Genomic DNA, 72089 nt, shown 5'->3' on the forward strand with positions numbered 1-72089 from the left:
CGCTTGCAAATGCGAACTGAAGTACATAAATACCCCGATTTAACGTTTGTATTACAAACAAACGGAGCCTAAGGCTCAATTTGGAAGGAGTATAAATACAAATATGTACAGTGCAAATACATACAAAATACAAGATTTGCACTCTACAAACTTGTATTTGTACTCCTAAACTGAGCTTATCGTTTTTTTTTTTTTAACTTAGTTTTTTTTCAAAATTTGGCGGGGGTGGATATAATGTTAATTAACATTTAAAATAAAGATTAGAAGGTGGGGCAAAATTACATCAGTTTTAGAAATATAAAATTTGCAGTGTCAAACTGTCAATAAAAACAACATTTTACATTAAATCAATGTTTTAAAAAAAGACCCAACCGGAATCGTTCTAGCCACTGGTTTGAACAGATGGCCTATTCTAATAAAATAAATTAAAAAATAAAAAATAATTAAAATTAAAAAAAGGCCAACACCATTGAATGGGTCGAACGGGTTGACAGTTTGACCACCCATATTAACGGATCGTTGACCGATTCAATGACGATTCGAAAACCATGCCTCAAATAATGGTATAAACTATAATAACAAACAAAGCACATACAAATCTGAGGTGGGTACAACTACAAATATAAATATGCACAGTGCAAAACCTTACCTTTTCTATTATTCTGTATGTATTTACACTGTATATATTTAGCCTATTGATAGATAAGTAGAACAGAAAGGGAGAAAAACAGAGATGAAGATGACCAGGGATTTAGCCTATTGATGTTTCAAAAGGGCTTCTTCCCATCTCAACTCCACCCTCTATTCATTGGGCATCTTGGCCTCTTAGGCCGTAGGGGCTTACAAGATAGGGCTCTTTTGATTTTTGGGTATCTTATTTTCAGATCATTTTTTGAAGCTTACAAAAAGAGACTTTAATGTCATATCTGTGACAAGAGTAAATAAATTACACAATTGTATTCTCTAGTCAATGAATAGGATTTATTTCTCTAACAGGCCTCCTCATGCACAAGCCCATTGGGCTTCAAGTGTGGATAAGTCCAGGTCCATTCATCACTTGTGCTGAAATTTAAGTAATTATAATGTGGACAATGAGGTTTAGAAACTTTATTAGACGTGCACTAGACCACTTGGTCAAATAGGACCTGCAAGATGAGGTCCCTGAATACGTTTTTATTCTCTAACAAAATTTATTATTTTTTTTTCTTTTTTTACCTAGAATTGTAATAAATTTATATTCAAGTGCAGATGATGCACAAAACATAACAAGCCACCAAAACCCATTCTGAATTAGATCCCGCTTTTAAATAAATCGATTTCTAGTCATTGCTAAGCCATTGTACTCTTTGTTCGATGATCCAAACTACTAAGGGTGTCAATTGGTGTGAATCCATTACAAATGAACAAGGTGCAATCCAATGTAGACTTGTTCATGGGCCGGGTAGCCCGATGGCCCGGCCCGGCCTGGCCTGCACTCTGGTCGGGCTTGGTCATGTAATTAGGCCCGTGGGCCTAACATAGTAAGCCCGACTGTGTTACGGGTCAGGTTCGGGATTTGTCAAAAAAGCCCGATCCGGCCCGACTCAGCATTATATATTATATAAAATATATAAATAATATAATATTTATTGAAATGTATATATATATATATATTTATAATTTAATATATACATTTTTTTTTTAATTTTTCTTTATAATTTTTCTCTCACTCTCTCTCTCTCTCTATTCAGCCACTTCAGCAGTAGTAACAATATGGGCTAAATTTCGGGCTTGGGCCCAGGCCCGGGCTTTGGGCTTTTTATGAAGGCCGGGCTCGGGCCTTAGAAAAATCTGTTAATATAGAGTGAAAGCCCAGCCCGAACCCGGCCCGGCCCGACCCATGAACATGTCTAATCCAATGCAATGAATATTTTGGATCAGTCCAATTCAATGTCTGGACAATCCTATCTGTCCAAATTTGTTTAATTTAGACAGATTCCAACCCAAACTTGGTCTATTTGACACCTATATTCTTATCTTATATCAACAGATCAAATATTGGCTCAATCCAATCCACTTCAATATAAATTCATTATGAATGGACTAGGTCCAATTCAATCCAATAAATACTTTGGACCATTAAGTCTGGATTGATCCAATTCAATATGTTTTGTTAATCCATCCAATCTGTACAAATTGATTTTGGTTTAATTGAGGTCCAATCCAAAATCAGTTCATTGACACCCCTATAAATTACTTACCAAACCAAAGTCCAAATACAATGCAAAGTTCTTTTTGCTGTAGAAACCATCACTAGCGATTGTTTGATAAAGTGGGCTACTTCCTAATCTCAAGCGAGTTGAAATAAATTTTCATTGTTGCCACAGAATTTGGGGAAGCGTATCTCCTTCTGGCTTCATCTCTCTCTTGTCCTGTCATTGATGAAAGACTGAAAGAGTTGTTGAATGAAAAACAAAATCCAATCTTCCAAACTCTTCATTACTACCCAAGCCATTAGAAATTTCCAGCTTGAAACAGATAAGTGATAACGACTCTCGAATCTCGAATCTCAATCCTTCTGGGTTGCTTTGCCTTTCAACCACTTTTGTCAGTGTTGGCAAGGCAAAGAAACCCAGAAACTGTTTTTTGGATTTCGTATAGCCCAAGCCTTGATCTCTTTCAAAGGTATAAGAATGCGATTCCCTTTGACAACAAGTTGTTCTGTGGAGAAGAGAAATAGAAAATATGCATTCTTTTTGAGTGTGTTTGGTTTGATAAAAAATAGAAAGTCAAAGGAAAATTCTTAAGGTTCGGTTTATTTGCACCAGTGTAAATGCATAGGAGTGAAAATGGGCTGTGAAAATCCTAGTTTATTTTTGTTTCATATTTGACTTTGTTTTGTTTTGTTTTAAGAGGTAAAGTAGAAAGTAGGATGATGTTGCCCCCACTTTCTATGGAAGAGAAGGTAGATGGCAAGTGGTTGCATTGGCAATTGATGCAAATGAGACCAAAAAAAATGTAAATTTTGCATCCTAAGAGAACAAATAATAGTTGCAAACAAACCAGTGCAAATTATGGTTACAAATTAATGTAGTCCCCGCTTTATATGGGAGAAAAGGTAGAAGGGTAGTGATGCAAAATTTGCATTATTTTTTAGGTACGAAATTTTCAGTGAGAATTGTTGCAAATGACTGTATGAGACAAAAAGTGCAAATTATAATTATACACAAATATATGTAAAATTTCCATCTGGTTCAGATTTGCATTGCAAACAGAACATTGTTCAAACCTCAATTTTCCGATCCTCTCTTATTTTCTATCAGGTCAAATACAACATTTGAAAAATCAATGTTGAGGCCATTTACCTAATAACATCAATGAGTTCATATCCAGTTCATTGTTCATTGTATTGGAAACAAAACACAAATCATATTAAGTATTATAGTTCAATTGTATATAATAGAAAGTAGTGAAAATGACTTAGTGGTTAGAAGCCAAGGTGTGGCGAAAACCATTGTCCTTTAAAGCAATTTCACTCCCTTTCTTAAGACTTAGTATCTGATGATGGCAGATTTGGCCCTCCAGTGAAGTTGCGACACGTGGCACCTCGTGACAATTAGGCAAGCCTTCAGGCAACAACTTACCAAGTTGGTCCCCCCCGGCACCGGTCTGGCTGGCTTGGCGCGACCTGGCGCGACTTGGCGCGGCTTGTGCGCGACCTGCGCGCGACCCGGCGCGGCCTGTGCGCGACCTGCGCGCGACCCGGCGCGACCTGTGCGAACTGCGCGACCTGGCCGGATGAGCCTGCCACATGCGCCGACCTGGCAATCTGGCCCGGACGCAGGAGCCGATCTGGCGATCTGGCCCGGACACAGGCGCTGACCTAATGACCTGACCCTGACACAGGCGCCGACCTGATAACCTGACCCTAACACAGGCGCCGACCTGGCAACCTGGCCCGGACACCGACCCGCCGACTGACACAGGCGCCGACTTGGCAACCTGGCCCGGACACTGACCCGCCGACAGACACAGGTGCCGGCCTGGCAACCTGGCCCGGACACCGACCCGTCGACTGACAGGCGCCGACCTGACAACCTCGAGGAGTTCATCACCGTACCCCGGTTCTGACGGGATATGACGTCTTACCATTTGAAGGCTTTTTACCCACCTAACCCGCGAGGGCACCACTATATAAGGACTCTGACCCCCAAAGCCAAGGGGGGGAGAAAAAAGAGTATGGTAACCCCCTCAGCTCCCGCCGTCTACAAAGGAGAGAAAATCACCTCACGCAGGGGGTAGTCGGGTAGCGCTGCACCAGGGAACTCCACCATCCTCTGAGTTGCAGACCGCCTAGGAGCAAGTCAAGTGACGAGTTCGCCATCAGGGAGCACTACCAGGTAGTTCGCCACTAGGCAGTTCGCCATCAGGCAGTTTGCCACCAGGGAGCACTGCCGGGCAGTTCGCCACCAAGCAGTTCGCCATCAGGCAGTTCGTCACCAGGCAGTTCGCCATCAGACAGTTTGTCACCAGGCAGTTCGCCATCAGGCAGCGCCACCAGGCAGTTCGCCATCAGGCAGTTCGCCACCAGGCAGTTTGCCATTAGGCAGTTCGCCACTAGACAGTTCGCCACCAGGAAGCATCACCAGGCAGTTCGCCACCAGGCAGTTCTCCCCCGGAAAGTTTGCCATCAAGTAGCTCATCACCAAGGCACGTCACCACCAGGTCAAACACGAGGTACTTAGCCAAAAAATTTTACACATCCCAAAAAATGGTACGTAACCAAAACCGGTTACATCATTATCCTTCTCTTGTTAGAATGCAATAAGTATTAAAATATTAATACACCTGATACCCAAAATTAGATATGGCAATACTTCATATTTTATTTTTTGTTTTATAATAATTAGAGGGATCGGGGGTCACTTCACAACTCACAAGGTTTTATAAGTTTTAAAATATGCTTGTATTGGTTAAGTGCAGTGGAGGTGTGAAAAACCTAGTCGCAGTTACAACTCATGCAGTGGAGGATTCCATCGATGATAAACACGTTTCACGTCTCTGCATACCTGGATAATACCGGATATACAGGAAGTATTCCTAACTTCTACTAGCTTTTGTTGATTTGTCAAAAATTTATTGCGAATTTATGACACTTGTTCTGTAGTTGAAAGTTAATTTTCTTTCAGCATCAACTTGGTTACTATTGGTTTCTCGGTGCGATTATATTCTGTTGTCTCGTTAGTTTTCGACTAGATAGTTATGTTTGGATTAGAGTCTTTAAGTTTGTTCTGGAAAAAAGGGTTTTATTGTCACCTCAACTCATCTCCTTCTGACGATAAACTGAGTTGAGTCCCTTGTTAATGACTTAGTTCTCTCCTTCTTTAATGATCTTTCTTCTAGTTTTCTTTCATACGTAGAACCCACTCTGTTTTCTCTTCTCCTTCCTCTCTCAATCTCCTTAGCTTTTCTCTCCTACCTTCCTATTGATAACCTTGACGCCCTTAATGAAGCATTCCAGTAGATGCTTCAAGGTCAAGGCAACAACGGGATTGAGGTAGTAAATATCCACCCTTTGATTTCCCTTGATGCAGCAGAAAACTGACAACTCTCCCTCATTTGTCGACTGTTCCCTCGTTTCACTTACCAGTTTGACAATGTAGTTCAAGGTCTCTATAAGTTATGGAATATGGATTCGAGTAGTCTTTTCATGGCTCCGTTTCACCGAGGTCACTTTCACCTCAACTTCTGCTATGCTGAGGACTTTGATAGGATTAGACTCAATGGTCCTTGGACTTTGAATGGTCAGTGGGTGCTTATGCAACCTCGGATACCGAGATTACTTCAATATGCTTGGAACCTCCATGGAATAGAATTCAAATTCATGACCTTCGAGACTCTTTCCATTGATGTAGGTCGTCCTTTGTTTGAACACTTAGGTCCTACTCGCTCCATTTCAATTATTCAAAACTACATTAGAGAAAATGTTACTCTCTTTGTGGATCGTCCTCTAAAAACGGGTTGTTTTGTCATTGTTAATAACTGGATTACGTATAGGTATGAAGATTTACCCTGGATTTGCTATATCTGTGATAAAATTTGGTCATCAGTTCCATCGTTGCTCCCATTCTCTTCTTGATACTTAAGGTCATTCTTTTGAGCAGTATTTTAGCAGCCGAACCATGCATGAATCTGCCAGGCCCTTGGTTGAGGGCTGAACTAGCTCTAAGGTGGTCTTGGAAATGCCCAAAATTTGCAAACTTTGTTGATTTTCCTCCCAACTCTCCCCCATCTCCTGAAAACCCTCTAGATGAAGTAACCCCTCCCCTAACCAACCAGCCACACCAGCCTACCACTTCCTCTCCCCCACTGTTTTCTTCAAACCTACTGACTCCTTCCACTTTGGCCCCTCCTACTGTCCTAGTTTCTGCAGAAACTTTCCATTTGGCGGCTACAGAGTTGGTGAACCGCCTCTTTGAAGATATTCCAGGTCCTTCCTCCAAGTCTAGGTAAAAGACCTCGCATGGATTTAATGTCAAATCTGCGGATCGACCAGATCTTCCTACATATGGTAGGCCTGACTCCCCCACTAATATCAGTAACATTGACCGTATCCTCACTATCGATCAGTGGGAAAGCAATGATCCTAATCAGAAGTCAAAGGATCAAAATCCTGTAAGCAGATAGTACCTGTAAGCACATAATAGAAGATGGGTGGAATCTTTCTAGAGTAGCAAAATGGACTCTTTGAAGCAGAATCTTATTAATTGGAGAAAATATTCCTTTATAAAGCCCAAAACAAAGCTCAAGAAATTGGAGGTTTAGATTTTACAAGCCGAACAACATAAAGACTATACTAGTCTCAATAGCCTGTACAAAGAGTATGAACAAACAAATACACAATTAGAGAGCTTGTGGATACAAACCTCGCGCCAGACTTGGCTGCATCTGGGAGATAGAAATACAATTTTTAGGAGAAAAAGAAACTTAATTGAAGGAGTCAAGGATAACCAAAATATCTGGAAGACTGAACAAAAATTTTTTAGACTATTTCTAAAATTTGTGTTCATGACAAGATCCTCCAGATTTAGAAAATTTATCTCATGTAATCAGTCTAATCATAACTGATGAGGGTAGATTTGGCCCTCCAGTGAAATTGTGACACATGGCATCTCGTGATAACTAGGCAAACACCCAGGCAACAATTTACCAAGTTGGTATCCCACCCGAGCACCGATCTGGCCGGCCTGGCACGACTTGCATGTGGGCTACGGGCGGCCTGTGCGCGACCTGGCCAACCTGGATCGGCTTGGCACATGATCTGACCTAGCCGCCCATTAGACGCCCACCGATGAACCATAGCGGCGTACCCCGCGAGCTCGGTAGCTCACCAAGGAGCTCGCCAAGGAAATCGGTAGCTCACCAAGGAGCTCGCCAAGGAAATCGGTAGCTCACCAAAGAGCTCGCCAAGGAGCTAGGCTGCTCTCCAAGGAGCTCGCCACCAAGGAGCCAGGCAGCTCGATAGAGCTCGCCACAAGCAGCTCGGCATAGCTCCCCCGGGCAGCTCGCCCCTTGTAGGGTAGCTCGGTACAGGAGTAGTTTGGCGTATCGCAGGAAGATCTCCTGCCTGACAACCTGGCCCAGACATCGACCTGCTGACTAACACAGGCGCCCGACCTGACAAACTGGCCTAGACACCGACCCGCCGACTGACATAGGCGCTGACCTGACAACCTGGACCAGACACTGACCCGCTGGCTGACGCAGGCGCCGCCCTGACAACCTGGCCTAGGCGCCGACCTGGCCGCCTGACACAAGCGCCAACCTGACGACCTCGAGGAGTTCACCACCGTACCCCGGTTCTGACAGGATGTGACGAGTCTTACCGTTTGGGGGCTTTTCACCCACCTAACCCGCGAGGACTCCGGTATATAAAGACCTCACCCCCCAAAGGGGAGGAGGAGGGGAAAAGAGGATGGTAACCCCTGCCCTCTAGCTCTCTCATTTCTCTCCAAGCTCTCATTTCACTCCAAGCTCTTTGTAATCAGAATGCTAACTTAGGCATCGGAGAGTCCCCGCCGGGAAAATACCCCCGGGTCCTCTAATCCAGTTCTCGCAGGTCCCTCAGCTCCCGCCGCCTATGAAGGAGAGGAAATCACCTCTTGCAGAGGGTAGTCGGGTTGCGCTGAACCAGGGAGCTCCACCATCCTCTGAATTGCAGACCGCCTAGGAGCAGGTCAAATGATGAGTCCACCAGGGAACTCGCCACCAGGCAGCTCGCCACCAGGCAGCTCGCCACCAGGCAGTTCGCCACCAGGGATCTCACCACCAAGCAGTTCGCCACCAGGGAGCTCGCCACCAGGCAATTCTCCACCAGGGAGTTCACCACCAGGCAATTCGCCACCAGGGAGCTCGCCACCAGGGAGTTCGCCACCAGGCAGCTCGCCACTAGGTAGTTCGCCACCAGGGAGCTCGCCACAGGCAGTTCGCCACCAGGGAGCTCACCACCAAGCAGTTCTCCACCAGGGAGTTCGCCGCCAAGTAGCTCATCACCAAGGCACGTCACCACCGGGTCAAATAACGAGGTACTTAGCCAAAAAAATTTATACATCACAAAAAATGGTACGTGACCAGAAACGGTTACATCAATTGGCACCGTCTGTGGGATCACGCTACAAAAAGCTAAGTTCTCATCCTTCAAAAGCTATCGCTTTATAGTTTACATTTTTTATGAACTCAAAGACTATGCAGGGAGGTAACAGACTAGGTAGCTCTACCAACCTTACTTTCAATTCAGATAATGCCTCATCAGTCCTCTCCGCAAGGTCCCCCCTACAAAGATGAGCTCTTCGTGGCTTCCGCGGGAGTTGACGGCCAACAAACTACATAGGCGCCCTTACTGGTCGAGCCTTCCAAGGCTCCCGTGTGAGCTGGCGACCTAAAGTTAGTAGTGCTGCCCCCGAAGGTAGAGCTCTTAGTAGCTTCTTGTAGGAGTGGGTGACCGGCATTATGAAGCTGATGCAGCACAATCATAGCTCGACACCTCACAGGCAAAGCCTACGGCCCACATTACTGCTTAAGACCCGGTCGCCTTTCCGGCACGGGCAAAGTCAAAAAAGAGTAGACTACGAGTCACTCCCAAAGCCTACGGTCCACATTACTGCTTAAGACCCGGTTGCCTCTCCGGCACGGGAAAGTCAAAAAAGAGTAGACTACGAGTCACTCCCAAAGCCTACGGGCCACATTACTTCTTAAGGCCCAGTCGCCTTTCCGGCACGGGCAAAAGTCAAAGAAGAGTAGACTATGAGTCACTCCCAAAGCTTACGGGCCACACTTTTGCTAAATATCCAGTCGCTTCCTCAACAGGAGCAAATCAGCAAAAGTGAACTATAAGTTGCCCAAGAGCCTAAGGGCTACACTAGTGAACTGGCGGAGACCCCCTCGCCTTACTGGCAGCTCGCCACATACAGGCAGCTCCCAAAGCCTAAGGAATTGGATCAACACTTACTAGCTTGTCGACTTACGGGCCAAAAGAAATCTACTCCCTTCGTTGAGTTACTCTCAACTCGGGAGTGGGGGCAATTGATGAGGGCAGATTTGGCCCTCCAGTGAAATTGCGACACGTGGCACCTCGTGACAACTATGCAAACACCCAGGCAACAACTTACCAAGTTGGTATCCCACCCAGGCACCGGTCTGGCCGGCTTGGCGCGACCTGCACGCGGGCTACGGGCGGCCTGCGCGCGACCTGGCGCGGATTGTACGACCAGGCCGACTTGGATCGACCTGGCACATGATCTGATCTGGCCGACCTAGCCGCCCATAAGAAGCCCACCGATGAACCATAGCGGCGTACCCCGCGAGCTCGGTAGCTCACCAAGGAGCTCGCCAAGGAGCTCGGTAGCTCACCAAAGAGCTCGCCAAGGAGCTAGGCTGCTCTCCAAGGAGCTCGCCACCAAGGAGCCAGGCAGCTCGGCAGAGCTCGCCACAAGCAGCTCGGCATAGCTCCCCCGGGCAGCTCGCCCCTTGTAGGGTAGCTCGGTACAGGAGTAGTTTGGCGTATCGTAGGAAGATCTCCTTCCTGACAACCTGGCCTAGACACCGACCCGCCGATTGACACAGGCGCCGACCTGACAAACTGGCCTAGACACCGACCCGCCGACTGACATAGGCGCCGACCTGACAACCTGGCCCAGACATCGACCCGTTAGCTGACGCAGGCGCTGCCCTGACAACTTGACCCAGGCGCCGACCTGGCCGCCTGACACAAGCGCCTACCTGACGACCTCGAGGAGTTCACCACCGTACCCCGGTTCTGACAGGATGTGACGAGTCTTACCGTTTGGGGGCTTTTCACCCACCTAACCCGCGAGGACTCCGGTATATAAAGACCTCACCCCCCAAAGGGGAGGAGGAGGGGAAAAGAGGATGGTAACCCCTGCCCTCTAGCTCTCTCATTTCTCTCCAAGCTCTCATTTCACTCCAAGCTCTCTGTAATCAGAATGCTAACTTAGGCATCGGAGAGTCCCCGCCGGGAAAATACCCTCGGGTACTCTGATTCAGTTCTCGTAGGTCCCTCAGCTCCCGCCGCCTACGAAGGAGAGGAAATCACCTCATGCAAAGGGTAGTCGGATTGCGCTGAACCAGGGAGCTCCACCATTCTCTGAGTTGTAGGGTACTCTGATTCAGTTGCGCCTAGGAGCAGGTCAAATGATGAGTCCACTAGGGAACTCCACCATCCTCTGAGTTGCAGACCGCCTAGGAGCAGGTCAAATGATGAGTCCACCAGGGAGCTCACCACTAGGCTGCTCGCCACCAGGCAGTTCGCCACCAGGCAGCTCACCACCAGGCAGTTCGCCACCAGGGAGCTCGCCACCAGGCAGTTCGCCACCAGGGAGCTCACCACCAAGCAGTTCGCCACCAGGGAGCTCGCCACCAGGCAGTTCTCCACCAGGGAGTTCGCCACTAGGCAATTCGCCACCAGGGAGCTCGCCACCAGGCAGTTCGCCACCAGGCAGTTCGCCACCAGGCAGCTCGCCACCAAGCAGTTCGCCACCAGGGAGCTCGCCACCAGGCAGTTCGCCACTAGGGAGCTCACCACCAAGCAGTTCTCTACCAGGGAGTTCGCCACCAAGTAGCTCTTCACCAAGGTACGTCACCACCGGGTCAAATAACGAGGTACTTAGCCAAAAAAATTTATACATCACAAAAAATGGTACGTGACCAGAAACGGTTACATCAATAACAGAGAATGAAAACTCCATGCTTATGTCCATCCCCACAAGCGACGAAGTCAAATCAGCCCTTTTCAGCATTGGAAACTTAAAGTCCCCAGAGCCAGATGGCATGCCAGCTTTAGTACACAAGGACTTTTGGGGTCTGATGGGCCTAGATTTAGTACTAATGGTCTAGGAGTTTATTCGAAACAAAAAACATCTTAGAAGGGTGAGCCACACTTTTATTTGTCTCATACCTAAAAAAGTTGATTGTATGAATGTTCAAGACTACTGACCAATCAACCTCTACAATGTCACTTATAAAATTATAGCAAAAGTGATAGAAAACCGTCTTCGTACTATACTAGATAAGTGTATTTTACCCAACCAGATGGCTTTTGTCCCGGGAAGACAAATGTCTGAGAATTCAATAATTACTCAAGAAATGTTTCATTTCTTGAAACACATAAAGAGAGGTACAGGATACATTAGACTGAATATGGACATGTCCAAAGCTTATTATCTATTAGAATGGAAATTTCTTCTTCAAATCCTTTCCCTTCTTGGTTTCTCTAAGGATTTATTTCATCTAATAAACGAATGCATTTCCACTGTTTCATTCTCTCTCCTTATCAATGGTACCTTTGAAGGTCACTTTTACCCCTCCAGAGGTTTAAGACAAGGAGATCCTCTCTCCCCTTACCTTTTCATCTTAGCCATGGAGGGCCTGTCTAGACTTCTCTATCAGGCTGAATCTGAGAGGAAGATTCAAGGCATTTCTATCTCCTCTTCTTACCCTAAAATCTCTCACTTTTTCTTTGCCGATGACATTATGATTTTCATCAGAGCACATAGGAAGAGATTGATAACCTCCTCCAGATTCTAAATTCCTTCGAGACTGTTTTTGGACAAATGATTAACATGGATAAATTAGGGGTTTATTGTAGCAAGAGTGTTCACCCAAGACTCCAAAGGTTAATAAGAAGACAATTAAAAATGGATCCCTTGCTAGAGAACTCTAAACACCTTGGTCTGCACCTTTTTTGGTCTAGGAATAAACATGCTCAACTATCTTTTATCCTAAATAATATAAAAGCAAAATTAAATAGTTGGAGAGCAACAACCATCAATTAGGCAGGAAAGCAAGTGTTAGTCCAATCGGTTCTCCAAGCCATTCCTATACATGCTATGTCCCCAATCAAATTTCCAAAAAAACAAAAAAAAACTATTGACCAAATGGAAATCTTAATAACAAAATTCTGGTCGGGAGTCTCTAAAGAAAGAACCCATCCCTACCGATGGTGTGCTTGGAATAAATTGATCATTCCAAAATATTTAGGAGGCTTGGGATTCAAAAATCTAACCCTGGTTAATCAAAGCCTCCTTAAGAAAGTCACCTAGAAATTCCTTATTGAACAACATAAACTTTGGGCACAAATATGGAAATCAAAATATTTTAAAGATAAAAATCTTTTTCCTTATTCTATTCTCTTTATAGGGTCTATCCTTTGGAAATCCATAGGTTCAACGCTTATTGACTTGGGCTTCTGAATGTGGAGCTCTAGTAAATGAGAACTCATTTCCAATAGAACAATTACCTGGATCCAAAAAAATCATAAATTTTCTTAGATTCCATTCCCCTTGGCCCTTAATCTTAGACAGGTAAATATCTCCCAATTAATCCACAATGGCCACTAGAATGTCGAAATCATAAACTCTTTATTTTCTTCGACTGAGGCTAATCAAATTTTGGAGACCCCCATTTTTTCTGAATTCTAATTCTATTACATGGATCTGATTATCCCCTATCTCTGGTAAATTTACCACAAAAAGAGAATACATGTGTAAACTCAATTCCTCATACTCTCAACTCCCTTCAAATCTCAGTTTCTGTACCAAAAAGCTTTGGAAGTTGTATACCGCCCCTAGATTTAAACTTTTCCTCTGGAGAATTTTAAATAATTTTGTTCTTGTAAAAGAGAATATCTGTTTAGAAAATAATCAAAAATTCTGTGTTATTTGTGAGATAGAATTTGAAACTATAGCCCATTTATTTTTAAACTTTCCTTATACTCAAGCTATATTATTTGGCAACCCTTAGAATATAAATTTTTTAAATATCTTCCGAGATTCTTGGGCTACTAATATTCATAATCTCTATACTCGTGTGGATGATAACTCTTTGTTTATGGATATACTAAACTGGCTTGCTATTGCATTATATTATATTTAGTATGATAGGAATGAGAAATGCTTTAGGGATAGAGTGATTCAACCTATTAATCTACTTCATCAAATTAATCACTCAATCATAACCTCTAATTCCCCTCAAAACAACTCTAATTCCTCAACATTAAGAAATATTATGGATAAATATCCTATTACTATCAGTGCTACAACGGATCTTATTATTTTCTCTGATGCAGGAAAAATCTCTGACAACTTATATAGTTATGGATTCATAATTCTATCCAGAAATCTAACTTGTTTAAAAATCTTGGGTGGCAGAACTGATCAAGTATCTTCTGTTGTACAAACTGAACTTTATGCGATCATGCAGGTGCTGTTAGAACTGTCCAACTAGTATTGCCAAGAAGTTTGTATATATTCTGATGCTAAACTGGTTGTGCAGGCGCTTCATCAGAAATAAGATCTTCCCTGGTCTTGCCTTTGGCTTTTGCAAAGGATTAGGAATTTATTTGTGAAACTTAAAAATGTGAAATTCTTTTTTGTATATCGAAACTTTAATAAACCTACCCATACGGTATCCCAAGTAGCAAAAACTCACTGTTTATCCTCTTTTATTTGTAATTACAATCAAGATGGGATACCAAGGGTAGAGGACTATGTATATGTTTGTTCTCCTTAATATAACTTGCACCTTTCAAAAAAAAGATGTATGGATATTTCGATCCTTAGTATGCAATTATAAAACTAGCAGAATATTCATCTTAGGGAAAATAGAAGAGATAAAAGAATAAGTAATGGTAGAAAGTTGTTTTTCTATTTGTGTTGATATCCCAAGTAGAGCAAAAGTTTTATAGATAAAGCCACTGTTTTTCTATGATATTCCAATGAGATAACAAATTAATTAGGCAAACAAAGATGAATGTGGCAAGAACTTGACAGTATAACTAAACAAACCAATTCAAAGTAAATCTCAAAAATGGTTGTAATTCTAAATTCAGAAGTCGAAAAATATCTTTCTTAAACTCTTTCTTATTCTATTAGATATTGAAGCTCCATTTGGGAAGAATGCAAATACAAATGTGTATGAACTGTGCATATTTGTATTTGCATTCTTCCCAAATGGAGTTTGAACAATCTCTACTCATTAAGCAAATTGGCCCAAATATACTTACCACCTAATTGTTATGAGTTTTTCTTTCTTTCTTTCTATCTTTCTTTCTTTCTTTTAGCAAGTTTTATATTGATAAAATAGAACTTTAAAAGCAAATGTTTGTTGGGAACACCATATTTACAAGAGGTTATATTAATAACATTGATTGAAGATTTAGACACTGGCTACCAGTGAAAAGCACCAAGTTGCCAGAGCAAAACAAAGCCTTATAAAGACGATTCAGCATCATGGTTTTCTTACAGTTATTAATATCAAATCCTAGATTCAATCTCAAACTACTTGGGTGCCACTTTTGCATAGATGAAATTTATGAGCAAACAACAAATGTAGAAGTTGAAAATAGAAATTATCTACCAATTTGGAGAAAACTAATTGTCATTATCTTTGCTTTATCATGTAAGTTTTTAGTTGTCCTTAATTTCATGAACTAAAAATTATATATTTTCTTCCCTTAGATGGTATTTGGTACTATGTAACATTTTAATCAGCCCATCCAAAAATGGTTTTGGTAGAATAAAAAAAAAATGGTGCTTATTGGAGTTTAAGTGAGAATGTGACACCACAGTTACAAACACCCCCTTACTTGCACACTAGTAATGGGATTCTGGATCCAAAAAGATTATATATCGCAATGCCAAAAGATGATGGAAAATATTTATACTTAATGGTGAGAGCAAGGTTTTTAAAAATGATCCGGAAACAGAACCGGTCAGGGGACCAGTTTCCGGTTAAGCGGTTCAACCGTCTGGGTCAAACGGTTTGACCCGTGACATCATAAAAAAAATTAAAAATAAAAAATTTATTTATAAATAATAAAAATAGTATAAAAAGCAGAAAAAATACAGAAAAATACAAAAAATAAAACTATCTAAATACAAAAATAATATAGTACAAATGAGAATATGCAAATGAAAAATAATTGAGAAATAGTGACTTCTCATTGGTTAGAAGAATTGGTTAATTCTTCAAGGTCCAGGGATCGACCACCATCGCCAGCGAAAGTTTCGGATGCACTTGAAGAACAATTGACGCCATCGTCCGCTCCTACAATCTGACCATTGGAGCTAACACCATCCACCACAGTGGTAGCCTGATCATCAGCAATAATGGCATCCACCATCTCTTGCAAGGCAATAGCCTTCCTGATAACCTTCTTCTGGCACTCCCTAACCCCAGAATCAATGCCTCGAACTGAATCTAGCCAAAAAACCAAAGCCATTAGAGTCTCATTCACTCTCAACTGCTCCTTCGCATCCATATTGATGGAGGCTCATCTCTTCAAGGAGGCCCATCTCATCATATGGACGACAACTCATAGGAAGAATTCAAGATAAGCCAAAGTACTCAGAATCCAAGATAATTCAAGAGTCCAAGATACATCAAGAATTCAAGAGTCCAAGATACATCAAGAATTCAAGATAAATCAAGAATTCAAGAATCCAAGATCATCCAAGAAACCAAGAGTTCAAGATAATCCAAGATTCATACCAAGATTAGGATAACTCATGCATGGATAAGATCCAGGGAGATCGGACAGTGGAGATCAAGTCAAGAAGAATCCTAGCAGATTAGATGTTTTGATATCTATCCTATTTGGAGAGCAATCGAAGAGCAGCGCACGGCCACACGTAACTTCGAACAGCAGTTGGCAAAGATGGCTGAACAACTACGAATCTTATTACGAAAGGTTGTTCCAAGGAACCGGGATAACCCGTACCCAACCGGAGGAGACAACCACGGTAGACCACTCATCGGTCCTATACCCCGGAATCCTGTTCTTGATGATGATAACGACGACGAAGTAGAACTCGGCGTTGCTCCAGTTATTGCCGGTAACAGTCTGTACCACGTTCCTCTTGATAGTGCAACATCATTTCTGGGTTCAAGTCGTGGTTACGTCAGACATCCACCGCAAGGATTCTACCTTCAATTCCTGGCAATTTGTCGGCTTCGACCCGGTTGGCCTTTGAGCCTATTTCCGATCGAACAACGCATCGTTCTATTCGGCCCTCAAATGGGAAACAACCATCGAAGAAAGCTCATCCTTCATCGGCTTTTTCAGAAGATGCGCGGGGAAAAGAGAATCAGTCCTGCACTAATTCATCAAAGAACAACAGGCAATCCCCAAAAGATAGAGACACAAAAATCAGAACCCCAGTGAAGAGGCCCCCCATTGAGAATGGATCAGTAGAGAAGCGTTTGGATCCTCTGAAACTACAGTTAGAATGTGGAGCCATAGAACAAGACACAGAAGAACAAAGCGCATCAGTTGTTCCTGAAGAAACAACACCAAAAGGAGAGAGTAACGGTCCTAACAAAATCTCAGAAGAAATTTTGAAGTGCCTGTCAAGCATTTTCCTGAGGATGAGGAGGATGAAGAACAGGGGAATGGAACTCGAAATGTTGTCTTCCTTAACATCTAATGAAACATATGCAGAACCAGAGTTCAGAGATCCTTATGGTATTTGTTCAGAATTTGGAAAGAGGGATATTGGTCCATACAAACACCTGTTTGTAATCGAAGCTAGTTCAATTGATCCAAATCGAAGAACAAACTCTTTGTTTCTGATTCGGAGATTGAAGCCGCTTCTTGGGAAGCTTGCATCTGTCAACCTAGATGGTCTTACTCATCAGTAGAAGCTTGCATTCTGGATCAACATCTATAATTCACGCATGATGAATGCGTTCCTAGAGGTTGGGATACCGGAGAGCCCCCATATGATCGTTGCAATGATGCGGAAGGCAACAATAAATGTAGGTGGCCACTTGTTGAATGCAATGACAACTAAGCATTTCATCCTAAAGCTACCTTATCACTCAAAATATACCTATGCAAAAGGTCCAAAAAATGATGAGATTCACCAGTGTATTCAGCAACAGAATAAGACCGCTGCTACCTACTCTTACGCTGAGTCAGAACCGATCGGTCTGACTCAAGTGAAGATTGGGGAAGAGTATGAGATCATCGTCACCAACTTTGCAGGTCTATACCGATACAGGCTAGGGGACGTGGTTAAAGTGATGGGATTCCATAACTCCACCCCGGAGCTTCCATTTGTATGCCGGAGGAATTTGCTACTAAGCATCAAAATAGACAAGAACACAGAGAAAGATTTGCAGCTAGCAGTTGAAGCAGGTGGGAAGCTGTTAATGAAGAAGGCAAAGGTTGAGGTGATCGACTTCACCAGCCATGTGGATGTGTCCATGGACCCTGGACACTACGTCATCTTCTGGGAGCTGAGCAGTGAGGCCAGCGATGAAGTGCTGAATGAGTGTTGCGATTGTTTGGATCGATCTTTCGTTGATGCAGGATATGTTAGTTCCCGAAAGGTGAATGCGATTGGAGCGCTTGAGCTCCGTGTGGTAAGGAGGGGAACCTTCCAGAAAATTCTGGATCATTACTTGGGGCCGACGTCAAAAACACTCATGTGTGGTCTAAGGCCGTATCAGAAACAAGCCCTTTATTGGATGACAGAATCAGGGAAGGGAATTGATGGTGAGCAAGCGGCCAAAACACTTCATCCATGTTGGTCAGCCTACCGTATATGTGATAAGAGAGCATTTGCAATCTATGTTAACAATTTCTCAGGGGAAGCTACTACACAAATTCCCAATGCTTTAATACTTGCTGACCTTTATCGCTACCTACCAGAGACGACCCTCGCATATCCTAGCCACGACTCGGGGTCAAGTCTTTTCCAAGTGGGGGAGAATGATGGAGGCCTATCTCATCAAGGAGGCCCATCTCATCATATGGACGACAACTCATAGGAAGAATTCAAGATAAGCCAAAGTACTCAAAGAATCCAAGATAATTCAAGAGTCCAAGATACAACAAGAATTCAAGAGTCCAAGATACATCAAGAATTCAAGATAAATCAAGAATTCAAGAATCCAAAATCATCCAAGAAACAAAGAGTTCAAGATAATCCAAGATGCATACCAAGATCAGGATAACTCATGCATGGATAAGATCCAAGGGGATCGGACGGTGGAGATCAAGTCAAGAAGAATCCTAGCAGATTAGATGTTTTGATATCTATCCTATTTGTTATTTCCTAGTTCTTTTACAATTTCCAAATGTATTATAAATACTGCTATTTTCCCAAAGTTATTCATCAATTCATACTTTAGATTTTCTTGAGTTCTCTTCTTTGAGTTTTCGCCACCTTTTCTCTCTCCTAGAGAAATCGGTGTTATTCGCTAGGTGCTAGCGAACGCCCAGTGCTTGCATAGCCAGCTCCGGTTCTCATTGCTTCCACGCTGCGTCACATAGGAACCAAATCCATCGTCGCCCTCCTTGAAATCCGCTGTTCAACTTCATCTACCTCTTTCTTAATATCAGAAATTTTCTTCACGCTCTTTCTAACCAAGAATCCCTAGTAACAACTCTAAATCTTCAAAGCAGCAGCCAGTCGTTTCTCCTCCGATACGAAGTGAATCGGAATAGAGATGACGTTTGTAGACGGGGACTTCATGTGATGCCGAACAGGGATGATGTGGGGATTCAGCGAGTAGTAGCGAGGGTGAGTTCTTTTTCTTTCTAACCCTAACGTAAGGCTGGAATTAGGGGACTAGGGACATGAATAGCATTTTTTTAAATCGAGCGAAAATGAATTTCACTACCCACGAACTGCTACCCATGTCAAACGGTTTAGCGGTTTGACTGCCCGAGTCAGTATAACCAAACCTGAGGGGCTGAACGGTTACCGGTTTTTCTAGTCCGACCATCTGGTTTGGTCCGGTTTTAAAAACCGTGGGTGAGAGTTAATATCCATCAAGTGCATCTTATTGAGAGCCCTCATAATTCTTCCACCTATCTGACTCTCATAAAATTGGGAATGTTGCTTCAACAATCACATAAAACAAACAACCTATGTGGTGTTTGACAACATGGTTGATTTTATTTTTGAAAACAAAAACAATTACCACGTCAACAAGATTTTATTGTTTTTGCTAATGTTTCATTTGTTTTTGTTTAAAAAAAAAACAAAAAATTATATTCTTGAACATCCCTAGTTTTTTTCTTTGCTTTTGCTATTTAACTATCTACAACAAGACGTCATGTTTTGCCTTTAGCATATGACCAAAATTTGTTTTTCTTATCTTATTTTGGTTTGGAGGTTCAAGATACACAATAGTTTGTTTGCTACTTAACTATCTAAGCACATATTTGCATATTATTAGATTGGAGCAAATCAATATTTTGATACAATTATAAATAAATCTCCACAATTAGATCACATTCAAATCCAATTCAAACAAATAGATACTTTTTTCCCGCTTCATTGAGTTACACAATGAATCATCATCATTATCATCCAAGCTTTTTCTCAACTATATATGGAGTTAATACTTGAATGTTGTTTTGCTGTTCTTTTATCTAAAAGACTTATCAATTGTGGAACACAATGCAGAATTAAACAGATCTGAATGACAAAACATCAGTGATGTGGTCGATTCCATATAATTGGGATAAAGCATGGATGCATGATGATGATGATGATGATGATGTGACTATACAAAAGGGAAAGGGAGGGGAGTAGCCCAACCCCTACCTATAACTAGGGATGGCAATTTTCTCCATCCCAGATGGGCATTTGACTTCCCCAACCTGATGGGGTCAGGGATGGGGATTGAGGTCCTTGCCCTGCTCCGACCCTGATTATATATATATATATATATATAATTATATTATTTCTATATATCGAAACATATTTAAAATATTATTCATAATTTAATTTTTATTTATTTAAATAAATTTATTTATAAAAAAATACTGTTATCTAAAAAATTTTGGGGATTCGGGTCTCGCGAGAACCCATCCCCATCGGGGATTGGGGATGGAGGACAAATTTTATCCCCGACAGGGATCAAGGACATGGATGAGGATTAATTTTAGAATCGAGGTTGGAAACGAGGAATTTGATCCCCGCCCGCTTGCCATTCATACCTATAACACCAACCCTAGTGATAGTAGGATTTGATCCTAAGTCTCGGCTACATACAACCACCCATTTTGTAGCCTTAATTTAAGGGAAAAGCAACTAGAGAGTACCATAAAAGTATGAACTAGAAGAGACCCATGCAAAGCTTGAGTTGGTGTTTGGATGCCAATATTCCATAGGTAAGGATGCAAAGTGGGTGGGTTCAGGTTGGGATTTTGTAAAAATTTGAATGGGCCAGCCTTGGGCCAATACAATGTAAATTCATTAGACATCCATAATTGCTCCCCCTATCCACAGCAGTGGATTCATTCAATTTTTTTTAATAAAATATCTTCATGTTTATTTTTTGTTTTTTTTTTTTAATTCAAAAACCCACAAAATTTCTAGGGGGTTTGAGAGCAGTGGTGCAAGTTGGGCCGGGTTAGGTCGGGTTGAGGTTAACCCTAATCCAACTTGAGTTGTTGAACCCCGACCTTATCTCTCACCCAATCATAAAGGTTAGGCTCCAATTAGTCTTGGGTTGGCCTGATTTCTCTACTTCATTTTGCCAAATGTACTTACTTCCTAGCTAATTATAATTGTTCATTTTAAATCAATATTAGCATTATGTGTAAAAGAACATGATTATCATGTTTTAGAAAAAAAATTGCCTTTAAACTTAATTAACATATAATACACACACATAGGGGGTGTAAATGGATCGAATTCGAATCCAATTAGAAAATTCAATATCCGAATTTGATTCGATATTTGATAGATATTAAAAATTAATATCTGAATTTGAATTGGATTAAATATTCGATTCGATTTGGATTCAGCCAATTAGTTATTTTAGGTAATTAATAAATATATAAATAAATATTTTATTTATATAAAGTATATAGATATATAAATTATTTATATAATTTAATTATTATGTATAAATTATATAAAACATTTAAATATTTTATGTATTATATATAAGAATTAAATAATCGGTCGATTTCGGATATTTATCGAATCAAATCAAGTCATATCCAAATTTGTATCCAATTAGCTAAATGGTATGAATAGTATATCCAAGTTCGACAAAATTATGATTTTCGAATTATTTGAATTTGATTCAATTATGTTGAATCTCGAATTCAAAATCGGATTTTTGAATACCACTGACAACCCTGTATATATACATGCATAAATCGGATTTTTGAATAACACTTACAATGAAACAATACATAAATTATAAATATATAGATATATAATATACATTTATGAATGCATGGTTGAATACATAAGTACATTTATGAACAATACATAAATTACAATGAACGCATGAATAGTAATTGCATAAATACATAAATGCATAAATTACATGAGTACATTTATGAACGCAAGCAAATATGAAGTTAAGTTGGGGTTTTTGTTGGATTGGGTTGGTCAAGGCCTCAACTCTAATCCAACACAAAGTTAAGTTGGTTCATGCTTTCAACCCAAACCCTATCCTAACCAAGGCTTCAAATTTTGATATGATATGTTCGATACAAGGCATATCATATCATATCTCTAAAAGTTCGATATGAGATATGGTGGAAAATCGGTTGTATCGTCTTTTTTCCACCGTATCAAATTCATATCAGGCTCTATTTAGGGTGTATTGGGGCGTATCAATTGCATATTTCGTTTGAAATAAGCCTTTCTTTCACCCCCAAATGACTCTAAAACTCCAAAACTCATTCTTAAGGTGTTAGATATGCAAAAATTTGCAAGAAACAAAGCGTACATCGTTAATTTTTTTTGGTGGTTTCTAAAATTTTGAAAAATTATGGTAAAAGTAGGTAAGTTTTTTCAAAATTTTTTAATATCTTGTGATTTTTTTCTTGAATGTTTAAATTTATGTTGATATACATTTCTTACATTCAAAATCACATTTCTTTTGTGTTGTGAATAGCTCTATGAAAATTTCATAAAAATATTTGGGAAAAATATAAATTAACAAAAAATTTGAAAATGTAATTTTTTCTCTGCTTATAAAGAATTAGTATGTTTTAGATCTATAGATTTATCTATCATATCCATAGAGCAATTGGAATTTCTTCTTTCTTCTTTTGTTTTTTATATTTTTAGAATTAAAAATAAATAATAATTAATTATATTTTACCATTTGACCACAATGATTGAATATATTATAATTGTATGATATCATATCCACGGAGCATTTGAAATTTCTTTTTTAATAACTATTTTTTGAATATATTATATAATGTTTATTTATTTTTTACAAATTTTGAAAATAAAAGTAAATAATTATTATTTATATTTTCACTTAGAAGTTGTACCAATGCATATTTTATGGTTGGATAGATGAGTTGGGTTTTCCCATCCCAATTATAATTTTATAAATTATAGTTAAGTATAGGTTTTTTAATGAACGTATAATTAACTACAATGTATTTTTTTATAAACCATTAAAGTATATTAATTTAAAAAATATATATGTATATATCTCATTGATGTCTTATATTTAATATTATTGATGTATTTTTATGATTTATTAAAGTATTTATAGTGTTTCAATGCATATCTTAATTTTTCGTCAATACAAATGCATATCTAAGATGTATCCTAATACGTCTGTTTAAATTGCTGTTTCTATACACTTAGTGTCCACGATATTTTGAATCTTGATCCTAAACTTGAAGCCAATCCAAGCCAACCTTACTCTTTATTTTTTCCAAATTGGATTTGGATTCGGGCTAACCTGATGCAAGTTGCAGTCCAATTTGGGCCCATTCGTTTTACCTTTTTACCCCTCTAAAAAGTAAATACCGGCAAATGAACGACGCCTTGAGAAAGAAGCTGACGTAAGCAATTGAGTTTTAACTATTAAAGTTGATAGAATAGATTCGTGCTCACAACACAACTCACAAGCATTCCTCCGTTGCTAAACTTAAAAGAAATGAAAGACTGTTTGCCTTGGTTGAGAGGGAATATTACATCTTACTCTTCGAGGTTTTGCCTTAGTTGAGAGGGAATATTACATCTTACTCTTCGGCTACTCGTTTTTGTGTAGTTAGTTCCTTGGCTGAAGGGTTGAGATTGACCAAAAATATGAAAAAAAAATCAAAGGGGAAGACAGGGTTAGGCAACTAAACATTTCTAACCAATAGAATTTTGACACGTGGATAATTAGCGTTGCAGCGTTCCATCGGAAGTACTCTGTCGAATATTCTCGTACAGGTAATAAAGAAAGGGACTTCCCAATGCATAATAGCCGTCGGATTCGAATCTCACTGAAAACCTCCCTCTTCTGCTGATACTCTTTTTCCTCTTGAATGGCGACACTGAATGAACCTTCGTTTGAAAAACTTGAAAGGGAAGAAATCCCTCACGTTATCTCTTCCTTCTGAACTCTGCCCTAATTCAATAATCATTTTGCATGATTCAGCTTTTTTAGCAATCTTATATCAATTCGATCGGTGTTTCTTCAGATTTGATATTTTTTTGGTTCCGGAAAAAGGTACAACAACCAACTAATCGGCATTTCTTCAGTGTATTTTCTTTGTCCCTCTGTTAGACATTCTCGAATTCCTGCTTCGGGTATACTTGTTTTATGTTTAGCTTTCGAGTTGGGATATGTTCTTTTTCAATCACAAATCTGTAATTCTCCAGGAAGTTGATAATTTAAATTTATATTATTGATTGAGAACTCGCTAACTCCGAGTAAATTTGACCTTTTGGTTGTATTCAGTCTTCTCTTGGGTCATTATTTCGCTAATCCTCGTTTTTCTTTTGTTTTTCTTCTTTCTTTTCATCTATGAATTGGCTGTTTTACAGACTGTGGTGAATTTATGCTTTTCTATTATTGCTGCAACACGGATTGTTATGAACTTCTATGATATGTTCCCATGAGCTCGTCAAGCAATAGGATTTAATTAAATGAGGCTCCATTTTGTTATAGCTGTTATTGCTGATGCTGTTATCATTATCATCGTCATATCAGTAAACAAGTATACTTGAAAATAACAATTGTTTTAGAAATAAAATGTTCATATATTGAAGTAAAATCTCAGAGAGTTTAATATCTGAATTCATTATGGTAAATTCTTTAATTATTGTATATTTAACAGAGACATAATATGCATCGTCTGTGATTATATATATTTTTCCTGCTCTATACTTATTGGCATCATTCTTAACCCAAAGTCAAAATGTCATGTGAAATATTTCATCTAGGGATGATCATGGGCCAGGCCAGGCCGCGTTTTTATAGGGTATCAACAGTATTAAGGCCTGCCTTGGCCTGGCCTGGCCTGGCCAGCCCCCTGGGCCTGGTCCAGGTAGTGTTGGGCTGGACATCTGGGCTGGCCCATATAAATTAAAATTAAAATTTTAATTTAACTTTATGTTCATAGTTACAGAAAAAACATATTAAAAAGTTATTGTGTATACAATAATATACAATACCATATATACATGCCATACATACTACATTTATATAGATAATTTTTTTTGACGCCTTATGTAGATGTATATAGATATTATATACAATAATTTCTGGGCAGGGCTGTGCCAGTAGGGCCTAAGGCTTGCTTGGCCTGGGCCCAGCCTACATTGTGTGCAGGCTTGATGTGGGTCTAGGCAGGGCCAACTTGATAGAAACATGGCTTCCCGGGCCTGGAAATTTACGGGCCGGGCCAGGCTGGATCATAAATGATAATCCCTAATTCCGTCCCAGTGAAATTGGAACATCAAATACCTTAAACATCTTTGCCCTGACCGAGCCAATCAGCCAAATGAGTTAATGAAATTTAGTTCTCTCTGCCAGATGAAAACTCCACAAATAATAGTGTTTTTTTTCATGATCTCATAGAGTGAAAATATCAAAGCAGAACCCTGGCCCTTCTGTTGAACCAAAGAGGATTCAGGGAATTGGTTTTCAAGTTTTCGTGAAAAGGTGGTCTAGATTAAAGACTATTTTGTGCTTGAGCATCAGAATCCATGAAAATTTCAAAATTGTCTGTTAGACTTTTATCTTTGTGGTCTCTCCCCAACCAACTTGGCTACTTTTGACCATGGTTTGCAATATTGGCGATATTTGGTGAAATATCCTTGATATCCCAATTTGCTAGGTGGCCATACAAAATCTTCCGGGAATCTCTTTTTTTCCAAATATCCCCAATAACTTTCTGATACTTAAAGGCACAAGTTAAAATGGCAAGCAATTGACATATATAAAGAAGAGAAGATGGCTAAAGACCAAAAGGGAAAGGAGAAGCATACCTATTACAATTGATTAACTTTTCCCTATTTGATTTATACAATTTTTGTTATGGTTTTTTGAACCTTAAATGTGCAACTATATCTCTTCTAATGATCTCTTGAAGGCTTATTAACTAGTTTAATGTTTCTAGAAAACTTTCCTGATTTTTTAGATTTTCCAAATATCTTAGTGAAATTAGTGAGATATCTCCGAAATTTCTCCAACTCTACATGGTGAAATGTTCATTGATATCAACATTACAAACCATGCTTTTAACACTTAACCTTTAATCCAGGTTTGAAAGGAGCTTTTCCAATAAAATTGATCTTTTGGATTGAGAAGCATGACATCAGTCGAAGTATGGATACATATTGTATCATGTTGGACCTATCGTTTATCAGGGTCACCAGTTCAATGGTTAATACTCTTTTCAGATATAGCTTGATTCAAAGCTTTAAACTTGAAACAATTTTAATTCATGAGTATTACCTTGGTCCTTTGAATAGTGCAATACACAATTTTTGTGTATAGTGTGTGCTGATACTTTTAACCAAGAAATATGAATTAGTACAAAAGATCCACCAAGTTGTGGACTTTCTGGCCAACATGGCCTTTTTTTGCTTTTACCTTGGGACCATACCCCATGCTAACTTATTTCTCTTTGAAGCCATTTCTTTCATTTTCATCATATTATTCATTATACAGTGGAAATAAAATTACAAAAATGTTATGAGTATCTATAGTTTTCTGATGAAGTTACAGAATGGAGTACTATCATATGCACTGGTTTAATGGTGTCAAAATGCACTAATTTTTGTCATGGTAAAGTGAGTTTGGCAGAGAATGTCAAGATAATTTTCTGAAGATGCTATTTCTTGTTAAAGTGGAATTTCCAAAATAAAAATGTTTTTTTTTAATAAAAGAATAAAAAATATGCTCAAATGCTCTTCCTTAATGAACTTAATTTTCTGATTTCTTTTTGCTTCCTTAATGAATGGAATTTTCAAAATAAAAATGTTTTTTAATAAAAGAATAAAAATTATGATGCTCTTCCTTAATGAACTTAATTGTCTGATTTCTTTTTACTTCCTTAATGAAATGCATATTTCATTGTGTGAAAGACTGGTTTATATTTGAAAATTGAAAGAAATTGCAATCAAAATAAACCCAATGCAAAGAAATTCCTTCTGTATGACTGGCTGACTGCTTGATGTCTAGCCCATAACAAATAGCTATGATATGTTGTAGGGTGAAATTGCTTTAAAGAGTTAAGGAAGAACAGGTGGTGTTGGCTAAGCTTAATATTAGGTTTAGGGGCTCAAGTTGTGATAGAAATTTTTATAGATCTTGATGAATGGGATTATGACTTATGGGAAGAGGTGCTTAATATTCATTTAGGGTCCTAATTAGGGTTTTGAGGCTGAGAGGGAGAAGTGGAGAGGCTAGATTGAGAGGTTACATGAGTTAATTCCATAATAGCAGCTTTAGAAAAATGAAATAGAATTAAGAATGTCAATGACTGTGTAGTCTGGATTCTTAGTTGGCATCATTCCCTTTGAGGATGTGAGGGTTCAAACTTGCAGAAAGGCATGCTTTCCTCGTTATGAATTCCAATATGCTTCATGTGCATCACTGCTACTCTAACTTGCTATGGCACATTGCCCCTATGGGGACCAAAGCTGCATTACTGGAAAAAAAAGAAGAAGAGTAAAGAAAAAATAGAACAGAAAAATAAGGAGATAAGTCTACTGGAATCAACAGTAGCAGATCCTTGAGTCAGATAAAACAAACAAATGATTGAGAAGCTCATTCAATAATTAGATCATTCTTTTGTCACTTATATCGAAGAGTGACTGCATTTTTATATGAAAATGTAATAGATAGATAGATAATTACATTTTTATATCGAAGAGTGATTGCATTTTTATATTGAGATCTAGCATACATCTACTTGAACATGCAGCTGAAATAATAAAATTATTTCCAATTAATGAACCCTTATAATCTCTTGAGGATCCACTGGAAAAAGTTGAGCTAGAAAGAAAATATAGATGTTTCAAAGAAAAAGAAATTTGATGGGGGAAAGACTTTCTAGAAATTTCATATATCCTATATGAGTTTAACAAACTCACTTGAATACTATTAGTTGGTCTTGCTAGCATAGCCTAAGCTCATGGGCCTTTGGCTCCTTTTAAGCTTGTAGGTCCACATGCTTGGGTTGGATTGTGGGTTAAAGGATGCCTGATCAGGTTCATAGAAAAATCTTTCCCTTCTTTGGCATTTAACCTTTTATTACTCTCAGGGTTAGTGAAAAATACCAAAAACTTACCAAATTATTAACTAGGTTGATCCATAAAAGCTTGAATGTTGGAAAATCTCAGAGGTTGACATGTTGGGTCAAGGTTTGCCACCATTAGTTTTGTCCCTGGAAATACACCATACATTTGGATTTTATGCTTTTAAAGGTTGCATAGTAGATACAGCTGAGCTATATTATCATCTTTGTCCAAGCATTATACCAAACATTTAGGATTGGAGGCTTTGGAGTGGAAGGGGGATAAGGAAGAAGTTCCATCTTGTTAATTGGGGGTGGGTATGCAGACCTAAGATAAATGCCAGCTTGGGGATTAGAAGGATTAAAGCTCTTAACAAACTACTACTTGCCAAGTTGCTGTGGAGGTTTTATTTAGAGAAGGAGAGAGTTGTAGGTGAGGGTAGTAGCAAGTAAATATGGGGTGTTAGTGAGAAGGTGGCAAATTTAAAAGGATTAAAGGTTTTGAAAGAATCTCCAATTTGAAAATAAATGTAGAAAAGAGTTACATAGCGGGTATCAACTTGGAGGATAGGGATGTTGAGGCTATTGCAGAGTCTCTCAAGTGTTCCATCTCTTCTTGGCCTATGTCCTATTTAGGGCTTCCGTTAGGGGAAAACCCTAGGGAGAGTAAGTTTTGGACTCTAATGTTAGAAAAATTTGAGAAGAGATTAGTATCGTGGAAGAAGAATTACATCTCTTTGGGTGGTATTATCACCTTGATAAGAGTTACATTGGTGAATTTACTTGTTTTCCATTTGTCTTTAGCATACCACCTAGGGAAGCAAAGAAGCTAGAGAAATTAATGAGAGATTTCTTTCGGGAGTCGAGACAAGGACAAAGGGATCATCTGGTTAAGTGGGAAAAGTAAAGAGGAGGGGGGGGGGTTGGGACTAGGGAAGGTGGTTCAAAAAAACTTAGCATTGTTGGAGAAATGTTTGTGGCATTGGCCATTGGAGAGAGAGAGAGAGAGAGACTTTGCCATGAAGTGGTGTGAATCATTCAAGGAAGTTCAAGGAATGGGTGGGATGCTGGTGTATTAAGGTAGGCTACTCTGGCAGCACCTTGAAAGGCCATTCACAATACCCTTTTGTAATTTCTTAGGGTTGTCAAGTATGAAGTTTGTTCTGGTAACTTTTTCCGCTTTTGGGAGGGTATTTGGGTGGGAGATAGCCCCTTAAAGGACCTTTTCCTTCGTTAGTCTTTGTTTCTTTGTATAAAAAAGAGGTAGTCTTAAAATTTCTTTCACCTTTGGGAACCCCTTGGCTCCAAATTGGGATTTTAGTTTTCGTAGGGGGTTAAGGGATGGTGAAATTAAATCTCTTTCTAATTTTCTATATGTCCTTAATTAGGTTTGTTTGGATCCTTCTAAGCCAAACAAAAGAGTGTGGGCTCCTAGGCCCAAAGGGACATTCTCTTGTGCTTCTTATTTTATGTCCCTTTGTCGGTCTTCTATTCAATGGGGTTTTCCTTTTAAAAGAAGTTTGGTGTAGGCCGGTTCCTCCAAGGATTATGGCTTTTTGTTGGGAAGTGTACTATGGGAAAGTAAACACTTTAGATAGCCTACAAAAGAGAATACCTTTCCTTTGTATTTCTCTTAATTGGTGTACTCTCTATAAAGCTCATGGGGAAGACTTTTACCATTTACTAATTTCTCATCCTTTCTTTATAGGGTTATGGATTTGGCTCCTTTAGTTGTTTGGGTGTAGGTGGAGCATGCCAGTTGAAGTATGCGTGATTTTTGACCATTCTACCTTCAATTGGCCTAAAAAAAGAGGGAGAATTATGTGGAGATGTGTTAGAGCAGCCTTGATTGGACTATTTGGGAAGAAAGGAATGCTAGAATCTTCCAAGAGAAGGAGAGGAGCAGTCAGGACTTGAAGGACTGTATGTTGAATAGGGCAATACATTGGTTAAAGACTTTGGATCTCTTCCATCAATTCTCCTTTAATGATTTATGGAGAAACTGGTCAGTAGTAGCAAGGTGCTCCTCCATTAAGAATAGGGCAGTTACAAGGTTGTTTCAGTTACAAGGTTCTCCTCCATTTAGAATTTTGATAGGAGCTGGGGTTCTGAGAAATGAGCTTGGATATGTTGTTCTTCTTTATTCGGGTCCCTTTGGATTTGGAGATCCTGTTAGGGTAGAACTATTAGCTGCCTTACAAGGTGTGCAATTTGCAAACCAACTAGGAGTAGAACAACTACTATTGAAGGGCATTCCAAGGTGGTGGTGGGCTGGTTGACGAACCCTGAGGATGCTGTGTGGTGCTATAAGAATGAAATTAAGAAATTCAAATGGCTAACAAGGAATATGTTTGTTTCTATACAGCGGGTGGGGGGATCATCAAATGCATTGGATGATATATTAGCCAGGCAAGTGGGTGCTATGAGACAAGAGGAGAGCAGCTGATTTGGTATCTTATTGTTAAGCACACTTGAACAGATAAAGGCATACATTCAAGAGGGAAATGAAAAGTGTTGGAAACTGGAAATATACAGAAATGATGTTTTCACTGTCAAGTCATACTATAAGGCAATCATAAACAATTAGATGGCAGTTCTAATATTAAGGATGTTTGGGGGAATCCAGTTCCCCCAAGGATGGAAAATTTTGCATGGTTGCTGGCTAGGGATAATATCTTAGCGTCAGATCATTTAAGGAGGGAATTTAAGATGGCAAGCATATCTTATTTGTATTAGAACAGTGAAAAGGATGTAAGTGCAAGACAGCATCAGTGTCATGATATTTCCTTTCATCATTATTTCTTGTATTTCTTTCTGCAAAGTAAAAAATGCCAAATGTTAGGTCTGTGTCCAGTCTACCCCTCCCAAGACCCCAGCTGGATAGTTGGGACCAACATCATGTAATTGATGGTAAAGGATTTTTTCTCGGCTAAGAGAGGTCTAAGGTAAGGTGATCTATCATCTCCTTTCCTTTTCACATTAGTGACAGGCTGATCATAGCTGATAGTAAGTAATATTATTAGTGTCATAGTTTTCAAGGCACCAAGGCGAAGCTAGGCGATAGGGGAGTGCCTAGGTGTTGCCTAGGAAATGACTTTTTTAAAATAAAAAATACAAATCCTAGGGTAGATCCCTAGGTTTCATAGTAATAAGTAGTGATCTTTAACTAATAATCACCATAATTCTCATAGAATAAGTATAAACCCCATATCAATAGATAGAAAGGGAACATTTTTATGAGTAGAAAAATAAGAAAGGAAAGAAACATACAAAACATAAGGGTTGAGCCCTTGTTTTGGTCTTAGGAAGAAGAAGAAGTCCTATTGATTGTTCTTGTGTATCAATTGGATAAAATCTTCAAGTTATTTTTTTACTTATCAATTTAGGCTTTATTCAAGACTATGTTACTGATTTGTGTCTCGGTTGAACCCAAACAAATAAGAAAATAACAAAAAGAAACTAGTATAAGAATAACAATATTAATACTATAAACCCACAATATGAATAATTTTTTCTAATAATATCTATTTTACTACTATTAATAGCATAAAATTAAAATATAAAATATTGTGTGGTGTCTTACATATAAATATGTAGGCATTTGAGCAAGGTGGCCCTCTAAGAAAGGCCTTATCGCCTAGGTGTCACATTGACAACTATGTTTGGTGATCTTCAATTTGTTTGGTTATTTTAAATCGTTCTGCCTTCTATTCCTAATATTTTCACAACATATTTCCGTTTCCATGGGTAGCAACACAAAATTTTATTGGAACCAACATATTTCCTAGTGAACATTACCAGCACTATGTGAAGTACAAGAGAGAGTTTCCACAGAACATTTCCATTTCCATGGGTAGTGACACAAAATTTTACTGGAATTGACATATTCCCCAATGAACACTATCAAAACTATGCAAAGTACAAGACATTGTATTATAACATAAATTGGTGAGAATTGAGAATATTATAGATATGTGGAGTAGCAATTTTGTTGCCTGCCTATCTTACGTGAGTTTAGATTTTGTTTTAACTCATTCTGCCATGTAGTTTTGAATCTTATGGTTTCAGGACAACTTCAGAGTGTATTCTTTTGTCTCTGACCTTAGTTTCTTAGCTTTGTTTAATGATTTAGTACAAGATAATAATTTAAAAAGGTGTGCCTATGCTTCTTTTATTATTTCATAAATTATCATTCTATATTTTTGCCTATCTTACAATGTTTCCACCATGTATATAAATATTTCTGACATTTCCGACATGTTTCCTATATTTGGACAACTGACATTTTCTCCGACACCAGCATTTTGAATTTTAATAACTTCTGATAATGTATTATCTGTATTTTTCTGTGCAGTTTGAATTCAAATTTTGACACCCAAAATGCAGGGCTTCAATTGCTTGGCCATTTTGACTAGAATTATAAGATCTAATATCACAGAAACCTTCATCCTTTGCAGTTTAACTTGATGACTGAATGGATAGAAAGCCGCACATTGCCATATTTACTACTGCGAGCCTCCCATGGATGACTGGAACTGCTGTTAACCCTTTATTTCGTGCTGCTTATCTTATGAAAGATGGGGGGAGAAATGTTTCTTTGGTAATTCCGTGGCTGTCTATGAAGGATCAAGCACTTGTTTATCCCAACAAGATTATGTTCAACACACCTTCAGAGCATGAAATCTTTGTACATAGGTGGCTTGAAGATAGGACTGGATTTATATCTGGTTTTAATATACATTTCTATCCCGCAAAGGTAAGTTATAACTGCAAATATTGTTGCTTTGGAACTTGATTTGGCATTAATTTATCTTATTGGCCACATGATTCATAGGAAGCAGGTATAAGAAATGAACATCTGGTTGGGAACTAAGGGTCTATTTGGCTCGCAGTCGGAATTGGAACCACAATCCCTTGGAATTGTAATCAGAATGATCTATTCCTCCTGCATGTTTGGTTCAGATAGGAATCGGAATCGGATTCGGCTGGAATGAATTCTCATTCCCAAGGGAGGGGAGGGAATGACCATTCCCTTAAATGGGGAAATGCCACTCCACCAGGAATGGGAATAGGATTCTGCTTCCATCCAACCAAATGGTTTGAATTGGAATAGATCATTCCAATTCCAATTCCAGACCCTATTCCAGTTGACCAAATGGACCGTATGAAGATTTGGACTACACAGCAAGCATGACTGTATACAGCTTTATTGAATCTACCTTCTTCAATTTTAATTTCCGACATATGAACACAAACCAGAGAGCTTATTTTTCAAGATGCAAATTTTCTAACAACATTTTATTGGATTTCAGTTTGATAAAGAGAAAAGGAGCATTCTAGCTGTTGGTGATATTACAAAAATCATTCCTGATGAAGAGGCAGATATTGCTATCCTGGAGGAGCCTGAGCATCTGACTTGGTATCATCATGGACGGAGATGGAAAACTAAATTCCGGCTAGTTATAGGGGTTATCCACACCAATTATTTGGAATATGTGAAGAGAGAGAAGAATGGAAAGTTGCAAGCATTTCTTTTAAAACACATTAATAAGTGGGTTATCAATATCTACTGTCACAAGGTACTTTTCTTTACATATCATAGTTTATGAAACTATCTGTGCTCTTGTGCTCTATTTAAGGGAGTCTATGGAGCAATTGAACTCCATGGTGGTTGGCCCTACTATAGCATTCTCATTCTATGCTAAAATGTTTATATTAAAGAAGTAAAGTTTGTATAAGATACATGGAAAATCTCAATTGTATTCTAGAAAAATAAGTCCTAAAAGAGAAAGCATAAACATTACCCCCCTTAAGGAATAATGCACCTGTTCCCCATGGCAATGCCATCAAAAGGGATGCTTGGTTCCTGTTACCATACATAACAAACTACCTACTCAAATGAAACAACTAAGATCAAAGCATAAGATAAGTTAGAAACATACTATTGGAATATTCAAATTGTATTATAAAGGGGTATTTAGGAAACAAAAGTATAAACAGGGAATTTAATGTAATATCTGCTCCATTGAGGTTTATTTTGTAAGTTGGATATTTATAGTGTTAATGTAAAGCATCTCACATTTTGAGAGAGATGGAATGAGATAAGCATATGGTTCAAAGCCCTATGTCATGGACCTAGATTCTCACTAGTGTCGCATGTGGCACTTGTGGTAGCACCTCTCTGCTCCACAAGTCGGCCTTCCCACTTGAGTACCCTTCATCTCTAGGAACAAGTCTGCACCTTACTTAACCCACACAGACCTAGGCAACTCCCAAGGCAAGTTAGAGACAAGAGGACATGAAGGCAATTGGAAAGGAAACTCTTATAGTACTCAAGTAAGGGATACAACTCTTTGAACACTTCTTGGATACAACTGTGGTGGTCTTTCAAATGAGAGGACTCCTTATATAATCTACATATCCTACAATGAATGGCTAGGATCATTACAAGTGTCATACCTCTAATTGGTGATTCTTCTAGATATTTTCTAGAATACTCTAGAAGGAAGCTCTAGAACAGCTCTAGAATCGTGTGCAAGTGTCTAAAAGTTTCATGAATCTTCCAGAATGCTCTGGAAATCTCTTGAAGTTTCCTGGGGTTTCTGGAACACTTCTAGAACTTTCCATTAAAGCTCTTCGATCTGCCCTTCTTTGGTCAGGGTCCATGTTACACACCTAAGGCAATGCCATGCCATGAAACCTAGCTCTCTCTTTCTCTCTTTTAGTTGTCTCCCATCTCTCCTCTATTCACTCATATCACTCACAACAACATGGCATCAGAGCCAAATTGACTGATGAAAATGATGAAATGATGATGACTCTTGGTTTGTTTAAGTTCAGATGTTTTTCGATAAGTCCTATTTTATGTCGACTCTGGAATGTCTATCTCTTTCCTTTCTTCTATAGTTATTGTTTTGTTCTTGTTACCTTTCTGTGTTGTTGGGTGTCTACTTGTTTTGATCTTGTTTTTCTATACTTCTCTGTTATAGTTTAGATTTGTTAGTTCTCAATACATTGGTTCTTATTTTTGTCATTAGTTTGTGTTAGGAAAAATTGATTTGTCTTGTATGTTATCCCTTATTTTTGTTCCTGATATTAAATTTGTCAGACTCTCAGAGGGCAGCCACTTTGTGCAAAAAAGGAAAAAGCCAAAGGTTAGGGCTGCACCTAGTCTACCCCTCCCAAGACCCCAGATAACTGGGACCAACATTAGGTAATGGCCTTTTATACTGAAATTGATTTAATATCCTATTGGCTGTATTCTTCCCTTCATTTGAGTAAAGTTGTTTCCCTTTTCTATAACCAACCTGTCTTGTATTTGAAAGGGGAGTTGAAAGTAACTGCTTCTATTTCCTCCAAGTGGAGAGAATGGGGTACTAGTTCATTTTTTGGTATGTTTTAAGTGGTTGTTTGAATGAGCATGTATCTCCTTTGGCGTGCCAATTTGTGTTTTGGAAGATTTTGGCTAAATTGAGAGGGTGGGATTTTAGATTTGAAGGTTTTAATGGACAAAGTGAGTAGTTCTTTGGCTGTGTGTGTAAGTGTTTGCCCAAGAATTGTATATATATATATATATACTCACTGGAGTTGAGATTGATTAGGTGGAATCCATTAGTTGCCGATGTTTCATGCTGTTGGTAATGTTTGTGTGTGTAGAGAACATTGATGTGGGCCCCACAGCTGTGGTCCCACTCTGTCCATAGGGTAGAATGTATCTAGTCACAGCTGTGGTTATTTTGCTGTTCTGTTATTTCTAGTTTCAGTTTTATATTGGTTGTTATTTGTTAGCAGTTATGATGTAAACACCATGGGCAGATATGTCTTTTCATGTAACTAGCATAACCTATATATATTAACTTAAAGTAGCGGCGGCAGAATATTGACATTCTGTTCTTCTCCTCAAAATCTGTGTTCTATTGCTCTTCCATCACTCTTTCTTCTACATCTTCTTCACTTTCTCTTCTCATCGAGCCTGAAATCTCTTAGTGATCAAGACTGAATAGCAGTCTTGAAAACCTACAGTGTGAGGTTTAGGAAAGTTGATCCATTCTGTTGGAGAAATCTGTTGATGGCATGCTTGTTGATTGGAGTGGATAAGGTACATTTGGTCCTGTTCTCCCTGGCTTTGAGCTTTTCTGAGTGGTATGATTTAAGGGTAGTTGTTGAAGGTTTCTACCCTCTGACATGGTTAGGAGATTTTGTGTCATAGGAGATCAGAGCTGGGAGATGAACAATCATGTTTTTTTTTGGAAGGGAGATGAAAGGTCAGGTTGAGGTAGATGGTTCAAAGGTTGAAGATGAGTGTAATTTTGGAATTAACTTTTTCAAAGATGCTGAGGTTGGCAGGTGTGGAGATGAACATGTGGGAAGCTCTTTTAATGCTATGAAGCTGAAGGGTTGCGAGTTGGGTGAGTTTTTGATGAAAGTGGGGTTAATCCGGTTTGGTCCAGGAATTTGGTTGGGACTGAGTTGGGTCATTTTCTTTGGAGCCCATTGAACAGGGAGCAGAATGCTAGAGGCTGTTTAAAAGGAGAGGTGGAGCGGCAACTACCAGTGGTCAAGGTGATTTGCAGGGCTGAGCTTGAGAATGAGAGGAAGGCTTCAATGGCAGTTTTAAGTGACACTTTGACGAGGTTGTGAAGGTTGAGTGGGTGTGAGTGATTACGAAATATGCAGTGAAGAAGGCGCTGAAGACTTGTTTATCTTTGAAGAGAAAAAGTTTTGCGGTCCCTAAAGTAAGGTTTCTCAAAAGGTAAAGTTTGTTGATAGCAAGCGTAAGGTTTGGAAGCTTGGTGGTGGTTCTTCAACCAAGATTGCAGATAGAAAGAAGAGCCTGTTGATTAGGGTTGGGGAAACCCTTAGTTCTATTGTTGAGACTTTAATTTGGCTTTTCAAGAGATGTCCAGTGGCGCAACAAAGGTTGGCAGTGTTGGACTTGTGGGGCCTGGGGAGGATACAGTTGGGTTGAAGCTTTTGGTAGTGGAGGAAAGTGTGAAGGCCAACCATGATGTTGATATTGAGTTTGACCTTGTCATGACTGAGATTGATGGTATTAATTATGTGGGGGCACCTATTTTGGGGTTGAGGTAAAACTTTCTGAACGTTTTGATGGGGATGGTAGTGTAGAGTGTGAGCCTAAGGAATTTGAGTTGAGGGTGGAGGATTGGGATGAAGGGGAGACTAGTTTTGTTCTGCAGAAGAGGGATGATCTCGTTTCAGCTGAAGTCCTGGGGGGGGGGGGGGCGGGTTGAGGACAGGTTAACAAAAGTTTAAGGAGAGGAAGGGGTGTGGTAGATGATGTGTTTGGCATTGAGTCAGGGTTTGCCCAAGTCAGGTGATAGTGTTTGATGGGGAAAATTGTTCTAGAGGTGCTTGAAAGCAGATGGATACTGGGGAATACGAGGTTGTTAGAGGTGATGAGGGGAGAGAGAAAGGAAATGTAGTTATGTTGGTGCAGGGGTGGTTAATGTTTTTGAGAGGAAGATAAAAAAAAATGGGACTATGCCTCCTTTTGATGATGGAAATGGTGAGATTGAGATTGAGAATGGGGAGGATCAAAGGAGATTCTTGATAAGATTTGTATCATTGAAAGTAATTGACATTGAGGAGGTGGTGGATAAAACATTGGGTTTGTTCTTCCTCAGAGAAGAAGAGTTTGCTAGGAAGGTTTTTAAAGAATTGGAGGAAAAGGGTCGGAAGAATTAAAATCTGGTTGTTGGCCATGATGATTTTAATCTAAGTGTTGAAGAGGTTCTTGATAGAACAAGGTTTGTTGGTCTTGAAGGGGCAGCAGATGAAAAGCGTGAAAATTTGGCCATAGATCAGCTTTTCCAGAAGAACATGGTGTTGGAGTTAGAGAGAATTAACGAGAGTTCTTTGGATTTGGAGGAGCTAAAGAAGATACCACTTGCTGTAAGACATTTCAGAAGTCAAAGAAAGTGTCAAGATGTTTTGGTGTCTAAAGTTTTTGAGAGATTGAAAATGGTTTATTTGGGGTTGGACCAATTAAGAAAGTGAAGAAACCTAAGAATGTCTTCAAGAGGAGGGGGTCAGAAAAGAAATTTAGTGAAGGAGACTCTCACCCAGGAAAATCCAGACTTAGTCATAATTCAAGAAACTAAGAAAGAAACAATTGATAGGAGGCTGATAAAGGCAATTTGGGATGCCAGAAATAAAAATTGGGTTCGGCTTGCAGCCACAGGAACTTCAGGAGGTCTCCTTATCATCTGGAATGAAACTGTCATGTTAGGAGTAGAGGTCGATCGAGGACAGTTCTCAATCTCGATCCTTTTCTCCAATTTAGCAGATGGCTTCACTTGGATTTTCATAGGGACCTATGGTCCAAATAACTCTAGATTGAAACCGCAGTTATGGGAAGAGTTAGGGATGATAGGAACTTATGGACACCTTCCTTGGTGTGTTGCTGGGGATTTCAATGTGACCAGGTTTGCCTTAGAGAAATCTAATGGGAGAAGGCAGACAAGAAGCATGCATCTCTTTTCCAATTTTATTCAAGAATTTTCTCTCTTAGACCCACCTCTGCAGAATTCCAGATTCACATGGTCAAATATGCAAGCAGAAGCCATCTACTGCCGCCTTGACAGATTCCTCTTCTCTTCAGATTGGAAGGATCATTTTCCTGGCTCTTTCCAAGAAACTGGAGTCCAAAGCACTTCAGATCATTGGCCGGTGATCCTCAGTACAGAAAAACTTCACCCTTCTAAACCTCCATTCAGGTTTGAAAATTTTTGGATTCAACACAACTTCAAAACTGAAGTTTCCAAGTGGTGGAAGGATTGTGCTGTGGATGGATGGGCAGGTTTCAAGTTTCAAAAGAAATTGCAATTTGTGAAGAAGAAACTCAAAATTTGGAGTAAAGAAGTGTTTTGTCCTATTCCAAAAGAGAAGGACAGAATTTGGACAGAGTTATCTTTGCTGGATGAAAAGGATTCCTTGGGGCAGCTTTCTAATTTGGATAAAGAAAGGAAAGCTGGGGCTCTTTCTGAATGGGAGACTTTAGTGGATAGGGAGGAAAGATATTGGAGACGGAGGTTGAGAATCCAATGGATTAAGGAGGGTGATGCTAACACCAGGTTCTTCCACAGATATGCTAATGCTCGGAATAATAAAAATCAGATTTCCAAACTGAAAGTGGATGGTCAAGAAGTGGCTGACATAAATCAGATAAAAAAGGAGATTGTGGATTTTTTAGGGACATGTCCTCATCTGATAGGATTTGGCAGCCAAATCTGATATCTTGGAATGGTTAGAAGATTTTTGAAGAAAGTAGAAACTGGTTGGAAAGAGAATTTGATGAAGCAGAATCAAAGAAGCTGTGTTCTCTATTGATGAAGATAAGGCTTCCGGTCCGAATGGTTTCTCAGCGGGTGTTTGCAGACTTCTACAGGTCAGCAAAAATCAATAAAGCTACAAACTCTACCATTATCAAATTTATCTCTATGAAGGTTGCCTGAGTGTCAGAGATTTTAGACCTATCAGCTTACTAAACAGCCTCTATAAGATTATTGCAAAAGCTTTGGCAAACAGACTCAAGAAAGTCTTGAATGATGTGGTAGCGCCTACTCAGAGTGCTTTAATCGAAGGGAGACAAATTGTGGACGGGGTTTTGATTGCAAATGAAGTAGTGGAGGATAGGAAAAAGAGAAAGCTAAGTGGGGTTATATGCAAAATAGATCTGGAGAGGGCCTATGACAAGGTTGATTGGAATTGCCTTTGGAGGATCTTGGAACTCAAAGGTTTTGTGGAAGTTTGGATTAAATGGATGAAAGGGCACATTGGAATTGCCTTGGTTGATTACTTCAAAACTTTCAGAGGCTTAAGGCAAGGCTGTCCACTCTCCCCTCTCCTACTTTGGTAGCAAACATTCTGGATGCCTTCATGAAAAAGGCTTTAGAATGTGATCTTATAAAAGGTTTTTTGGTGGGGCAAGAGTATCCAAATTTATCACCTTCAATATGAAGATGATAGCATTTTCTTTATTGAAGCAAAAAAAAGATTTCCTCTTAAACTTGAAGTGGATCTTGAAATGTTTTGAAGCATTAACAGGGCTGAAGGCAAATTTAGAGAAAAGCAGTATCATAGGCATCAATACTCCTCCTCAGCTGATGACAAACCTGAAGGATGCTTTGGGTTGCAGGGTGGATTCTCTCCCTTTCTCATACCTGGGCCTCCCCCTTGGGAGAAACCCGAGATCTGTAAGTTTTTGGGATGCTGTCATTGAGAAATGCAAGAGATGGTTAAGCACTTGGAAGTGAAATTATCTCTCCAAAGGTGGTAGACTGACCCTCATCAAAGCCACACTCTCAAATCTCCCCACTTCCTTTCCCTCTTCAAAGTTCCTGCTAAGATCAGAAATAGATTGGAAAAAATCTAAAGAGATTTCCCATGGGAGGGAGGAGGAGAGAAAGGTTGCCACCTAGTAAATTGGAAAGTTGTGTGCAAGGCAAGGAAAGAAGGGGGGTTAGGGCTGAGTCACATCTCAGAAAGAAATCAGGCTCTCCTTGGGAAGTGGCTTTGGAGGTTCAAAACAGAACAAAACTCTTTGTGGGCCTCTGTAATTCGCAACAAATATGGTAGAAGCAGTTTGGGGTGGGGCATTCCTCTCGAAATCCTTGGAAAGGTATCCTCCATTCTTTTGCTTCCTTTTCTCCTCTTATTAGATTGAAAGTAGGAAATGGAAACATTATCAAATTCTGGACAGATCCTTGGTGGGGAAACATTCCTCTCTGTGAAGCCTTCCCCTCTCTCTTTAGTCTAGTGCGTGACAAACAAGCTCTCATTTCTTCTACCTTAATAAAAGGATCAGGGGGCCTTGCTTTTAACTTCAACTTTCGTAGACAGCTGAGAGACTTGGATGTACCTGAGATCACCTCCTTACTCTCCCTTCTCTCAGAAGTTTTCATCTCCCCCTCCACTGAGGACAAGCTTATTTGGTCCTTAACCCCACATGGCTCCTTCACTACCTCTTGCTTCTTTCAGCACCTAACCACCATCCCATCCCCCCTCCTTTTCCGGGCAAAAAGATTTGGCTCCACACAGTCCCCCCCCTAGAGTTTCTTTTATGGTCTGGGAGGCTTCTTGCTCAAAGCTGAATACCTGTGAAAACCTCCAAAAGTGATTTCAAGGACACCACCATATCTCTCCTTCTGTTTGTCTGATGTGCTATAAGGATGGAGAATTTATTGGACACCTTTTCTTTAACTGTATTGTTTCTACAAGTCTTTGGCAATTCTTCCTCGATTCAGCAGCTAGGGGCAGGCTTAACTGGACTCCTCCAAACTCTGTTATAGAGTTTATCAACTCTTGGCAAGGTCTAAAGTTGACTTCGGACAAGAGAGGAAACTGTTTCTGGAAAGGAATTGTACATGTCGTCTTCTGGAATATCTGGGAGGAAAGAAATAGGAGATTATTTGATGAGTTACTCCTCCTTGGAGACTCTTAGAGATCGTATCCTAGCTAACATTAGCAGCTGGATGGTGAATAGTAAAGTGTTTGAGGGTATCAATTGGACAGCCCTTCTGTCAACCTCTCCTTTTCATCCTCAGCCTCCCCTGAAAATCACCCCAAGACAAGATTGTGAGCTCATTCTGAATTTTGATGGCATCTTTAGGAAGTCTGCAGAGAACAGCCCAAATACTGGAATAGGAGGTTTGATCCGAAGAGTGAATGGAGATGTGACTTGGGCCTTTAGTGGCCTTGCAAAGGCGGTTGATGCGTCTGAAGCAGAGGCTAGGGCCCTCCTGGAAGGCCTCAGAATTGCCAAATCTCATCAGTTCTGTTTCATTGCAGTTGAAGGAGATTTGAGGAATGTTATAAGCTGGGCTTCAGGACAGGCTTTGCACCCATGGAAACTATCTCATTTGCTGTTAGAAATCAGGGAGCTGGCCTCTTACTTACAATGCAGCTTTAGATGGATTCCTAGAAAATTAAACCATGTGGCTGATAATCTAGATAAATCTGGGATGGGAAGGGATTTTCTGTATAGTGATCATACTTTGCCAATGTAGTGGGCTTTGTCTTTTGTTTTTTTGTTGAAACGGCTTTGTACATCTCCTCATGTACATCCCTCCCTCTTTTTTGATCTTAATGAAATCTGTTATCTTTTCTCATAAAAAAAAATGATGCTGTATATGTACTTCCAGCAGTGGTATTCTGTGTGGATTGGAGAAATTAACCTCCTTAAGTACTGGGTTGTAGTACACTTTCTTTTTTGTGACAGTCCTACTCTATCTACAGCGGTTTTTATGGCTGATTAAGTGTGACATGAAATATTTATCATGTCTTCTAAAGACTCTGCTAGATGGACTCAATTACCTATGGTTTTTGTGGCTGGTTAAGTGGGGGATTAGACATTAACTTCCCTATGGTTGTTATTCCCCTAGATGGACTCAATTACCTAGAGTGGGCTGAAGGGGATCAAACCTTATATCACTGCAAGGGGAAACATAGGGTATGCCAAATGGGAAGATTAAGGAACCAAACTCTGGGAGTGCTGAGTATGACAAGTGGAACCAGGAAAACAACATGGTGATGTCATGGCTTCTAGGGTCTATGCTGCCTCAAGTGAGAAGAAACTTTATGTGGGATGATACAACTTATGAGATCTGGGAAAAAGCTAGCTCTACCTATTCTGAACAGCGACATTATGCAGAGATTTATCACTTGCAACCAGAATCTTCTACTTGTAAGCATGGGGAGAGAAGTCTTTTAGTATACTACTCAGATTTGAACTCAATTTGGAAGGAGTTGGACCATTATCAGGTTGTGGACTGAAGGTGTGATAAGGATGCTAAAGCTTAAAGTCTCTTGTCTCTCAGCAATGAGTGTTTTCCTTTCTTTTAGGATTGAACCCTGTGCATGAGTCCATTAGGGTGCAGATCCTAGGAAGTAAAGATCTCCCATTTAGTCCAAGAGCTATATACCCTAGTACAATTGAAGAGTAGGAGAAATGTGATGAATAGCTTTGAGGGGGAGTCAATTGCTTTGGTGGCCAAGTGGGGTATAAATGCAAATGGTAGGAGTTCTTTAAGAAAGGTGATTTCCAGAACAAGTAAATGACAATGTTAAATTATGGTGCACTCATTGCCAAATATCTAGCACACTTGTGATACATGCTGGGACCTTCATGGGAAGCTGAAGTGGGCTCAAGAGTTAAGTAAGAAATCAGCATCAGATCAAAATAAGAAACTAGGCCAATAAGGTCAAAGGAAGTACTATTTAGCGAACATGGCTTCTTAGGAGACATGGACCTCTACCACTATTGTGAATTAGGAATGTTCTCCTTGTTTTGATCCCAAGGAAGATATCATTAATTCCATCTATGTTCGCTTTGAACTGTATGGTAGGGCACTCCATTAGATGGATGGATTCTGCCCCTCCCCCCTCGATTTCCTTTGTTTCTACATCAGGTAACTTTGCCGCAACTTTCCATGTGTCTTCTCATTCTTTAGACTCTCCTTGGATAATTGATTGTGGAGCCTCAAGCCACATGACTGGTAAGTCCAATTGGTTTTAGTTTTATCATCTTCTTTCTGGTAGGGGCAATGTGAGACTAGTTGATAGCTTGTTCTCCATCATAGCTGGTCAAGGAAGCATCTCCCTCCCCTTTGGCCTTACTCTTTCTAATGTATTGCATGTTCCCAAATTGCCTATAAATTTGTTTTTGTTAGTAGTATTACCAATTTGTTAAATTGTTTAGTAACCTTCCTTGCTTCTTAGAAGTAGTATGGTTGATGGTCTCTATGTGTTGGAGAATAAGGCTAGTCTTGTGGTCACAGAGCCTATGGTTCATCTTAGTAAGAGTCAAGCCTATTTATGGCATATTTGTCTTGGTCATTTATCTTTTGAGTTGTTGAAAATTTTGTTTCTAGAATTGTTTAAGTTAGTGTTAGTGTTTGAATTTGCTTGCCAAACTTGTTAGTTGAGCAAACATTGGAGAAATCATTTTTCTTCAAGAAATAATAATTCTGAATTTCCTTTCCATATTATTTATTCTGATGTTTGGGGCTTTGTTACTTTGCCTTCTGAGACTCGTTACAAGTACTTTATTACACATTGATTATTACTCCGGATATACAAGGGTGTATCCAATGCATGATATTCACCCAATTTCATATTGAAATTAGTGTTTTTAAAACTGGACCAGACCGGCTGGTTGGCCCGATTGAATTATGACCCAAGACCTTGGCCGGTTCAGTCATACCCCAATAATAAAAAACTAGTGAAAACTGATGATTGACCGGTTTAACCAGAAAACCGGTGAACCGGTCCTGGTTTCATGAAATCACTAGAGTTCTTAACTAATAGAAATTTTACAATGTGCTTGGCAAGATTCGAACCCATGACTTCTTATTTTCATATATTGCTTAATTACCATTAGTCCACCTCTTTACTTGTGTTAATTAAAGAAAATGTAAATTAAGAGACTTGAACCCTAATCATTTGCTTTAAAAATTAAGACTTGCCATTAATACACCATATGCAAGTATCTTAAAAGTTGTAAAATATCTTATATATAATATTTATATGATCTTTAGTATTTATATGTATATGCCACGTCATCATGGTTTGACCTCTAGTTCGACCCTGGTTGAACCTTTAACCCATGAACTTCTCCCCTCTTTGGTTCTATGCCCGGTGCGGTTCTTTGAACATTGATTGAAATCCAAGTTTTCTAGTCTGCCAAAGAATATTTTCATAGTGACATCATGGAGTTTTTTTTCTGTGTGGATCTCTTTACCATAGTTCTTGTGCTAAAAGACTCAAACAAAATGGTGTTGTAGAAAGAAAAAACTGCCATCTCCTTGAAGTTGCTTGTGGATTGTTATTGCATATGCATGTTCTAAAACGTTTCTGGTTGGATGCTATTTTACGTGCTGCATATTTCATTAACTATATGCCATCTCGGTTGTTAGAGTACAAGGCCCACATAAACTCCTCTTTCCCAAAGATCCTTTGTTTTCTTTTCCTATACGTGTGTTTGTTCATCGTTTCGTTCAAGACTTGTCTCCCACTTGTGGGTGTTTACAATGAAGCACATGGCTGATGGCTCAGATTTATAGTATAGAGTTGATTATGCAGAGACATTTGGCCTGATTACCAGGATGAATTCTATTAGAGTCCACATTAATTGCTAACCTTAATAGGGACCTTCACTAGTTGGGTATCAAAAATGCCTTCTTTGAACGATGATCTTGAAAAAGAGGTGTACATGGTACAATTTCCTAATTTTCGTGCCCAAGGCAGTGAGCAAAAAGTGTGCAAGTTGAAGATGTCCTTGTATGGCCTAAAACAATCTCCAAGGGCTTGATTTAGTAGGTTTCATTTAGTTGTGCATCAAATAGGCTACAACTTACAAGTAGTGCCAGTTTGATCATACATTATTTGTGGAAAGAGGGGAAGGTAATATTGCATCCCTGATAGTATATGTTAATGATATAGTAGTCACTGTTTATTGGAAACCTGAAATTCAGAAGTTGTAGGAGTTCCTAGCCACTCAGTTTGAAGTGAATGATCTAGGTCCCTTATGGTATTTCCTTGGAATTGAAGTTTCCTGCTCACATAAGGGGATTTTCATTTCATAGAGGAAATACATCCTAGATCTATTATAGGATTCAGGAAAGATAGGAGTGAAACTAGTTGACTCTCCCATTGATCTAAATCACAGGTTAGGTGACTGCCATGGCGAGACTGTTAAAGATGTGAAGCAATTCAAAAGGCTTGTGGGTAGGCTCTTATGTTTGTCCTTGACCCAACTTGACATTGCTTCAGCTATGGGTGTTCTTATTTCAGTTCATGCATGCCCCTAAGACCACTCACTTAGAGGTAGCTGAGAGGTTCCTCAGGTATCTTAAGAGTTTCCAGGGGCTGGTTTGTTGTCCTAGAAGCATGGACATTTGAAGGTTGAAGTGTATACGGATGCTGACTGGGTTGGATCAGTTGATGACAGAAAATTCACTAGAGGGCTTTGGCTTTTGGCAGGGAGTTAGTTTTTTGTATTAAGGGTTGGAAAGGAAAAGGTGGGTGTTAGTGTTTGGGTTTTGGTTTTCTTTTTTTTCCTGCTTGCAGGTGATAGCTTGTCACCTTTTTGTAATCTCTTCTATTTTAATAAAATTTCTTTTTTATTTATTACCAAAAAATATCATTTTCTTGTTAGGTTATAAGATTATCAGCTGCAACTCAGGATCTCCCAAGATCCATCATCTGCAATGTCCATGGTGTCAACCCTGTGTTCCTTGAAGTAGGCAAGAAAAAGCAAAAAGAACAGCAAAATGGACAGCAAGCTTTTACTAAGGGTGCATACTACATTGGAAAGATGGTGTGGAGCAAAGGCTATATGGAGCTACTTCAACTGCTAACTGCATATCAGAATGAACTGACTGAATTTCAAATTGATTTGTATGGAAATGGAGAGGACTTTGATCAGGTTCAGGAAGCTGCTGGAAAATTGAAGTTAACAGTTAATGTCCACCCAGGACGTGACCATGCTGACCCTTTATTTCAAGAGTAAGTTTTCATATTTGACTTCCTTCTGGATAATTGTTATTTTATTTTATTTTTGATAGTAAAATAAAAGGGAAGCTTACTATTAGATGACAATGAAAGAAAATTGTAGGGGCCATTAGGCCCATTACTTGGTGTAATGGTAAAATCTTGGGCTGGCAAGCATGAGAATGCAAGTTTGAGTCTGAGAGCAGCCACTTTGTGCAAAAAATGCCAAAAGTTAGGACTCAATGGCCTTTTTATTACAATAAAAGAAAATTGTATAAAGATATATTGACCCAAAGTTGTGTAAAGAAAAAACTTATCAATTTCAATATGGAGATGCACTTTGTTGACTGCTCATCTATCCTGCAATGAGAATTTCTAATATTGATAGCCAATATGATTTCCCTTCAACTAGGTTTATCTTGGGCTATGTAAAGATATTTTCACCATGTAATAGTGTAAAGGTAAACTTCATCTACTTCAATATAGAGATAATAGTATGTTGATTGCTGCAATGTTAGCTTACAGGTTATAGCTAGCCTCACCTGCAGCAGGGGTTTCAGGAGCAGTGATTGAATTATCTTGTCAAGAGAATCTTTGATCTTTGATTTTGAAAGCAAAGGTGCCAGCTGGATTTGCTACCCCGTACTCTGGGTGTATAGCTTATTTATCTAGTTAAAGAAAAAATATCTGATATTGAAAGCCAATAAGAAAATTCCAACTTATGGAGATTCTCTTTTTGGAACTTACCTTGGCATGTTCATGCTTCCAACTTTCAAGTATTGAGGTGCCCAATGCCAACCTCTAAAAATCATTCTTGTTGTGAATAAGGTGAGAGAAGAGAAAACCTTAGGTTTAACAAATCACATAGCAAATCTTGTCTCTCTCTGATGAGGGAAACTCTTTAGACCTACCCAAAATTATAAGAAAACCCCAATGAATCTGAAATTACATCAAGTCCCTGACTATATATTTTCTTCCTAGAATAATCGTATTCCTCAGACAAACTGAATACTCCAATACTCCTTTCTAAGCTTGCCTGAAAAGAAATAATGTGGCCTTTGTGGCTTTGCTTCAAAGCTTTTCTTGAACTAGGCAACTTGCAGATCCTAGTGTGATTGATTACACTACAAAGCAACTATCTCTTGCACTACACCCACAGGGATTCAATCAACTTGCTTGCACTTATGGTGGTAATTTCTGCTCTTATCCCTGGTAAGATAAGTCTTACAATTGATTAGATGGTACTCATGGTGGCTCATTGCTCTTACCCAAGAAATGATCAATCACTGAACCCACCTCTTGGCAAATTTTCTAACAATAATGGCATACTAATAACATAACAAAGACTCAACGACAAATATAACTGCATGAGGAACATTTCAGTAGAGATTTCAACATATCAAATACCCCAGTGCCACACAAAACAACTAAAAGATAAATAAAAGTAAAAATAAAAATAAAAATAAACGGCCCTTAGATATGACAAAGACTCCCCTTTAATCAAAACTTGTTGCATTTAAGAATTCCGTTGTGCAAGGCATAATTGATCTTGGTGTTGATAACAGTAGGAAATTCAGCAGCGTGCATCAACAAGGATCTTTAAGCAAAACAAATGTGCTCATAATCAAAGAATTGAAAAAAAAATCAAATTTGATGTTTATCCAACCTGGACATTTGACCTCTTCCTTCCCTTGTAGTACATGAAACAAAAGTGTGCTCCACAGTAGCTTCTTCCCAAAAATGCTGAACAATAAATCTCTATAGCCTTTGTTTGTTGGGAAAATATTCAAGAATCCTTTCTTGAGCACCAACTTCCCCAATAATCATCTAAAGTGAGGTCCTTCAAGAACAAAATAATGTTTCTAACAATTATCAAATAGACAAGGAACATACACCCCAAAGCACCACAATGTCAACCTCAAAACAATTTGGTACTACCAAAATAGAGGGAGAAGAGGTAGTAAGTGACGAAACAATGCCAAAGTGTCACCTAGAAATCCATCTCCAATTATCACAATCAAGATTCATCATCATCCAAGCCTTATCCCAACCATATGGGATTGGCTACATGAACTCTGTTTTGCCAGTCTGTTCTGTTTAATGCCATATCCATTGTTAAATTATTGGTGCTTAAATCATTTCTTACTACTTCTACCCATGTCCTTTTTGGTCTACCCCTTTTCTTTGTAGTCTCTTCAACTTGTAACAATTCAATTCTTATGGATGCTGTTAATGGTTTTTTATGCACATGATCAAACCATCTTTGTCTACTTTCTCTCATTTTATCACCTATTGGAGCTAATCCCAAGTTCCTACATGTGACTTCATTTCTATCCTATCCTTTCTAGTTTTTCCATTCGTCCATCTCAATATAACATTTCTGTCGCACTCATTTTTTGGACGTGTTTCTCGACTGCTCAACAATCTGCTCCATACAACATAGCTGGCCTTACAACTGATTTATAGAATTTCTTTTTAATCTAAGTGGTATTTTCTTATCACATAAATTCTAGATGCACCCCACCATTTTGCCCATCCTGATCTAATTCTACGGGAAATATTCTCCTCAATCTCTCCCTTGTTATAGAACAAAACCTGTTGAAGATGTGGAAGGAAGAGGAGAGGACTCAGATGCTTGTCGTCAAGAGAGATAGATGGGAGTAGCCAGGGTAACCCAGGTCCCTCTGGGATGGGAGGTGTACTGAGGAATGAGGCTGGAGAGGTTGTCTTACTCTAATCTGGCCCTTTAGGTGTTGGAAACTCTATCCAGGCAGAACTATTAGCTGAAATACAAGGAATACTTCTTGCAAAAGAAGTGGGCGTGGAGCAGCTTCTGATTGAAGGAGACTCTAAGACAGTGGTGGACTGGTTAAATAACCCGGAGGATGTCACTTGGGGCTACAAAAATGAGCTAAAGAAATTCAAATGGCTGACATGAAATATGTCTATAACAGTACAATGGGTTGGGAGATCAGCTAATGCTTTTGCCGATGTCTTGGCAAAACAAGGGATAAATAGGGAAACATTGTTCTGGGCACAACTGTAACTCTTGTTTTAACATCAACATTCATGTATTCTCTGTTGTAGTTTGTGTATTTTCTGTTCGGAGAGGCTGCACCTCACGCCTCTAAGGGGATTTTCTTGTATCTAATCATTATTTTAATGGAAATGATTTTATTTATCAAAAAAAAAAAAGAGAGATAGGTGGTAATTGACAAAACACATGCTGTTCAGAGAGAGTGATTTGGAAGAGGTGATTAATATGGAGGTGGAGGCAAGTAAAATCTTAGGGCTATTCTTCATTGGTTGCAAGGAAAATGCAAGAAAAATTTTTAGAAAAATTGAAGAAAGTAGGGACCTTTCTTTGAAGTTGAAAGGGAGGGGTCTTGGAGGGGAAAGCAGCTCCAAATGATTGAGGTTTCCTTCTTTCCAAAAACTTCATAGAAACCCATCCAAGGTAGGCCACTCTAAACCATCCACCTCCAACCTATCAAACACTGGTCTTTCATAAATTGATTGGAAGTGTTCCACAAAATGGCTTGCTATCTCCTCTTGGTTTGTGACCTCTTCACCATCCTTTATTAATTTGGATATGAAGTTCTTTTTCCTTCTTCCATTAGCTACAACATGAAAGAATTTTGAATTTCCATCGCCCTCTTTTACCCATTTATGCTGTGATTTCATCTCCAAAAGGCCTCTTCCCTAAGAGTGTCATCCAGCTCATTCAATTTCCATATCATCTCTTTCTCCTCCTCACTTAGGGAGTATTATACTTCCTCATTATCTAGTTTTCAATTTGGGTGGTAACATCTTCTTTTCTCTGCTCAATTCTTCCAAAATGATCCCTTTAGGTGCCAATTTCCATATCATTTCTTTCGCCTCCTCACTTAGCTAGCTAGTATTTTATGCTGCTTAGTTGGGTCCCTACCAACAACATACCCAGGGATCCTTTTGGGTGCCAATTACAAGTCTAAAGCAAGCCACTGGGGGCACAATAATTGAGAGGTTCAGGCACAGACTTTCAAGTTGGAAAAGGAGATACCTGTTGAAAGGGGGCAAGCTTACACTGCCACAGTGTGATTTCCAGCTTGCCAACATATTTGCCCCTATTCTCTATGCTGGGCTCTGTAGCAAATGTTTCAGACAAATTGTGGAGGGATTTTTTGTGGGAGGGACCCATTGAAGAGAAGAAGCTCCATTTTATGGCATGGAGCACAACTTGTGATCCAAAAGAGAAGGGTGGAGTTGGGATTTGGATCCTGAAGCTTACAAATAAAGCTCTTTTATGCAAGTGGCTATGGAGATTCGGGGATGAAAGGGATCAATTATAGAGGCAAGTTATTGGGTGTAAATATGGTAGAACACTAGAACCCCAATGTAAAAGCGTTTGCATTGGTCTAGCTACTGTTGGTTGCTGGGCTACTCATCCATGTAAATATTTATTTTTCACTTTAATAAAAGTTTCCTGTTATCTATCAAAAATTAAAGGTAGAACCCCAATGGATTGGGGGAGCTGAAGCCTGAGTTTCAGAAGCATGTTAGAATGAAACCAGGTAATGGAGAGCACACTCTATTTTAGAAGGACATTTTGGTGTTCAGAGCAGCCAATGTGTGAGGATTTTCTCTCTATATGGCATGCTACCAATGGGGGGGGTACTCTCGAGGAACATGTTGAGCTGTGCAACTCTCAGCTCATCTAGTGTCCTACTTTTAGAAGAAATTTGAGTGATTGGGGAGTGGGTTTGCTTGACAAGTTATTAGGAAGACTGAATGTTGTCCATTGGAATGTCCATTATAGGGATTCCAGACTTTGGAAGTTGGAGAATTCTGGTCTCTTCTCCACCAAGTCTTTGTTATAAAGCTTTAATTGGTATTTCCCCTAAGATCTCATGGGCGTGGATATGGAGGGTGCAAGTCCCATTGAAGACAATCTTTTTCGTGTGGTCTGCTGGGTGGGAGAAGATCCAAAACCCATTGACAACTTGATGAGGGAATGGAGCTGGAGAATGTTTGTTGTCTGTGCAGAGAGGCGCCTGAATTAGTTAATCACTGCCCTGTATCTTACTTGATTTGATGCTACTTCAGTTCCACAGACAGTGGGTTTTTCCTTTTTTATGGCTGAGCTGCTCCAAGGTTGGAGAATGATGGGTGGTTTTCAACTAGAGGCAAAGCTGTTATGGAATTCACTACCCTTTGTCATCTTCTGAACCATTTGGAAGGAGAGGAACAACAGAATCTTTGAGGCTATGGTTTCCTTCCCGGAGTATTTCATCAGTAAAATTGGATGGACCTTAATGAGATGGGCTAAGGTTTTGCACTAGTTCTTGGGAGTTCAATCCAATTTCTTTAGGAATCAGTAGAGCTCCATTATTTTTTAAATATGCTGTAAATGTCATGTGGATATTATAGTCATACTTCTTGGTAAATTTTGAGGATTTCTCACCCTCTTTACAGTAATAGGATACTTTTTTACCACTTACCAAAAGAAAAAGAAAAAAAGAAAATCAAGCTTGGGACTTGGGTTTCTTGAAGGTTTTCTAACGATGATTTAAAGATACATTTCTCTCTAGAGAAAGTTTGTGAAGGTGGAGAATTGAAATTGAAAGAAGACTTGTATGGGATCAATTTATCTCCATATTTGATATTAAATGATATGATTTTTTTCCCAATTCTTTGATGGATATTGGTGTCAAATTTGAGAAAATTTCCAAGAGAAGACAAGAGGAAGAGAGAAAAAGAAAAATAATCTCTAAATTCATTAGTTATGTTTTTGCAACTTTAGACATATATGCATAAGATATGTTTGATCAGTCAAACTCTATAACCAAGAAAACTCAATTTTCGGACTTTGTTGTTTATATTTCAAGATAAGAAAAAACACCTCTAATCTACTTAACCAATGATTGAAATTTTAAAGAAATTAAGTAATGACTATACAAATCAGACTACTATAGTTGAACCCACAAAATTTTATAAAATAACCAAAATACCCTTACTATTCCAAAAAACAAAAAATGTAAATTTCTGGCTTCTAAATTACTGGATTCCATCACCAAAAGCGAATTCCTATATAATGTAAGATTTTCTTGTGGAAATGTATCGAAAATGATATAATATTTCTATCATCATATTTATTGTAATTATTGTTGTTGTTGTTGTGCAAGAAACTTCTTAAATTACATTCTTCCTTACTGATGTTAGAATGGATTTGACTTTCTCCTTTACTATTTATTCAGGTACAAAGTATTCCTAAATCCAAGCACAACTGATGTGGTGTGTACGACCACAGCTGAAGCACTAGCCATGGGTAAGATTGTTGTTTGTGCAGACCATGTATCAAATGAATTCTTCAAGCAATTCCCAAATTGTCACACTTACGGTGATGGTGAGGGATTTGTAAAAGCTATTCACAAATCACTGGATGAAGAGCCAGCTATGATGAATGATGACCAGAGATGTGAACTGTCATGGGAGGCTGCCACAAAACGCTTTGTGAAGGTTGCTGAACTTGATCATGCCTCTGAAAGAAAATCAGCAGAATCTCCAAGAAAACGATATATGTCGGTGTCACTAAATTTGACGAGGAGCATTGAGGATACCTCTGCATATGTCCATTATGCAGTTTCTGGGATTGAAGCGGCGCGAAGAGCATTTGGCGCAATTCCAGGGAGCTTACACCCAGATGAGGAGCAATGTAAGGAGCTTGGGTTAGCTTGCCCTGCAGGGAAGCATGGCCAAAAACAATGATCCATCACACATTTATTGTAAAGCCTACTGTTCATTGAAGAATCTTGGAGAACTTTGGTTATCAATCTCTCATGAAATATACTTTATTGATGTTAAAAATCTAAAATGCAGTGTCAAATATAAGCATGTTTTCCACTTGTTTTCTCAATGATGTTCCATGGTAGTAGTGTTTGTATGTCTGGTTGTTCAATGCACATTTCTGTAATTGCGTGTATAGTATTCAAAGTTGTTCAGTAGGACTTGTCCCCTGCTATGTATTGTAATTTTATTTATCGTGGAAATGTTTTTTCTTTTACCAAAAAAGGAAATATTTTTTTCTTTAATTCCATTGTATTCTTCTTTTTCTGTAATTGATTATTATTAAAGTTCAGTTGTTTTTGTTTTATGAAAACATGTGGAGGAAATCCAGCCATCAACCAAGCAAACCATATTACCTGGACAAAGCATGGCCCTTTGAAAACTATGAACCATGAATACGAATCAAGAGAACTGACAAATTAGGTGATTATCCATCTCAGCCTCATAACTTAGCATCTAGGCATGTGCATATGTTATTTCTGTTCCTCTTGTTTGAGTTTCATGAATTTGGATATATCCTCTTATTCGTATCACAGAGATTTAGGGGGTGTTTTCCAATGTGAATTGTTAAGAGTTAAAAAATAAAAAAAGATAAAAAACATCTATTTTGAAATCAAATCGGTTTTCAAAATAAAGACACGGGAAAAACATGTTCTTGTTCAGAAGTGCACGAGCTTTTTGTTCCAATCATGGTGTATTCGACATTGGTTCACTTTTCACAAAATGTACTAAGGTGTCATTTCACATTTAACAAAATGCAAACCAAAGATGTCTTTGATTCACATCTTTAGCTGCACGGTGTAGCAGATGCACCATGGATTTTTCCAAACATGTATTCTTGAATTTCTAGTTTGAAAAACCTGTTTTCATGTGATTATCTGTCTTCATGTTTCATCATAATTGTGGAAGCCTTATCCAAATAGGTCATCTATCACAACTATAAGAGTTGGGTAAAAGTGTCAAGGCCCATTTGGGAGGTGATGAAGGGAAATTTGGCCCGACCTCGCGATCGCCCGACACGTGGCAAAGGCAAGCAGCTCGGGACAGTAGAGCACCCAAAGCGAACATCGGAAGCAAGTCCAAACTCACTACCGAGCCCAAACTCCAGACCGCTGTACTTAGTCCGAGCTCCTTGTTAAGAACGAGCTCCCTGTCAAAGGTCCGAGCTCCCTAAAACCCGAGCTCCCTAAGTCCGAGCTCGGTACTAAGAGCCCGAGCTCCCTAAAGAACCCGAGCTCCCTCAATCCGAGCTCCCTACTAGGAGCCCGAGCTCCCTGATTAAGAGCGAGCTCCCTGTCAAAGGTCCGAGCTCCCTAAAACCTGAGCTCCCTAAGTCCGAGCTCGGTACTAAGAGCCCGAGCTCCCTAAATCCGAGCTCCCTATTAAGAACACCCTACTAGGAGTCCGAGCTCGCTATTAAGAGCGAGCTCCCTACTGAGAACCCGAGCTCCCTGCAAGGAGCACGAACTATACTAGGCCCCAAGCCTCACAAAGCTGACCCGTGACAGCTCGGAACACTCCAAACCGAACTCAAGGCACCTCGCTCGCCACTCCAACACTTCACTTCCAAAGCACCAGGCCAGCCAAACGTACCCGACACCAAGGACGTCTTTATCCAAGGGCGACGTACCTGACTGATTTGGGATCTGACGCCTGACAGCTGCATTTCAAACGGCTTCCTGCCACCGCCACCTGCAACCGTCGTCACTAGCCGTAGAGACGGCTCCGACAAAAGGAACAGTGGCGGTTCTGTCCAACCAGAGGAAATGACACCCGAACTGGCAGGAGTTCAGAAGTAATCATGCCCGACCTGACGGAGGCCTGGAAGTGAGTGCGCGAGGTGGTTATAAAAGGCTTCTACCCCCCCAGGGACGAGGTATGCTAACTTTCGTGCTATCTGGTTATTCTTGCCTTTGAAGGATTCTAACTTGAGCTTCGGAGCCCTTACGTCGGGTTCTCCCCGGAGCTTCTCTTCTCCTCCCGTTTCAGGTCCCTGTTACTCAGTTTAGAGGCAAGATCATCGACAGCTAAGACTGGCCAGATCGTGCATCATCAATTGGCGCCGTCTGTGGGAAACGCTTCAAAAAGCCTCCCTCCAAAACTTTCATACCCTTCTCTTCTTCTCTGAAAAACTCATTTCTCATGGCCTCATCCAGCAACGCCGGACGCGGCACAGAGACAAACACCACCGGGGAACAGCTCCAAGTTCCCGTGGTGTGTGTTGGGCAGTTCACCATCCCCCTCACGGTGGATGGAATCCCCAATCTGACTACGCCACAACCAGTGGCACCTGTAAGCCTACCTTCCGCAAGCATCCCCTTCCCTCTTCCCATCGAGACTACCTTCACTGAACCAACTGCCGCCCCCCTGGCAGCTAGCCAAAATCGGTTGGACGACTTAATGCAATGCATGCGGGCAATGCAAGCCCAGATGCAGCAGTTCCAGCAACACCAGCTTCACCAGCACCAAGTGTTGCATAACCTCTCCCAATACCATTATCAGCAGCAGTTCCCCCAACTGACACCGAACCAACCGCTACTTCCACCTCGCCACCCTGCCCCGAAGCCAGTAAAGGCCTCTCCGCAGGATGGGCGCCTCTACCAAGGAAAGGCCTCCAGGCCTCAGAACCCCCCAAACAGCCAGGCCTCGTCCCCAGGCCGGAGAGAAAGAAAAGTCATCCCCGCCTCGCGGCTTGCAGGCGGATAAGGAACCTCGTCCGCGAGGTCAGCACCTCGGGTCTCCAAACCGGAGTCCCCACTGGTGGGAAACCGATTCGGCGCACTGGCAGCAGTGGACTACCAGCACTTCGAGCCCATCGAGCTCGGCAACACGGAGGCCAGCAGCGCCAGTACAAGGCCCACTCAGCAGCGAAGGTGCCGTCGAAGTCGACGAACTGCCACCCGCGTCCTATCCGAGCTCAGAGGCAGAGGCGAGACGAGCTCGGACGAGGTAGGAGTCACCCCAATTCTCTCAGTTCCTTCCCCCCTTGCCTCGGAACTCCTGACAGTCCCCTTGCCCAGAGATTTCAAGCTCCCGCCCCTAGACAAGTATGACGGCTCCTTCGATCCCAACGACCACGTGGACGTTTTCCAGTCCCAAATGCACCTCGCCAGAGCCAGCGAATCATGCATGTGCGTGGCCTTCACCACCACCCTCAAAGGGGTAGCCCGCACTTGGTATAGGAACCTGGCCCCCGGATCGATAAAGTGTTGGGCTCAGTTCATGCAGGTCTTCACTGCACACTTTGTCACCAGCAAACGGTGCCCCAGAGCAGAGGAAAGCATCTTCGGAATAGTCCAAAGGGAAGGAGAACCCATACGGGGCTACATCAAACGATTCAACGAGGCATGCCTACAGATACCTCGGTTAGACCCCGCGGTGCAGCTCGTCGCAGCAAAAAGAGGGGTGACGCACAAGGAATTCAAGTGGCACATGGTAGCTAACCAGCCCGCGACCGTGGCCGAGTTCCTCAAGCTCGCGGACAAGTTCATGAGGACGGAGGAGGAAATCAACCAAAGAACCGAGGGCGGAAACGAGAAAAGAAAGAGGGACGGCGAGCCCTCTAGCTCGGCCGACCGAAAAAACCCGGCCCGGGACCCAAAACCGAACCAGTCGTTCTGAGCTCCCCTGCCAGCTCGGACGGATTACACGCCACTGAACACGAGGCGAACCGAGATCCTAATGACGATCAAGGACGCCCCGTACGTGAAATGGCCACCTCGCCTAAAGGGAAATCCGAACGAAAGAAACAAAAATTTATATTGTAGTTTCCATAGGGACCACAGTCATAGTACCGAGCAATGTAATAACCTCCGAGATGAGATAGAGGGGCTCATCCGTTGCGGATACTTAAGAAACTTTGTACAGCACAACAATAATAGCAATAAAGCGGATCAGCCGGGCGAACACTTAAAGGACGCCCCGGAGACTAGCAGCAGGCCTGCCGAACCGATGCAGCGACAGCCTCCGGCAGAAAGGCCAGTTCGGGGAACCATCCATTTAATTGTGGGAGGTTCAGTGGTGGCGGGGTGCACATCAGCGGCAGCTCGGACCTCAGTGCGCAAAGCGGTCCTCGAGGAGCGGAACCCCCCGAAGAGGCCGAAGACCGAGGAGCCGATCCTCTTCACAGAAGACGACGCGCGGGGAGTTCGCTACCCTCACGACGACGCACTTGTCATTAAGCTCAGGATCAGCGACTTCGAAGTTAGGCGCGTGCTTGTAGATTCAGGCAGCTCGGCGGACATCCTATTCAAGTCGGCATTTGATCGGCTACAGCTGCCAAGGAGTGAACTAAAACCTGCAAGCACTCCCCTGGTGGGCTTCAGCGGGGAGGAAGTCAGGCCCCTGGGAAAGATAACGGTGCCCGTGGAAGTCGGCACGTGGCCTTGTGCGGTCAGACTCAACCACGATTTTCTGGTGGTCGCAACCCCCTCCCCATACAACGCCATAATAGGACGGCCAATCACGCATATCCTGTAGGCGGTGGTCTCTACCTACTATTTGGTGATGAAGTTCCCTACGGACTTCGGTGTGGGGGTAGTGCGGGGCGACCAGCTCGAGTCCCGCAAGTGCTACGTCGCCGCCCTAAAGGGCAAGTCCAAGCCGGCCGGCGACCTCGACCTGGAGCGGCCTACGGAGCAAGGCGAAGAATGAGCCTCGTCAACAGAAGAGACAGTCGCGATCCCGACCTCACCTACGGACCCAGCTCGCGCACTCCAGATTGGTGCTTCTGTCAAGGAACCCCTACGGACCGAACTGGTAAGTTTTTTGCTCCAAAATTTAGATATTTTTGCATGGTCCGCGGCCGATATGCCCGGTATTGACCGTAGTCTTATAACTCACAAACTTAACACTGACCCTTTAGTCAGACCCGTTAGACAGAAGAAACGGAACTTAGCCCCGGAGCGCTGGAAAGCGGTCGACGAGGAAGTCGAAAAGCTCCTCGCGGCAGACTTCATAAGGGAAGTCCATTACCCGAGCTGGGTGGCCAACCCTGTGCTGGTGAAAAAGGCAAACGGCAAGTGGCGCATGTGCGTCGACTGCACCGACCTGAATCGAGCTTGCCCGAAAGACTGCTTCCCCCTTCCTAGGATCAACCGCCTAGTGGACGCGACCTCGGGACATGAATTGCTAAGCTTCCTGGATGCCTACTCAAGCTACAACCAAATCCGGATGGACCAGTCCGACGAGGAAAAAACCAGCTTCATAACCGAGTTCGGTCTATACTGTTACAAGGTCATGCCCTTCGGGTTAAAAAACGCCGGGGCGACCTTCCAAAGACTTGTAAATAGGCTGTTTCGGCCCCTGATCGGCACAAAGATAGAGTGCTATGTAGACGACATGGTCGTCAAAACACAGTTTTCGCAAGAATTAATACAAGACTTAGATTCTGTCTTCCAAATCCTGCGTCAGTATAACATGAAATTAAACCCCAACAAATGTGTCTTTGGCGTCACCTCGGGCAAGTTCCTGGGCTACATTGTCAATCGACGTGGCATCGAGGCCAACCTAGACAAAGTACAAGCCATCCTAGATATGAGACCACCTCGGAAAATAAAAGGAGTCCAAAGGCTAAACGGCCGCATAGCCGCCCTAAGCCGCTTCATGTCCAAGTCAGTAGATCGCTGCCTACCCTTCTTCAAAGCAATCAAAGGCAAAGGGTTCGAATGGACCCAAGACTACCAGCTCGCGTTTGACGAGCTAAAAGGCTACCTCGCCAATGTGCCAACTTTAGCTCGGCCCGAGGAAGGCGAGGTCTTAGAGCTGTACCTCTCGGCTAGCGACGAGGTGGTCAGTTCGGTACTAGTAAAGGAGGCAGATCGGGTCCAACGACCCATATATTATGTTAGTAAAATCTTGCAGGGAGCAGAGACAAGGTACCCGCAGATAGAAAAGCTAGCGTATGCCCTGGTGGTAGTAGCACGGAAACTCCGTCTGTACTTCCAGGCCCACACCGTCATCGTCCTGACCGACAAACCTCTGAGACAAGTTTTACTCAAACCCGAGGTTTTTGGCCGGCTGACGAAGTGGTCCATCGAACTCAGCGAGTACGATCTCCAGTACAAGCCAAGAACTGCCATCAAGGCCCAAGCCTTGGCAGATTTTATCGCAGAGTGCACGTTCAACCCCGAAGCCCTTGAGCTGGTCGAGCCCGAGGTCCCCAGTTCGGGCGAACTTGGAGCTCCCAAGCCAAACGAGTCCGAACCCCGTGAAGTAGCAGCCAGCGTGGCTTCCCTCCTAGTTAGACCAAGCGCGAACTGGGATGAGGAGCCCTGGATCCATCACGTAGATGGCTCCTCGAACCAACAAGGCAGCGGGGCTGGAATAGTGCTACGCGGCCTGGGCGGAACAAAACTGGAATACGCACTACGCTTTGAGTTCGTGGCATCCAACAACGAGGCGGAGTACGAGGCACTGATAGCCGGGCTAAACCTAGCACGCAAGGTCGGAGCAAAGCACATGGTTATCTGCAGTGATTCCCAGCTCGTGGTCAACCAAGTTACAGGTGAGTACGAAGCACGCGAACTCACTATGATTGCGTACTTGGCAAAAGTAAAGGAAGCTCTGCTCAACTTCCAATCACACTTCATCAAGTAAATCCCGAGGTCAGAGAACGCTGAGGCTAACGCCCTGTCCCGACTGGCTAGCACGAGCCACAACGCCAGGAGAACCGTGTACGTAGAGGACTTGCCTCGGCCCAGCATTCTCGGTGGGGCGGAAGAGGTCGCTCCCGTCACCGAAGCAGAGCCGAGCTGGATCGACCCACTCGCGAGCTTCCTGTTAGACGGAACCCTCCCCGTGGACCGCAACACAGCCAAGAGGGTGTGGCGCCAGGCAGCCAAATACGTCATGATAGACGAACGGTTGTACCGACGATCATACGCGCTCCCCTATCTGCGATGCTTGTGCCCAGCCGAAGCCGAGCTGGTACTCCGCGACATCCATGAAGGCTTGTGCGGCGGACTCCTGGGGGGCAGAGCCCTCGCCCAAAAGGCACTTCGACAAGGATACTACTGGCCAACGATGAAGACAGAGGCAATCGAGCTCGTCAGAAAATGCGGCAAGTGTCAGAAACATGTTAGCATCCACCATCAGCCCGTTGCCGACCTCAAATACCTCACCAGTCCATGGCCCTTCGCCCAATGGGGCATCGACCTCCTGGGGCCATTCCCACTAGCAACAGGCGAGAGAAAATTCCTAGTGGTGGCAGTAGATTATTTCACAAAGTGGATAGAAGCCGAACCCCTGGCAATAGTTACTGCCCGAAACATACAAAACTTCTTTTGGAAGAACATCGTATGTCACTTCGGGCTACCTTGGGTACTGATCTCCGACAATGGCAAACCGTTCGAAGATATCAAGTTCCAAGAATGGTGCCGAAGTATGGGAATTAGTCAGAACTTCACCTCGGTCGCACACCCGCAGGCAAATGGCCAAACAGAAGTAATGAACAGAGCCATCCTCCGTGGACTGAAAGCGCGTTTGGACCGAGCCAAAGGTTTATGGGCAGACGAACTACCAAGTGTTTTATGGGCACACCGAACCACGGAAAAGACCGCCACAGGTGAGACCCCCTTTAACCTCACCTACGGCACCGAAGTAGTGATCCCGGCGGAAATCGAAGTGCCTACATTGCGACTAGAAGCGTATGACGAACGGACAAATGAGGACGAGTTACGCACCAACCTCGACCTACTGGACGAAGTGAGAGACCTCGCGCACATCCGAACTACGGCTTACCAACAAAAGGTAGCTCGGTACTACAACGCGCGAGTAAAGAAGAGAAACTTCCGCGTCGGCGACCTGGTTCTCCGTAAGATCATGGTGCCTGAACCCGGCATAGGGAAACTTGGACCAAACTGGGAAGGACCCTACAGAGTAATGAAAACACTCGGTGGGGGAGCGTACGAGCTCGGAACCCTAGAAGGGAAACAAGTACCCCGAGCATGAAACGTTGTCAACTTGAGAAGGTACTATCTATAAGCCACCAAGGCAAGTACACCGAAGTCATTTCATAAAACAAACTGAAGGACCGAAATGGTCAGTTCGGCAAAAAATATAGCTCGAAGACACCAATACATGAACAAAAGACATTTCATTTCATTTCAAAACAGATGCGTACATAAAAAAAAAAAACAGTTCATCTCATTTCACAAGCCCGGGGCTACTTCATCGTTATCAGAAGCCTCTCCGACAACGCCCGAAGGACCTGCCTCCCCCTCGGAGTCTGGTTCGGCATCCGTAGCATTTGCCATCTCCGGAGTGATGCGCGAAGTGGATATGGCGCTGGTATCGACGTCGGGGTACGTATTCCGGATCATCCACCGACTTAGCTTGAAACCCCTCCTGTGGGAGTCTACCATCAGGTCATCGAAATCCGGCGAAGCAATGTAATCGCTGACAGCCTTCTTCTTCGCGTCTTCGATGCCTTGAGAGAAGATCTGAGTCCTCTCCCTAATATCCTCCTGAAGATACTCGACCTGGTGCTCCAGGTCCAGCTTCATTTCCGCCATGCGCTGCACCACCACTCCCATGGCCTCGGCATCCCTCTGAGACCTCGCCTGCCTAGACCGCGCACAGCGAGCAGCAGCATCAGCAGCACGAGCATTCTCCTCGGCAGCTCGCGCCTGCCGCGAGCATTTCTCCACCTGGTTCGCCAAGGCGTGAATGGAGGAGTTCACCTATCAAAGGAAAACGAGATCAGAGAAACGAATAAAAGAATAGAAGCCGAGCTCTAAAGAAGGGATCACTTACCACCATGGCATGAGTAACGGCACGGCAGGCCACTTGGTGTAGAGGGAGCTCGGTCCACGCCGCAACTTCCTCAGGAAACATCGCCTCTTTACTCCGTTGAAGAGCATGCACAGGCGACAGCACGCTCCTGAAATCCCTCGGGGCCTCCGAGCTCGACGGCCCAGCTCGCATATGAGCGGACTCGGAATAGGCGGGAACCCCCGTGTGTGTGGTTTCGGCATAAGGAGCCCCCGCCGGCCCCTGCATAGGAGGAACCATCTCGGGCTCCTCTGCCAGATAATCCGGCACCGCGGGCTCCGCAGCTCGGGATGGCTCGGCGCGAGCTCGCTTGGCCACTCGCTTTCTCCTCTTCATCCCCTCGAACAAGTGCGCACCTCGGGACCCTCGAGAATCCATTGTACCTGCGGAAAGGAGTTCGGCATCAGTAAGACGTAAAAGAAGAGCAAGACAAGATCACTAGGGAAAGAACCTACCCGAACTCAGGCCCGCAGCAATAAGCTTGGCCTCCGTCAGATACCATTGGCAATCCAGCCCAAGCCACGCCCATTGTCGGAGGCCCTTCGCCGTCTCCTCATCAAGTGTGATGCCGGAATCAGGAGCGGCCACCCCCCAGCTGGTCTGAAACGACCACCCCATCGCACTTCGCACCCCGAAATAGTCCCGCTTCCACGCCAGGACCTTATTGGGGAGTCCGTGTAAGAGCTTGAAGCCCGGGCGAGGGGACAGGTAGTATGCCCGCCTACGCCCAGGAAGGGGACCCACTTGCTTTTTCAACATTAAGATAGAAGAAAAAATCTCCAGATCCAGAGGGAAGTTCTCGTCGCAAAATAAAGAGATCGTTCCCACTAAGTTCCTAATGGAGTTCGGGTGAAGCTGACCAACCGTCACACCGAAGTGATTTAGGACCTCGACAAGAAGAGGGTGGAAGGGCAGTCGCAGCCTCGCGGCGAGCTGTTCCCGGAAAATCACCATCTCATCGGGACCGTGTTCCCAAGGAAAGCTCCCCGTGGGGATAATGTAACCGTACTCGCTGGGCAAATTATAGTAGTCTACGAGGGTTTGAAGTTCCTCAAGCATCATAGTCGAAGGGCCGAACTGATCTACAACCCGGCCACGACGGGAGGTGGATGCCGACTTACCCGAAGCACCTCGGGTGGTAGGCCCGACCCCTTCCTCAGGACATACATCGGGCTCACTTGAACTACCGTGGGACGCAAACTGGTTCGTAGAACCCACATCAGACCCGCTTGAACAGTCTGAACCCTCCAAACCAGACATCGTGAAACGGAACGGGATTCCAAAAAACACTCACCCGGGAAGAAGACTGAAGCAGACCGCGAGAACTCGAACAAGCAAGAAGACCTGGGACGTGAGCTGAAACTTAAGGCGCGAGCTCAAGATGTACAACAGTAGCAAGGACGGGTCCCCCCCCCCCCCTGCGCACTATTTATATCCACAGCGTACGGAAAGCGACGGCCCAGATCGAAGCCAACCCAATGGCCCACAGCCGCGCTAAGTCGCACGTCTTCCAAGACCAATCGGCGCACGTCTTTCCGAAACTGACGGAACGTCGCGCACGTCTTGTCAGAGGACAGGTGTCGGCACGCGTCTTCCCGAAACTGACGGGGTAACGGCGCACGTCTCCTCGCAATAAAAGCGTCTGTAGCGCAACTCCCGAACAACTACCGTCACGACTCCCAAACGCGCGCCCTTTTTTGAAAATCAAATTAGAGCAAGCGCGCTCAACACGGACCAAAACCCTCCTGCTACCTTGCAAACTCCCTGCGCCAAGACGGAACCGTTGTCGTAGGGAGTGGGGGGCAATTGATGAAGGGAAATTTGGCCCGACCTCGCGATCGCCCGACACGTGGCAAAGGCAAGCAGCTCGGGACAGTAGAGCACCCAAAGTGAACATCGGAAGCACGTCTAAACTCACTACCGAGCCCGAACTCCAGACCACTGTACTTAGTCCGAGCTCCTTGTTAAGAACGAGTTCCCTGTCAAAGGTCCGAGCTCCCTAAAACCCGAGCTCCCTAAGTCCGAGCTCGGTACTAAGAGCTCGAGCTCCCTAAATCCGAGCTCCCTACTAGGAGCCCGAGCTCCCTGATTCAGAGCGAGCTCCCTGTCAAAGGTCCGAGCTCCCTAAGTCCGAGCTCGGTACTAAGAGCCCGAGCTCCCTAAATCCGAGCTCCCTATTAAGAACACCCTACTGGGAGTCCGAGCTCGCTATTAAGAGCGAGCTCCCTACTGAGAACCCGAGCTCCCTGCAAGGAGCACGAACTATACTGGGCCCCAAGCCTCACAAAGCTGACCCGAGCTGACCCATGACAGCTCGGAACACTCCAAACCGAACTCAAGGCACCTCGCTCGCCACTCCAACACTTCACTTCCAAAGCACCAGGCCAGCCAAACGTACCCGACACCAAGGACGTCTTTATCCAAGGGCGACGTACCTGACTGATTTGGGATCTGACGCCTGACAGCCGCATTTCAAACGGCTTCCTGCCACCGCCACCTGCAACCGTCGTCACTAGCCGCAGAGACGACTCCGACAAAAGGAACAGTGGCGGTTCTGTCCGACCAGAGGAAATGACACCCGAACTGGCAGGAGTTTAGAAGTAATCATGCCCGACCTGATGGAGGCCTGGAAGTGAGTGCGCGAGGTGGTTATAAAAGGCTTCTACCCCCCCAGGGACGAGGTATGCTAACTTTCGCGCTATCTGGTTATTCTTGCCTTTGAAGGATTCTAACTTGAGCTTCGGAGCCCTTACGCCGGGTTCTCCCCGGAGCTTCTCTTCTCCTCCCGTTTCAGGTCCCTGTTACTCAGTTCAGAGGCAAGATCATCGACAGCTAAGACCGCCCAGATCGTGCATCATCAGGAGGGCTTGATTTTGATGCATTGCTAAACCACTTAGGATGAGCTACCAAAAATAGCTTTACTGGAAAGTTGAGTTCTTAACTGATATAAGTGTATTTTTGGCTTTCTGGAATTTTCATCAAACATGGCTTCATGGATTTTCTTGTGAGGTCTACCTTGCAACACCATAAGCCATTGCATGAAAGCCCTCCTAAATAGACAGTAAGTGCTGGCTGCCAATGTCAGAACCCCTTCCCGTTTCCCTCTTCTGGCAATGTATACAAAGCTCACATTGACAAAAGGTTATGATGCCGAAAGAACTTTGGCCAATCAGAACCCCTTCCCTCCCCATGAATTTTGACAATACTAGTTGATTGATTACCACTTCTATGATACTGGTTAATTAGTTGTTAGTTTTTTGGGAAAATCTATGACGTGGGAAAGACATGATACTGCAAAGGCTGTGATCAATCACAATCCCATGAATTTTGGTGAAAACCCATCTCAAGGGAGATTAAATCTCTTTGCCCTTCATTCAATTATGTCATTTTATATATGATAAGTGGTATATTAGTAAATAAAAATATAACCTTGAAAAATAGGGTATCTCCCTTCAGGTTTGGTATGTCAGGTGATGTCAGTAGACAAACCTCTCCTTGTCTGGCAATCCTTCCAAATCCACACCGGCGGAAGAAAGCAACTGATTTTTGTGCCGTTAATCATGGTAGAAAATGGCAATTCTGGTTTCAAAGTTCAAATAAACTGATAGCCCATTTGGGAAAACGGCAAATGGATATTAGAATGGCAAAAGAGCGCATCTGAAAAGGGACAAGAATGATGAAGCATAAAAAAAAGGGACAAGAATGATGGGAAAATTTTTTCATCTATTGCGCAAGTTGCCATCTTGGCACATTTACGAAGAAGAGGGAGTAAGAGCTTCATTTTGTATATCAAAACCTACCATCATGTCTTTAGTTCGAATCAGAAAGAGAATTACCTGAGAGAAGGGTTACCTACAGTAGAGTGAAAGCCGTTAGAGAGGGGGCACAGTGGCACACAACTAGTTAAAAGGATAGTAACAAATCTAAATTAGATGAGGAATTTCTTCAATCATGGCCAAGGAATCTAACTTCGGTCCAACAAATCCTTATTACCATGAAAGAAGTCGAAAAAAATATGGTAGGGAGAATAGGACTCAAACCATCTAAATATCTAATACTAAGGACAGTGGTTCTTGCTATAACCAAGTCTTCCCTATCCAGACACGATGTGGATCAAAATAAAGGATGGAATCTCTAGGCTAATAATATCTTCTTTTCAATCTTTCTAAGGTTGTAAATATGAAAGTTGTCAAAAGGCAGATGGAACCATCAATTAGTATTCTCATAGTTTTGTTTTGTTTTTTTTTTTTTTCCTTTCTTAAAGGAAAAAAATGTATTCTAAATGATAAGGCAAAGGTGGATAAATACATTTGGGGAATTAATTTCCCAAATTCTGAGGTGGGCTGAACTCTAAAAAAACTTTAAAATATGTTTGATTAGTGAGAAAAATGTTTTATTTTTGGACAAAATTGTCCATTTTTTCTCCATTTCTTTTTGGAGTTCAAATCAGCCCCCCACAAAACTATTCCCCATAATGTCCCACAGCAAATCCCTGCCATGTATTGAGAACATCTTTTGATGATGACATCATCATCATTGGGATGTGCTGATATTATTATCGGGAGATGTTCCCAATACATGATGGGGATGTACTGTAGGACGTTGTGGGGGGCAGTTTTGTCCATTGAAAAATATTTTTCTATCATGCTCATCACCATGGTATTTAAAAACGACCCGGAGGCCAAACCGATCAGGGGTTTGGTTACCGGGTTGAACGATCCAATTATTCGAATTGAACGATTGGCCTGTTTTGACAAAAAAATAAAAAAACAGTCAAAACCGTTTGAACGATTAATTGCCTGGATCAACGGTTTACTGACCAAAATCAATGGTTTTGAGCAAATTTCCGGTTTTGGGAAAAACCGGGAACCGGTCTGCTTCGTCTGTCCGGTCCAATCCGGTTTTGAAAACATGGCTCATCACCATCACTGCAAAGTGGGAACTAAAGCTTAAAATCAGCAGTTTTAGATTTCATCTTTTGATTTCTTTTTTCATGCATAGACGCCTCATGGTTTCTGCTATAAAACTTTAATATTTGCATTATTGTGCCTAGGATTTTAGTTTTCTCCATTACCTTATCTTTCATTATTTCTCATATTCCCCTCTTGAAAGCTTTGAATATGTTCTATGAAAGGCCTTATTTCTCTATCCTCAAATCGCAAAACCAGATTTAGACTCACCACTAGGTCCGAAGATGTGGGTTGAACACTAGAGACAATAATAGGTCTCTTGGTGGGTTTTCTCTTTCTTTGATGTATTCCAAATATTTCATGGATTTTTTTGTCAAAAATTCATGAATTCTCTAAGAAGAAGGGAAGAAATGTACAAATTTATTACAAGGTATTCCAAGTTCTTGGGTATTTTTCACCAAAAGAAAGTTCTTCGGTACTGACGTCTTTGACTTTGAACCTTAAGGAACATTATTATACTCCGACCAGTATTCTTCTTTTTAGCATGAAATTGAGTTTATTTAATTATCCATCATTAAAAAAAAATGTTATTCAGAAAAAATAAACGGTCACTAACCAAACTCGACAGAATTTTTTCCAAAAACTTCTAATACACTGCTGAACTCTAGTCTGGTAGGTGACAAAAAGGGAGAACACAAAATAGTATTCAAGAAGAATTATATAAGAAGACAAAAGAAAATCATTTGAACTCTTTTAAGCTTTAGCAACTTGGCTTGGCTTCGAATTCATCAGCCTCCCACGAGGGAGTGCCCCACAACGTCCTACGGCACATCCCAGTCATGTATTGAAAACATCTCTCGATGATAATTAAGTATCCGAAGTGATTAGTCATCATTAAGAACATCTGAGACGTGCATTGGGAACATTTCCCGAAATTGTCAGTAAAAATGTACGAAAGAAAAATGCATCCCACCTGATGTTTTCACCTATAACCTACAACATTTTGGAGTTTGCAATCTTGGCTAGTGGAAAGAAGTCACGCGCTGTGTTTGAAGCAAAATGCTGCAAAGCGAGGGAAGCCTAATCTTATGACTTACAATGCTTTAATTTATGGCCTATGTCATTAAACGGGAAGAGATGGGCTTGCTGAATGAAGCTCAAGATTTGTTGATGACAATGGAAGAGATGGGCTGTCCTCCATATGATTGCACTTTCAATATCATAGTTCGTGGGTTTCTCCAACAACATAAGATAGATAAGTAATTCCAACTTCTTAATGAAATGGCTAAGAGAGGATTCTTAATTACCAGATTCAAAGACTGCATTTATGGTTATGGATTTGATTGCAAAAGATGGGCTGGATCATAAATCCCTTGAAATGCTTTCTGCATTTCTGGTGCAATATTATGATAAATGAAAGGTGGTGTTAAATGCAAACACACACTGACCCCTTTCAATCATTCTAAATGGACCTATAGGTGGTTAAAATATTATCTTGCATATTGAAAATCAATCCCAATGCCAAATAGGGAATGGATGTTAATTCCATATCAGAAAAAAGCTGTATCTTTTTTAATCTCCAGCAAAGAAAAAAAAAAAAAGGAGAGACGGATGAAAACACAGGAGGCTTGAGTCCTTCAAAGCATGGAAAATTGAAAGCTCAGGCAAAGGAGCTCTCTCGAAAGTTCTCTCTTAATACGAGTGGGTTGATCTCTCGTGCGACTTTAGATCTATTCGTACGAATAGGTTTCATTTAGCCCAAGGAGAAAGCAAACATTTCGTGATAGATAAATCAGAAAAAAAGTTGTATCTTTTTCAAGATAATACAAATACATTATGTTAGACCATGTTTTGTCTATTTTCTTTTCCATCATAATCAATGTTACCTTGACCTGAATTTGTAGGTTTGGTAAGGGTTGGTTTCGAGTTTCAACAGGAACCTTACCCACCTTGACTATACCCCTCATGAACTGAAAGGGGCCTGGAGCTTAAAGTAGGGGCTAGTCGGCTAGGTAGATGATAAAAATGTTGAGAAAAACATAATACATATGCCTTCTTGGCACCGATGGAGGTTGTACCAAGTTTTTTATTTTCTTTAATAAAATTTCTCCTTTCACTTGTCAAAAGCAAAAAGAAATGGAAAAAAAGAGCAAGAAAGACTAAAAATCTACATAAAACCACAAAAAGAAAGTTCATGATTTATGGCAGGGCAATCTATGATTAGCAGACACTAACATGAACCTCACCTGAACAGTGAAAGGTTAAGCTTGTACAACTTATTAACCCAATTGGGTACATTACAAACCTGTCCCAATGGGGGTGAGGTGGGGTTGGATAACCCACCCAATTGACATTCCCATTGAACATGTGGTATCAAGTTAAGCTTATATATATATATATATATATATATATATGTATATATATATGTTCTAAGAGGTGCAGCTCTATTTCCTATTTTTCTTTTTCACCTTACCTATTGAAAGATTTTGTCCTTAAATTTTAAAATTGGTCAATGGTTGATAAGCCTTTTTTTTTTCATTGGGGACATAAGCACTTAGTCACTTCTTCATGAATTAGAACTACACAATCCTTTTGGATTGCAATGACTGTCCACTCATCTGGTTTTAATGTTAATCCCTCAAGTTTTTAAAATGAGATGGGACCAGTCAATCATGGTTTCTATTAAAGATGAATCAGAGACTGGTTGAACCGGACTCTGGGTGGCTTCTTGGACCAATTTTCCACAGAAGTCTTTTTATTCTAGTGATATGAAAGAAACCAACTTTGCTGCATATTGTGTTTTTTCTTAAAAGTCTGTCTGATATTATTCAGTTTCTTCAATAAATAATAGTTATATGGTTGCCTATGGTGGAGAATTTTTCAGTGTTTTTAGGTTGTGTGGGGAAATTAGTTAATGCTTTCAGGTTTGGATTGGTTTGGCCATCTGCAGAGAAGACCATCTACAGAAGAAAGAAGCATGGTTTTCGAACCGCCATTGATCCGAACGATTGGACTGTTTGGCCTGGGAACCATCCAGGCAACTGGTTCTGTTTTATCCCAAACTCGGTTCTTGGCAAAAACTGTTGAATCGGTCAATGATTCATTGACCCGGGTGGTTGAACTGTTGATTTATCGACTTGTTCAATGGTTTTGGCCATTTTTATTTTTAATTATTTTTTAGTTTTTATTGTCAGAACATGCCCTCCGTTTGAACTATCAACCTGGAAACTGATGACCAAAACAATTTCATGGGTCATTTTTTAAAACCATGGTAAGAAGTGATTTATTGCATGCTAAAGAAACTAGAAGTGCTGGGCGCAGACCAAAAAAGATATAGGTTGATGTAGTGATAAATGATTTAAAGTCCATATAGTTGGGAGAGGGGTTAGACGTACGCTGATGCTCATAATGATGATAATGATAATTGCAATGATGATGATGGATTGGTCTATATGATGCTTTGCCCCAACGTTTTAAAAAATGACCTAAAAATGGAATCGTTCTGGTTACTGGTCCAAACGTTTGGTTTGAATAGATGGCTCGTTCTGACAATAAAATTAAGAAATAATTAAAAAAGTAAAAAACGGTCAAAAACCATTGAACGAATCGATGGGTCAACAGTTCGACTGTCCGAGTCAATGGTTTTTGACCAGATTCCAGGTTTTAGATAAAACGGAACCGGTTGTCTGGATGGTTCCCAAGCTGAATGGTCCGACCGTCCATTCAAAGTAAAAGTTATTGTTTTATTCTCTTGATTGATCTAATGCATTTTTTAAAACGTTGGGGCAAAGCATAGCCAAATGGTAAAAATTATTGTCTTTAATCTGGGTGTTTTGGGTTCCAAGTAATATGCATTCGTAATGTTTATTGAGTGCTTACTTAGTGTGTTCACAAGGGAATGCTTACTAGACCCAGTCGTGGCATGTTTTGACTGAATTAGACGATTCAGACTGTTTGGCTCTACCACCATCGTAGTGACCTATCTGGTTAGATTGATCTAATGCATTCAAGGGACTGATTGCACTTGTTAACCTTGTCAACTATCCTATAAACCAGCCAGTTGATCCGCAGAGCCATTTGACTCAATCAATTTGTCACAAGTTAGGCATTTGATAATCTTTTTTTTTTTTTGTAATTTTTATCATTTACTTGAATTTTAGATATATGATAGCTAAGATAAAAATTGAAAATTAACAAAAGTAATAATATGATTAAAAATAAACTTAAATATTTATTATTCAATTATGACATCATGGGTTTCTTTGAAAAGTTGGATCATTGACCCACCATTTAGATAATAAAATAACATTACTTTTGGATTAGTTTTAAACTAGAAAAAATTATAGTCGGAGCCAGCTGTATATTTAAAATTAGGCTACAAGTTGGTCCATAAACCAACATAACTCTGACAACTAGCTCTACATTTCAAATTATAAAAACTTTTACTATCTCATCAGAGGCTTATGTGGTTGTTGCCAACATGGGAATCTTAACCCATGTTGGACACGACAAAAGGCTTATACTGAAATTGCCCTTTAATATTGGGTGATTGGAAAAAAAAGGTTTTGAGTTTTTTTTCTCTCTCTCTCTCACTCACTCATAGTCATCTTTATTTGCTCAACGACTATGTGATTTGACAATAAATAAAAATGGTTTTTGGTTTCTTTATTTATATTTTCTATATCAATTTCTCTCATTTTCTCTCTATCTATTGTTCTCCCTCAATTTCTCTCATTCTCTTTCTCGGTTGATCTCTCCTCCCTTAATTTCTATTGTTCTCCCTCAGTTTCTCTCCCATTCCCTCTCTAGTTTTTTTTTTCTTCTTACACACTTATATGGTATTAATTAGAAAGTATAAAAGAACATGAGGCCAACTTGGTATGGTTAAAAAATTATTACACCAATTTGATAAAAATTCATAAGAAACTTTTGGTCATGAAATTTACACCGACTGGAGAACAATAGAGATTGAGGGAGAAGGAGATATTGACCGAGAGGGAGAGTGAGGAAGAAGAATGAGAAAGATTGAGAGAGAGAGAGATTTTGATTTGGCT

General features: G+C 41.2%; 2 protein-coding genes across 7 annotated transcripts; both read left to right on the top strand.

Moving 5' to 3' along the window:
- The first annotated feature begins 16974 nt into the window (after positions 1-16974).
- LOC109115461 (uncharacterized) lies at positions 16975-18327 on the top strand. Its single transcript, XM_019199496.2, has one exon. It carries the CDS (start codon positions 17230-17232, stop codon positions 18325-18327), a length of 1098 nt encoding a protein of 365 aa, XP_019055041.1. The 5' UTR covers positions 16975-17229.
- A 5492-nt stretch (positions 18328-23819) lies between these two features.
- Positions 23820-53523, top strand: DGD2 (digalactosyl diacylglycerol deficient 2). 6 transcript variants are annotated; one of them, XM_019199516.2, is made up of 6 exons: positions 23820-24000; positions 26039-26160; positions 32373-32774; positions 33331-33597; positions 46194-46543; positions 52765-53523. In XM_019199516.2, exons 3-6 carry the CDS (start codon positions 32493-32495, stop codon positions 53273-53275), a joined length of 1410 nt encoding a protein of 469 aa, XP_019055061.1. In that variant the 5' UTR covers positions 23820-24000; positions 26039-26160; positions 32373-32492; the 3' UTR covers positions 53276-53523. The 6 variants fall into 6 exon arrangements, with proteins under 6 accessions (XP_019055061.1, XP_019055063.1, XP_019055060.1 ...); XM_019199518.2 differs by having other exon boundaries at positions 32476-32774; XM_019199515.2 differs by lacking the exon at positions 26039-26160.
- The last annotated feature ends 18566 nt before the right edge of the window (positions 53524-72089 follow it).

This window comes from Nelumbo nucifera, chromosome 7 (assembly GCF_055504915.1).
Source record: "Nelumbo nucifera cultivar China Antique chromosome 7, China Antique-T2T, whole genome shotgun sequence".
NCBI lineage: Eukaryota > Viridiplantae > Streptophyta > Magnoliopsida > Proteales > Nelumbonaceae > Nelumbo > Nelumbo nucifera.

Bases quoted from the DNA above. Each gene is read 5' to 3' on its own strand.
- LOC109115461 (XM_019199496.2), top strand. From the start codon at position 17,230: ATGATGAATGCGTTCCTAGAGGTTGGGATACCGGAGAGCCCCCATATG.
- DGD2 (XM_019199516.2), top strand. From the start codon at position 32,493: ATGGATAGAAAGCCGCACATTGCCATATTTACTACTGCGAGCCTCCCA. The intron at 32,775-33,330 runs GTAAGTTATAAC...ATTGGATTTCAG, and splicing joins TACATTTCTATCCCGCAAAG to TTTGATAAAGAGAAAAGGAG. The intron at 46,544-52,764 runs GTAAGTTTTCAT...CTATTTATTCAG, and splicing joins GCTGACCCTTTATTTCAAGA to GTACAAAGTATTCCTAAATC.